The 54066-nt window shown below is 53.2% G+C and overlaps 4 protein-coding genes across 4 annotated transcripts; 2 read left to right on the forward strand and 2 right to left on the reverse strand.

Annotated features, from left to right (window-relative positions):
* Positions 1–1494: 1494 nt before the first annotated feature.
* On the forward strand, positions 1495–22497 carry PRODH2 (proline dehydrogenase 2; the record flags this gene model as incomplete). The annotated part of the gene is made up of 11 exons (XM_034074090.1): positions 1495–1602; positions 4270–4436; positions 5781–5901; positions 6469–6546; positions 6949–7032; positions 8186–8335; positions 11350–11516; positions 12112–12216; positions 14780–14865; positions 15617–15779; positions 22446–22497. Coding segments are annotated over 11 exons (1281 nt in total), but the record flags the coding sequence as incomplete, so codon positions are not given.
* A 426-nt stretch (positions 22498–22923) lies between these two features.
* Positions 22924–30673, forward strand: MAZ (MYC associated zinc finger protein). The gene is made up of 4 exons (XM_034074093.1): positions 22924–23179; positions 26940–27003; positions 28956–29109; positions 29583–30673. Exons 1-4 carry the CDS (start codon positions 22932–22934, stop codon positions 29675–29677), a joined length of 561 nt encoding a protein of 186 aa, XP_033929984.1. The 5' UTR covers positions 22924–22931; the 3' UTR covers positions 29678–30673.
* A 3385-nt stretch (positions 30674–34058) lies between these two features.
* INO80E (INO80 complex subunit E) lies at positions 34059–37237 on the reverse strand. The gene is made up of 6 exons (XM_034074091.1): positions 37135–37237; positions 36438–36508; positions 36063–36115; positions 35568–35643; positions 35192–35249; positions 34059–34247 (listed from the first exon to the last, which is right to left on the reverse strand). Exons 1-6 carry the CDS (start codon positions 37216–37218, stop codon positions 34059–34061), a joined length of 531 nt encoding a protein of 176 aa, XP_033929982.1. The 5' UTR covers positions 37219–37237.
* Positions 37238–37551: 314 nt separating this feature from the next.
* On the reverse strand, positions 37552–42599 carry PAGR1 (PAXIP1 associated glutamate rich protein 1; the record flags this gene model as incomplete). Its single annotated transcript, XM_034074092.1, has 3 exons — positions 37552–38929; positions 41071–41153; positions 42217–42599. Coding segments are annotated over 3 exons (609 nt in total), but the record flags the coding sequence as incomplete, so codon positions are not given.
* Between the last annotated feature and the right edge of the window lie 11467 nt (positions 42600–54066).

The following is a 54066-nucleotide window of genomic DNA, read 5'->3' on the forward strand; positions in this document are numbered from 1 at the left end:
GCATGTTGCATTGCATGCCCCATAGCACTGCCCCATAGCACACCCCATAGGTTGCCCCATAGTGCCCCATTGTGTGCCCCATAGGGTGCCCCATAGCGCACCCCATAGTGTGCCCTATAACAGGCCCCATAGAGTGCCCCATAGGGTGCCCCATAGCGCACCCCATAGTGTGCCCTATAACAGGCCCCATAGAGTGCCCCATAGGGCGCCCCATAGTGCACTCCATAGCGTGCTGCATTGCATACCCCATAGCACGCCCCATAGCGTGCCCCATAGGGTGCCCCATAGTGCACCCCATAGCGTGCCCTATAACAGGCCCCATAGGGTGCCCCATAGGAGGCCCCATAGGAGGCCCCATGGTACCTCCCCCATTGACCCCTCGCTGTGGGGCACTGACCCGTGTGGGGCCGGGTTAATGTGTATCTATGGGGTGGGAGCTCCCATTTAAGGCCAGCCCCACAGCAGACCCCGACCTTTGCACAGGCTATGGGGCAGAGGCGGCTCTGGGGCTTCGGGGGGCAGAAGCCGGAGACAGGATCTATGGGGCCGGGATCTATGGGGCAGGGATCAGGATCTATGGGGGAGGGCTCTATGGGGCAGGGAGGGATCTCTATGGGGCAGGGATCTATGGGGCAGGGATCTATGGGGCAGGGATCTATGGGGCAGGAATCAGAATCTATGGGGCAGGGATCGGGCTCTATGGCACAGGGCTCTATGGGGCCAGGATCTATAGGGCTGGGATCTATGGGGTCGGGATTGGGATCTGTGGGGCAAGAGCAAGGCTCTGTAGGGCAGGGCTCTATGGGTCCGGGCTCTATGGGGCAGGGAGGGGTTTCTATGGGGCAGGGATCTATGGGGCAGGGATCAGGATCTATGGGTCCAGGCTCTATGGGTCCGGGATCTATGGGGCAAGGAGCTATGGCTCCGGGATTGGGATCTATGGGGCAAGAGCAACGTTCTATAGGGCAAGGAGGGGGTTCTATGGGGCAGGGATCGGGATCTATGGGGCCAGGATCGGGATCTATGGGGCACGAATCTATAGGGCAGGGATCTATGGGTCCGGGCTCTATGGGTCCAGGCTCTATGGGGCAAGGCTCTATGGGGCAGGGATCGGGATCTATGGGGCACGTATCTATGGGTCAAGGATCTGTGGATCAGGGCTTTATGGGGCAGGGATCTATGGGTCCAGGATCTATAGGTCCAGGCTCAGGCTCTATAGGGCAGGGCTCTATGGGGCAGGGAGGGGTTTCTATGGGGCAGGGATCTATAGGGCAGGGATCTATGGGGCAGGGAGGGGTTTCTATGGGGCAGGGATCTATGGGGCAGGGCTCAGGATCTATAGGGCAGAGCTCTATGGGGCCAGGATCGGGATCTATGGGGCCAGAATCTATAGGTCCGGGCTCTATGGGTCACGTGTCTATAGGTCACGTCTCTGAGGCTCCGCCCCCCCCAGGCCCCTCCCCCTTCCTCCCCCCCCCTCCCCCCTCCCTGCAGCTGCTGGGGGGGGAGGGGCTCCGGGGCCGGCGCGCGCGGGAACTGCTGCGCGCGCTGCTGGTGCTGGGGCTGTGCGCGCGGCCCGCGCTCGTGCGGGGGGCGGGGCGGGTGAGCGGGGTCACGGGGGGGTCAGGGGGTCAGGGGGTCATGGCGGTCTATGGGGTCTATGGGGTCTATGGGGCTCTATGGGGTCTATGGGGCTCTATGGGGTCTATGGGGGTCTATGGGGGTCTATGGGGTCTATGAGGGTCTATGGGGGTCTATGGGGGTCTATGGGGTCTATGGGTCTCTATGAGGGTCTATGGGGATCTATGGGGGTCTATGGGGTCTATGGGGTCTATGGGGATCTATGGGGGTCTATGGGGCTCTATGGGATCTATGGGGATCTATGGGGCTCTATGGGGCTCTATGGGGTCTATGGGGCTCTATGGGGTCTATGGGGTCTATGGGGCTCTATGGGGCTCTATGGGGTCTATGGGGTCTATGGGGCTCTATGGGGGTCTATGGGGCGCTATGGGGTCTATGGGGCTCTATGGGGATCTATGGGGTCTATGGGGATCTATGGGGATCTATGGGGCTCTATGGGGTTCTATGGGGATCTATGGGGTCTATGGGGGTCTATGGGGATCTATGGGGATCTATGGGGTCTCTATGGGGGTCTATGGGGTCTATGGGGGTCTATGGGGTCTATGGGTCTCTATGGGGATCTATGGGGGTCTATGGGGATCTATGGGGTCTATGGGGATCTATGGGGCGCTATGGGGTCTATGGGGCTCCATGGGGTCTATGGGTTTCTATGGGGCTCTATGGGGTCTCTATGGGGCTCTATGGGGCTCTGTGTCTCTATGTGTTTCTATAGTCTCTATGGGGCTCTATGGTGTCTCTATGTGTCCCATTGATCTCTATGTGTCCCATTGATCTCTATGTGTCCCATTGATCTCTATGTGTCCCATTGATCCCTATGGGTCCCATTGATCTCTATGTGTCCCCATTGATCTCTATGTGTCCCATTGATCCCTATGTGTCCCATTGATCCCTATGGGTCCCATTGATCTCTATGTGTCCCATTGATCTCTATGGGTCCCATTGATCTCTATGTGTCCCATTGATCTCTATGTGTCCCATTGATCTCTATGTGTCCCATTGATCCCTATTGGTCCCATTGATCTCTATGTGTCCCATTGATCTCTATGGTCCCCATTGATCTCTATGTGTCCCATTGATCTCTATGGGTCCCATTGATCTCTATGTGTCCCATTGATCTCTATGTGTCCCATTGATCTCTATGTGTCCCATTGATCTCTATGTGTCCCATTGATCTCTATGGGTCCCATTGATCTCTATGGGTCCCATTGATCTCTATGTGTCCCATTGATCTCTATGGGTCCCATTGATCCCTATGTGTCCCATTGATCCCTATGGGTCCCATTGATCTCTATGTGTCCCATTGATCTCTATGGGTCCCATTGATCTCTATGTGTCCCATTGATCTCTATGTGTCCCATTGATCTCTATGTGTCCCATTGATCCCTATTGGTCCCATTGATCTCTATGTGTCCCATTGATCTCTATGGTCCCCATTGATCTCTATGTGTCCCATTGATCTCTATGGGTCCCATTGATCTCTATGTGTCCCATTGATCTCTATGTGTCCCATTGATCTCTATGTGTCCCATTGATCTCTATGTGTCCCATTGATCTCTATGGGTCCCATTGATCTCTATGTGTCCCATTGATCTCTATGGGTCCCCATTGATCTCTATGGGCCCCATTGATCTCTATGGGCCCCATTGATCTCTATGTGTCCCATTGATCTCTATGTGTCCCATTGATCTCTATGGGCCCCATTGATCTCTATGGGTCCCATTGATCTCTATGGGTCCCCATTGATCTCTATGTGTCCCATTGATCTCTATGGGCCCCATTGATCTCTATGGGTCCCATTGATCTCTATGTGTCCCATTGATCTCTATGGTCCCCATTGATCTCTATGGGTCCCATTGATCTCTATGGGTCCCATTGATCTCTATGGTCCCCATTGATCTCTATGGGTCCCATTGATCTCTATGTGTCCCATTGATCCCTATGGGTCCCATTGATCTCTATGTGTCCCATTGATCTCTATGGGTCCCATTGATCTCTATGTGTCCCATTGATCTCTATGTGTCCCATTGATCTCTATGGGTCCCATTGATCTCTATGTGTCCCATTGATCTCTATGGGTCCCCATTGATCTCTATGGGTCCCATTGATCTCTATGGTCCCCATTGATCTCTATGGGTCCCATTGATCTCTATGTGTCCCATTGATCTCTATGGGTCCCATTGATCTCTATGTGTCCCATTGATCTCTATGTGTCCCATTGATCTCTATGTGTCCCATTGATCTCTATGGGTCCCATTGATCTCTATGTGTCCCATTGATCTCTATGGGTCCCCATTGATCTCTATGGGTCCCATTGATCTCTATGGTCCCCATTGATCTCTATGGGTCCCATTGATCTCTATGTGTCCCATTGATCTCTATGTGTCCCATTGATCTCTATGGGCCCCATTGATCTCTATGGGTCCCATTGATCCCTATGGGTCCCATTGATCTCTATGGGCCCCATTGATCTCTATGTGTCCCATTGATCTCTATGTGTCCCATTGATCTCTATGTGTCCCATTGATCTCTATGGGTCCCATTGATCTCTATGGGTCCCATTGATCTCTATGGGTCCCCATTGATCTCTATGGGTCCCATTGATCTCTATGGTCTCCCCTCCCCCCCCAGCTCCTCCCTCTGGCCCCTCCCCCCCTGCGCGCGGCCGTGTACGCGCAGTTCGTGGCCGGCCCGGACCGCGCATGCGCACTGCAGACGGCCGCGCGCCTGCGCACTGAGGGGCTGCGCGCTGCCCTGGCGCTGCCCTGCGAGAGCCCCGGGGGGCGGGGCCAGCAGGGGTGAGAGAGGGGTCATGGGGTCAGGGGGTCATGGGGGCTATGGGGCTATGGGGTCTATGGGGTCTATGGGGTCTATGGGGATCTATGGGGGCTATGGGCTCTATGGGGTCTATGGGGTCTATGGGGTCTATGGGGATCTATGGGGCTCTATGGGGTCTATGGGGTCTATGGGGGTCTATGGGGTCTATGGGGGTCTATGGGGGCTATGGGCTCTATGGGGTCTATGGGGTCTATGGGGTCTATGGGGTCTATGGGGATCTATGGGGGCTATGGGGTCTATGGGGTCTATGGGGTCTATGGGGTCTATGGGGATCTATGGGGGCTATGGGCTCTATGGGGTCTATGGGGTCTATGGGGTCTATGGGGATCTATGGGGCTCTATGGGGTCTATGGGGTCTATGGGGGTCTATGGGGTCTATGGGGTCTATGGGGGTTTATGGGGTCTATGGGGCTCTATGGGGTCTATAGGGTCTATGGGGGTCTATGGGGTCTATGGGGTCTATGGGGGTTTATGGGGTCTATGGGGCTCTATGGGGGCTATGGGCTCTATGGGGTCTATGGGGTCTATGGGGTCTATGGGGTCTATGGGGCTCTATGGGGCTCTATGGGGTCTATGGGGTCTATGGGGGTCTATGGGGGCTATGGGGGTCTATGGGGTCTATGGGGGTCTATGGGGGTCTATGGGGTCTATGGGGGTCTATGGGGGCTCTATGGGGTCTATGGGGTCTATGGGGTCTATGGGGGTCTATGGGGGTCTATGGGGTGTCTATGGGGTCTATGGGGGTCTATGGGGCTCTATGGGGTCTATGGGGGTCTATGGGGGCTATGGGGGCTATGGGGCTCTATGGGGGTCAATGGGGCTCTATGGGGTCTATGGGGATCTATGGGGTCTATGGGGTCTATGGGGCTCTATGGGGATCTATGGGGTCTATGGGGCTATGGGGGCTATGGGGTCTATGGGGATCTATGGAGCTCTATGTGTCTCTATGGTGCTCTATGGCGCTCTATGGGGGTCTATGGTGCGCTGTGGGGCTCTGTAGGGCTCTATGGGCATCTATGGGGCTCTATGGGGTGCTATGGGGTCTATGGGGCTCTATGGGGTCTCTATGGGTGTCTATGGGGGGTCTATTTGGGGCTATGGGGCTGCTATGGTGGGATATGTGGCGGGTATGGGGCGCTATGGGGTGGGTTATGGGGCACATTGGGCTCTATGGGGCTATATGGGGCAAGCTATGGGTTGCTATGCGGTTGTCTCTGGGGCTCTATGGGGTGGTCTATGTCTCCCATTGCTCTCTATGGGTCAGTTCTAACCCTGCCCCACATCTCCCCCCATGTGTGGGGCAGTGAGAGCTGGTTCGATGCCAACCATGGGGCAGCCCTGGAATGTGTGGGGCTGGCGGCAGCCACAGGGCCTGGGGCCATGATGCAGCTGAAGGTGACGGCCATGATGGACGCCGAGCTCTGCGTAGGTTATGGGGCTGCCCCATAGAGTCTATGGGGCTGGCCTATAGAATCTATGGGTCTGCCCTATAGGATCTATGCGGCTGCCCTATAGAATCTATGGGGCTGCCCTATAGGATCTATGGGGCTGCCCTATAGAATCTATGTGGCTGCCCTATAGAATCTATGTGGCTGCCCTATAGAATCTATGGGGCTGCCCTATAGAATCTGTGGGGCTGCCCCATAGAATCAATGGAGCTGCCCTATAGAATCTGTGGGGCTGCCCCATAGATCTATGGGGCTGCCCTATAGGATCTATGGGGCTGCCCTATAGATCTATGGGGCTGCCCTATAGGATCTATGGTACTGCCCTATAGGATCTATGGAGCTGCCCTATAGAATATATGGGGCTGCCCTATAGGATCTATGGGGCTGCCCTATGGGATCTATGGGGTGCCCTATAGGATCTATGGGGCTGCCCTATGGGATCTATGGGGTGCCCTATAGAATCTATGGGGCTGCCCCATAGGATCTATGGGGCACATGGGGGGTCTGGCCCAGCCCCATAAGTGAGCCCCACATCTCCCCATAGGCCACCATTCAGCAGCGGATGCAGGAGCCGGGAACGGAGGTGACACCAGAGCTCTTCATTGAGGCCATGGGGGGCAAGGTGGGGCTGAGACCTATAGGGTGCCCCATAGAGGGCAATGAGACCCATAACCTGCCCCATTGTGCCCCATAGCCTGCCCCATAGAGCTCAATGAGCCCCACAGCTTGCCCCATAGAGCTCAATGTGACCCATTACCTGCCCCATAGAGACCAATGAGCCCCATAGCCTGCCCCATAGAGACCATTGAGCCCCATAGCCTGCCCCATAGAGCTCAATGAGCCCCACAGCTTGCCCCATAGAGCTCAATGTGACCCATAGCCTGCCCCATAGAACCCAATGAGCCCCATAGCCTGCCCCATAGACCCCAATGTGCCCCATAACCTTCCCCATAGACCCCAATGTGCCCCATATCGTGCCCCATAGATCTCATTGTGCCCCATAACTTGTGGGTCTGCCCCATAGGTTGCTCCGTCCCTGCCCTTCCTGACCCCACAGCAGAACCAGCACCTTGGGGCCTCCCTGCGGCGCTTGGACAGCGTGGCCCAGGTGAGGTGTGGGGCAGCCCCATAGAATCAATGGGTCCCTATGTGGCTCCAGCCCCATAGCATCAATGGGTCCAGCCCCATAGAATCAATGGGTCCCAATGTGTGTCCAGCCCCATAGCATCAATGGGGCAGCCCCATAGAATCAATGGGTCCAGCCCCATAGCATCAATGGGGCAGCCCCATAGAATCAATGTGTCTCAATATGGGTCCAGCCCCATAGCATCAATGGGTCCAGCCCCAAAGCATCAATGGGGCAGCCCCATAGCATCAATGGGGCAGCCCCATAGCATCAATGTGTCCAGCCCCATAGCATCAATGGGGCAGCCCCATAGCATCAATGGGTCCAGCCCCATAGCATCAATGTGTCCAGCCCCATAGCATCAATGGGTCCAGCCCCATACAATCAATGCGTCCAGCCCCATAGCATCCATGGGTCCAGCCCCATAGCATCAATGGCTCCAGCCCCATAGCATCCATGGGTCCAGCCCCATAGAATCAATGGGGCAGCCCCATAGCATCAATGGGGCAGCCCCATAGCATCAATGTGTCCAGCCCCATAGCATCAATGGGGCAGCCCCATAGCATCAATGGGTCCAGCCCCATACAATCAATGCGTCCAGCCCCATAGCATCCATGGGTCCAGCCCCATAGCATCCATGGGTCCAGCCCCATAGCATCAATGGGTCCAGCCCCATAGCATCAATGGCTCCAGCCCCATAGCATCAATGGGTCCAGCCCCATAGCATCAATGGGTCCAGCCCCATAGCATCCATGGGGCAGCCCCATAGCATCAATGGGGCAGCCCCATAGAATCAATGGGGCAGCCCCATAGCATCAATGGGTCCAGCCCCATAGCATCAATGGGGCAGCCCCATAGCATCAATGGGTCCAGCCCCATAGCATCAATGGGTCCAGCCCCATAGCATCCATGGGGCAGCCCCATAGCATCAATGGGGCAGCCCCATAGAATCAATGGGGCAGCCCCATAGCATCAATGGGTCCAGCCCCATAGCATCAATGGGGCAGCCCCATAGAATCAATGGGTCCCTATGTGGCTCCAGCCCCATAGCATCAGTGGGTCCAGCCCCATAGCATCAATGGGGCAGCCCCATAGCATCAATGGGGCAGCCCCATAGCATCAATGGGTCCCATAGGCGGCTGTGGCTCAGGGGGTGACCCTCATGGTGGACGCGGAGCAGACCCACCTGCAGGGGGCGCTGCGGGTCATGACCCTGGCTCTGATTGGTCGGCACAACCGGGGGGCGGAGCCTCGAGTCTGGAGCACAGTGCAGGCCTATGTGCGGGTGAGGGGGGAGGGGCTGTGGGGCAGCCCCATAGATGGGGGGCTGGGGGGTCTATGGGGCTCTATGGGGCTCTATGGGGCTCTATGGGTCTCTATGGGTCTCTATGGGGCTCTATGGGGTCTCTATGGGGTCTCTATGGATCTCTATGGGGCTCTATGGGTCTCTATGGGGTCTCTATGGGGCTCTATGGGGTCTCTATGGGGCTCTATGGAGCTCTATGGGGCTCTATGGGGTCTCTATGGGGCTCTATGGGGCTCTATGGGGTCTCTATGGGGCTCTATGGGTCTCTATGGGGTCTCTATGGGGCTCTATGGGGTCTCTATGGGGCTCTATGGGGCTCTATGGGGCTCTATGGGGTCTCTATGGGGCTCTATGGGGTCTCTATGGGGTCTCTATGGGGCTCTATGGGGTCTCTATGGGTCTCTATGGGGTCTCTATGGGGTCTCTATGGGGTCTCTATGGGTCTCTATGGGGCTCTATGGGGTCTCTATGGGGTCTCTATGGGGCTCTATGGGTCTCTATGGGGTCTCTATGGGGTCTCTATGGGGCTCTATGGGGCTCTATGGGTCTCTATGGGGTCTCTATGGGGTCTCTATGGGGCTCTATGGGTCCCTATGGGGTCTCTATGGGGTCTCTATGGGGCTCTATGGGTCCCTATGGGGTCTCTATGGGGTCTCTATGTGTCTCTATGTGTCTCTATGTGTCTCTATGGGTCTCTATGTGTCTCTATGTGTCTCTATGGTCTCTATGGGTCTCTATGTGTCTCTATGGTCTCTATGTGTCTCTATGGGTCTCTATGGTCTCTATGTGTCTCTATGTGTCTCTATGGGTCTCTATGGGTCTCTATGGTCTCTATGTGTCTCTATGGGTCTCTATGTGTCTCTGTGGGTCTCTATGTGTCTCTATGTGTCTCTGTGTCTCTATGGGGTCTCTATGGGGCTCTATGGGTCCCTATGGGGTCTCTATGGGGTCTCTATGGGGTCTCTATGTGTCTCTATGTGTCTCTATGTGTCTCTATGGTCTCTATGGGTCTCTATGGGTCTCTATGGTCTCTATGGGGTCTCTATGTGTCTCTATGGGTCTCTATGGGTCTCTATGGTCTCTATGTGTCTCTATGGGTCTCTATGGGTCTCTATGGGTCTCTATGGGTCTCTATGTGTCTCTATGGGTCTCTATGTGTCTCTATGGGTCTCTATGGTCTCTATGGGGTCTCTATGTGTCTCTATGGGTCTCTATGGGTCTCTATGGTCTCTATGTGTCTCTATGGGTCTCTATGGTCTCTATGTGTCTCTATGTGTCTCTATGTGTCTCTATGTGTCTCTATGTGTCTCTATGGGTCTCTATGTGTCTCTATGTGTCTCTATGTGTCTCTATGTGTCTCTATGGGTCTCTATGGGTCTCTATGGGTCTCTATGGGGCTCTATGGGGCTCTATGGGTCTCTATGTGTCTCTATGGGTCTCTATGTGTCTCTATGGTCTCTATGTGTCTCTATGGGTCTCTATGGGTCTCTATGTGTCTCTATGTGTCTCTATGGGTCTCTATGGTCTCTATGTGTCTCTATGTGTCTCTATGTGTCTCTATGTGTCTCTATGGGTCTCTATGGGTCTCTATGGGTCTCTATGGGGCTCTATGGGGCTCTATGGGTCTCTATGGGTCTCTATGTGTCTCTATGGTCTCTATGTGTCTCTATGTGTCTCTATGTGTCTCTATGTGTCTCTATGGGTCTCTATGGTCTCTATGTGTCTCTATGTGTCTCTATGTGTCTCTATGGGTCTCTATGGGTCTCTATGGGTCTCTATGGGGCTCTATGGGGCTCTATGGGTCTCTATGGGTCTCTATGTGTCTCTATGGGGCTCTATGGGGTCTCTATGCGTCTCTATGGGGTCTCTATGGGGTCTCTATGGGGCTCTATGGGGATCTATGGGTCTCTATAGGGCTCTATGGGGTCTCTATGGGGTGTCTATGGGTCTCTATGGGGCTCTATGGGGTCTCTATGGGGCTCTATGGGGTCTCTATGGGGTGTCTATGGTCTCTATGGGGTCTCTATGGGTCTCTATGGGGCTCTATGGGGTCTCTATGGGTCTCTATGGGTCTCTATGGGGCTCTATGGGGTCTCTATGGGTCTCTATGGGTCTCTATGGGGCTCTATGGGGCTCTTTGGGGTCTCTATGGGTCTCTATGGGGCTCTATGGGGCTCTATGGGGCTCTGTGGGGCTCTATGGGGTCTCTATGGGTCTCTATGGGTCTCTATGGGGCTCTATGGGGTCTCTATGGGTCTCTATGGGTCTCTATGGGGCTCTATGGGGCTCTATGGGGTCTCTATGGGTCTCTATGGGGCTCTATGGGGTCTCTATGGGGCTCTATGGGGCTCTATGGGGTCTCTATGGGTCTCTATGGGTCTCTATGGGTCTCTATGGGGCTCTATGGGGTCTCTATGGGGCTCTATGGGGCTCTATGGGTCTCTATGGGGTCTCTATGGGGTCTCTATGGGGCTCTATGGGTCCCTATGGGGTCTCTATGTGTCTCTATGGGGCTCTATGGGGTCTCTATGGGTCTCTATGGGTCTCTATGTGTCTCTATGGGTCTCTATGGGTCTCTATGTGTCTCTATGTGTCTCTATGTGTCTCTATTGGTCTCTATGGTCTCTATGTGTCTCTATGGGTCTCTATGTGTCTCTATGTGTCTCTATGGGTCTCTATGTGTCTCTATGGGTCTCTATGGGTCTCTATGTGTCTCTATGTGTCTCTATGTGTCTCTATGGGTCTCTATGGTCTCTATGTGTCTCTATGTGTCTCTATGGGTCTCTATGTGTCTCTATGTGTCTCTATGTGTCTCTATGGGTCTCTATGTGTCTCTATGGGTCTCTATGGGTCTCTATGGTCTCTATGTGTCTCTATGTGTCTCTATGTGTCTCTATGTGTCTCTATGTGTCTCTATATGTCTCTATGGGTCTCTATGTGTCTCTATGTGTCTCTATGGTCTCTATGTGTCTCTATGTGTCTCTATGGGGCAGGGCGCTGAGCAGATGCTGACCATGGAAGCCTCCTGGGCCCGGCGCTATGGGGCTGGCTATGGGGTGAAGCTGGTCCGAGGAGCCTACCTGGAGGAGGAGAGGATCAGGGCCCAGAGGTTGGGGGTCCCAGACCCACTGCACCCCACATTGGAGGCCACACACCTCAGGTGTCTGGGGGGTCCTATGGGTCTCTATGGGGTCTCTATGGGGCTCTATGGGGTTCTATGGGGTCTCTATGGGGTCTCTATGGGGTCTCTATGGGTCTCTATATGGCCTCTATGGGGTCTCTATGGGGTCTCTATGGGTCTCTATGGGGTCTCTATGGGGTCTCTATGGGGTCTCTATGGGTCTCTATGGGGTCTCTATGGGGTCTCTATGGGGCCTCTATGGGGTCTCTATGGGGTCTCTATGGGGTCTCTATGGGTCTCTATGGGGTCTCTATGGGGCCTCTATGGGGTCTCTATGGGTGTCTATGGGGCCTCTGGGGTCTCGATGGGGTCTCTATGGGTCTCTATGGGGTCTCTATGGGGTCTCCATGGGGCTCTCTGGGTGTCTATGGGGCCTCTATGGGACTCTATGGGGTCTCTATGGGTTTCTATGTGTCTCTATGTGTCTCTATGTGTCTCTATGGTCTCTATGTGTCTCTATGGTCTCTATGGGTCTCTATGTGTCTCTATGGTCTCTATGTGTCTCTATGTGTCTCTATGTGTCTCTATATGTCCCTATGGTTCCCTATGGTTCCCTATGGGTCTCACCCCACAGCTATGGGGCCTGTCTGGAGCTGGCTCTGGCACTGGTGGTCCAGGATCGGGTCAGGCTCATGGTTGCCACACACAATGAGGCCTCAGTGATGCAGGCAGTGCAGCGGTGGGTCTGCCCCACATGTGGGGGTTATGGGGCTCTATGGGGCTCTATGGGTCTCTATGGGTCTCTATGGGGCTCTATGGGGCTCTATGGGTCTCTATGGGTCTCTATGGGGCTCTATGGGGCTCTATGGGTCTCTATGGGGTCTCTATGTGGCTCTATGGGTCTCTATTGGGCTCTATGGGGCGCTATGGGTCTCTATGGGTCTCTATGGGTCTCTATAGGGCTCTATGGGGCTCTATGGGGCTCTATGGGTCTCTATGGGGCTCTATGGGGCTCTATGGGGTCTCTATGGGGTTCCTATAGGGCTCTATGAGGCTCTATGGGGTTCCTATAGGGCTCTATGGGGCACTATGGGGCTCTATGCATCTCTATAGGTCTCTATGGGGTTATCAGGTCCTCTGCCCCATAAGTGTGGGTCCTGTGGGGTCACTATGGGGGTATCATGGGATGTTATGGTTGCTATGGGTTTCCTATGGGGTTATTATGGGGTGTTATGGTCACTATGGGGTTGCTATGGGGTTATTATGGGATGTTATGGTCACCATGTGATTACTATGGGATGTTATGGTCACTGTGGGGTCACTATGTGGTTACTAAGGAGTTACTATGGGGTTATTATGGGATGTTACGGTTACTATGGGGTCACTGTGTGGTTACTATGGGGTTACTATGTGGTTATTATGGGATGCTGCAGTCGCTATGTGGTTACTATGGGGGTTACTATGGGATATTATGGTCACTATGGGGTCACTATGGGGTTATTATGGGATGTTATGGTCACCATGTGGTTACTATGGGGTCCCCACGTGGTGGCCACATGACACCATCACGTGCTCATTATGGGATGTCCCCGTTGCCATGGCAGCATGGTCACTATGGGGTCACTATGGGGTTACTATGGGGTCACTATGGGGTCACTATGGGGTCACCACGTGCTCATTATGGGCTGTCCCCGTTGCCATGGCAGCATGGTCACTATGGGGTCACTATGGGGTCACTATGGGGTCACTATGGGGTCACTATGGGGTCACTATGTGGTTACTATGGGGTCACTATGTGGTCACTATGGGGTCACTATGGGGTCATCACGTGCTCATTATGGGCTGTCCCCGTTGCCATGGCAGCATGGTCACTATGGGGTCACTATGGGGTCACCACGTGGTCCCCATCATGTGCTCATTATGGGATGTCCCCGTTTCCATGGCAGCATGGTCACTATGGGGTCACTATGGGGTCACTATGGGGTCCCCACGTGCTCATTATGGGATGTCCCCGTTGCCATGGCAGCATGGTCACTATGGGATCACTATGGGGTCACTATGGGGTTACTATGGGGTCCCCATCACGTGCTCATTATGGGATGTCCCCGTTGCCATGGCAGCATGGTCACTATGGGGTCACTATGGGGTCACCACGTGGTCCCCATCATGTGCTCATTATGGGATGTCCCCGTTTCCATGGCAGCATGGTCACTATGGGGTCACTATGGGGTCCCCACGTGCTCATTATGGGATGTCCCCGTTGCCATGGCAGCATGGTCACTATGGGATCACTATGGGGTCACTATGGGGTTACTATGGGGTCCCCATCACGTGCTCATTATGGGATGTCCCCGTTGCCATGGCAGCATGGTCACTATGGGGTCACTATGTGGTCACTATGGGGTCACTATGGGGTCATCACGTGCTCATTATGGGCTGTCCCCGTTGCCATGGCAGCATGGTCACTATGGGGTCACTATGGGGTCACTATGGGGTCCCCACGTGCTCATTATGGGATGTCCCCGTTGCCATGGCAGCATGGTCACTATGGGGTCACTATGGGGTCACTATGGGGTCCCCACGTGCTCATTATGGGATGTCCCCGTTGCCATGGCAGCATGGTCACTATGGGATCACTATGGGGTCACTATGGGGTCACTATGGGGTCACTATGGGGTTACTATGGGGTCCCCATCACGTGCTCATTATGGGATGTCCCCGTTGCCATGGCAGCATGGTCACTATGGGGTCACTATGGGGTCACTATGGGGTCACCACGTGGTCCCCATCATGTGCTCATTATGGGATGTCCCCGTTTCCATGGCAGCATGGTCACTATGGGGTCACTATGGGGTCACTATGGGGTTACTATGGGGTCCCCATCACGTGCTCATTATGGGATGTCCCCGTTGCCATGGCAGCATGGTCACTATGGGATCACTATGGGGTCACTATGGGGTTACTATGGGGTCCCCATCACGTGCTCATTATGGGATGTCCCCGTTGCCATGGCAGCATGGTCACTATGGGGTCACTATGGGGTCACTATGGGGTCACCACGTGGTCCCCATCATGTGCTCATTATGGGATGTCCCCGTTTCCATGGCAGCATGGTCACTATGGGGTCACTATGGGGTCACTATGGGGTCACTATGTGCTCATTATGGGATGTCCCCGTTGCCATGGCAGCATGGTCACTATGGGGTCACTATGGGGTCACTATGGGGTCACTATGGGGTCACTATGGGGTCACTATGGGGTCACCATGTGCTCATTATGGGATGTCCCCGTTGCCATGGCAGCATGGAGGCCTTGGGCATCCCCCGCCGGGGGGGGGTCTGCTTCGGGCAGCTCTATGGGATGTGTGATCACGTGACCCTGGCGCTGGGTGAGCCCTGGGGGATTATGGGATGGGATGGTTGCTATGGGGGTTATTATGGGATGGAATGGTTGCTATGGGGTTATTATGGGATGGAATGGTTGCTATGGGGTTATTATGGGATGGAATGGTTGCTATGGGGGTATTATGGGATGGAATGGTTGCTATGGGGTTATTATGGGATGGGATGGTTGCTATGGGGTATTATGGGATGGAATGGTTGCTATGGGGTTATTATGGGATGGGATGGTTGCTATGGGGTTATTATGGGATGGAATGGGTGCTATGGGGGTTATTATGGGATGGGATGGTTGCTATGGGGTTATTATGGGATGGTTGCTATGGGGTTATTATGGGATGGAATGGTTGCTATGGGGTTATTATGGGATGGAATGGGTGCTATGGGGTCACTATGGGGTTATTATGGGATGGAATAGTTGCTATGGGGTCGCTATGGGGTTACTATGGGATGTAATGGTTCCTATGGGGTTATTATGAGATGTTATTGTTACTATGGGGTTATTATTGGGTTATTATGGGCTGTCCCGCTTCCTATGAGGTTCCTATGGGATTATTATGGGATGTTCCGGTTCCTATGGGGTTATTATGGGATGTTATTGTTGCTATAGTGTTATTATGGGGTCTCTATGTGGTTATTATGGGATGTTATTGTTCCTATGGGGTTATTATGGGCTGTTACTGTTGCTATGTGGTTGCTATGGTGTCTCTATGCGGTTGCTATGGTCCCGTTTCCGGTCAGGTGGTTCCGGTTTCTCGGCCTTCAAGTCAGTTCCGGTGGGACCGGAAGGGGCGGTGCTCCCGTACCTGCTGCGGCGCGCGCAGGAGCACCGGCAGGGGGCGCTGCTGCGCACGGCGGCCGAGAGAGCGATCCTATTGGCTGAGCTGGGGAGGAGGGTCCGGAAGTGGGCGGGGATAGGGGGGAAATAGAGAGAAAATGGTGAAAATAGTGTGAAAATAGTGAAAATAGAGTGGAAATAGAGTGGAAAGAGTGAAAATAGTGTGAAAATAGAGTGAAATGGTGAAAATCGTAAAAATAAAGAGAAAATAGTGAATATAGAGTGAAAATAGTGAAAATAGAGGGAAAATTGTGAAAATAGTAAAAAGAAAGAGAAAATAGTGAAAATATAGAGAAAAAAGTGAAAATAGAGTGAAAATAGAGAGAAAACAGAGAAAATAGAGTGAAAATAGTGAAAATGGAGAGAAAATAGGGCAAAAATAGTGAAAATAGGGTGAAATTAGAGTGAGAATAGTGAGAATAGAGCAGAAATAGAGTGAAGCAGTGAGCACCGGCAGGGGGCGCTGGGGCGCATGGCGGAGGAGAGAGATCCTATTGGCTGAGCTGGGGAGGAGGGTCCGGGAATGGGTGAGAATGGGGGGAAATGGGGAAAATACTGTGAAAATAGAGTGGAAATAGTGAAAATAAAGTGAAAATAAAGAGAAAATAGTGAAAATGGTGTGAAAATAGAGTGGAAATGGTGGAAATAGTGAAAATAGAGAAAATAGACGGAAAACAGTGAGAATGGTGTGAAAAAAGAGAAAAATAGTGCAAAAATACTGAAAATAGAGCGAAAATAGTGAATATATGAAACAAGGGGAACATAAAATCACAAAATGGAATATATAAACCTTTAAAATGAGTTGTAAGTAATGTTAAGTTCGATGGCTTTGTAGCAGTAGCAGTGGAAAGTTACTGAGGTGCTTAGTACATAGAAGAAAAACTAGAGTCCAGCTAGAGAACATACTGGCATAAGATAAATCGTTCTAGTTGAGGTAGTTTTAAGAAAAACAGTCTAGAAAAACAGGACGCAGGGATAGGGAGTATCTGGGAATAGCAGGTGTCCAGGATGGGCTATGGGTAAACTAACTGATAAGTAGGAGGACAAGGGGACTGTTATGTCTCTGGTGCTAATGAATTCTGTATGCATGCAGGGAGCTTTCTGGAAAATGATGTAATCCATATGTAACCTCATGAATATGTATGTGTGCCCAAGGGCTATATAAGGATGGCTTGTGTAGCAATAAGGGAGACACACGTTAGGAGGAGTTATCCCCCGTGTCTGCTGGCGCCGGAATAAAGAATACCTGCTTGTGAGCTTGGAAACTGTGTTGGCAAGTTTGTTCCTGGAGTTGTCTCCGAATCATATACAGTGAAAATATGGTGAAAATAGTGAAAATAGTGAAAATTGTGTGAAGAGAGCAAAAATAGAGTGAAAATAGTGCGAAAACCGTGAAAATAGAGCAAAAATAGGGCAAAAATAGTGAAAATATTGTGAAAAGAGCAAAAATAGAGTGAAAATAGAGGGAAAATAGAAAATAGAGCAAAATTAGAATGAAAATAGGGAAAATACAGTGAAAATACAGTGAAAAGAGCAAAAAATGAGCAAAAATAGAGTGAAAAAGTGTGAAAATGGAAAATAGATAAAAAATAGAGCAAAAATAGCTAAAAAAGAGCAAAAATAGAGCGAAAATAGTGTGAAATTAGCGTGAAATCGGCCCAAAAGTGCCCCAAAGCAGCCCAAAAATGGCCAAAATAAGCCCAATTTAGAGCAAAATTAGCTGAAATCAGCACAAAATACACAGAAGGGGGAGGGGAAAGTGAAATAGAGGGAAAATAGGGCAAAATTAGGGCAAAATCAGTCAGAAAATGGCAAAAATCACCTTTTTTGACCAAAATCAGCCGAAATGAGACCAAAATTGGCCAAAGTGAGGCTAAATGAGCACAAAACACACAGGGAAGGGGGGTGGGGGTGAAAAAGAGCCCAAATCGGGAAAAATTAGCCCCAAATAAACCCAAACTAACCCAAATTTCACCGAAATAGCCCCAAATCAGCCTCGAGGAGCAAAAATAGCCCCAAATCCATAGAAAACGACCCAAAATGACCCAAAATTGGCCAGAATCAGCCCAAATCAGCGATGGACAAAGGGGACCCTAAAATTGCCCCCAAACGGGCCCCAAAACAACGCAAATCAGCCCAAAATGGGTCTGAAAGCGCTGCTGAGGGGGAAATGACTCAAAATAGCACAAAATGGACCCAAAAAGGACCTAAAATCGCCCCAATTCAGCCCAAAATAAACGTCTCTGCCCCTCCCCCACCGTCTCCATTGGTTTCTATGGGGAGGGCGTCGCTGCATAAAATGGCCGCCGGGAGGGGGCGTGGCCTCACGGGGAGGGGGCGGGGTCAAGGTAAAGGGCGTAGCCGTATAAGGAGGGGCGTGGCAAAAGGGGCGTGGTCATACAAAGGGAGGGGGCGTGGCCATATAAGGGAGGGGTGTGGTAAAGCGGAGGGGGCGTGGCTTCTATCAGCCAATCAGAGCTAAGAGGTAAAACCAAGGGGGGGGCGCGGTTGCCGTGGTAACGGAGCCGGATCTTGCGCGCATGCGCGGTCCGGGCCCTCCCATCCTGTACTATAGCGGCGAAGGGGGGGGGGGGGGGGAGTGAGAGGGCGTGGCCACAAAGGGGCGTGGCCAGATAAGCTGAGGGGCGTGATCATAAAGGGGGCGTGGTCACATAAGGGGGTGTGGTTTAGACGACGGGGGCGTGGCTTCTCTCAGCCAATGAGCGTAAAGGGGGAAACGGGAGGGGGGGGGGCTGCGGTTGCCGTGGTAACGGAGCCAGAGCCTGCGCGCATGCGCAGTGCGGCCCCTCCCATCATGTACTATAGCGGCGAATGGGGGGGGGGAATGGGGAGGGGGCGTGGTCATGTATGGGGGGCGTGGTCACAAAGGGGGCGTGGCTTCCACCAGCCAATCAGCGCAAAGAGATAAACCAAGGGGGGGGGCTGCGGTTGCCTTGGTAACGGAGCCCGGGCACCCGCGCATGCGCAGTGCGGCCCTTCCCATCGTGTAATATAGAGGTGAATGGGGAGGGGGCGTGGCCACAAAGGGGGTGTGGCTTCCATCAGCCAATCAGCGCAAAGAGCGAAACCAAGGGGGGGCTGCGGTTGCCGTGGCAACAGAGCCGTATCCTGCGCGCATGCGCGGTGCGGCCCCTCCCATCCCCTAACATGGCGGTGAAGGGGAGGGGGGAGCGAGTGGGCGTGGCTCCCTCTAATCACGTGATCCCCCTCAACCAATCGCGTTGCGGAACGGGAACGAGGGGGGGGCGGGGTGGGGGGAGCGGCCATTTTGTGCGGGGTGAGCGGCTCCGTCCTCGTCCAATCAGAGGCCGAGGAGGGGGGAAGGGGGCGGGGCCACGTGAGGGGGGGGCGGGGCCACGTGAGGGGCGGGGGGAGCGCGCGCGCGCGCCCGGCTCCCGGCGCGCCAAAAGGGGTAACCCCGCCCTCGTTTCCCGCCATCCCGGGCGCGCCAAAAGCTCCGCCCCTCCCCCCCCCTCCCCTTGGCCACGCCCCCTGCTCCCCCCTCCCCCCACCGAGATGGAGCCTGGGTGGGAACGGTTCGTGCTGCAGGTACCGGGGGGGGATGGGGCCATAGGGGGCTATGGGGCTATGGGGGCTATGGGGGTCTATGGGGCTGTGGGGTTATAGGGTTAATGGGGGTAATGGGGATAATGGGGGTCTATGGGGCTATGGGGCTATAGGGGGTAATGGGGCTATGGGGTTAATGGGGCTATAGGGGGTAATGGGGGCTATGGGGGTAATGGGGGTCTATGGGGCTATAAGGGGCTATGGGGGTTGATGGGGGCTATGGGGGTAATGGGGCTATGGGGCTGTGGGGGGTAATGGGGGTAATGGGGGGCTATGGGGCTATAGGGAGTAATGGGGGCTATGGGGGTAATGGGACTATAGGGGGTAATGAGGGGCTATGGGGCTATAGGGGGCTATGGGGCTGTGGGGCTATGGGGGGTAATGGGGTTAATGGGGGACTATGGGGCTATAGGGGATAATGGGGGCTATGGGGGTAATGGGGGTCTATGGGGCTATGGGACTATAGGGGGTAATGGGGTTACTGGGGGGCTATGGGGCCATAGGGGCTATGGGGTTAATGGGGGCTATGGGGGGTAATGGGGCTATGGGGGGCTATGGGAGTTATAGGGGGTAATAGAGGCTATGGGGTTAATGGGGGCTATGGGGCTATAAGGGGCTATGTGGCTACAGGGGGGATATGGGGCTATAGAGGTAATGGGGGTCTATGGGGCTATGGGGGTAATGGGGGTCTATGGGGGTCTATGGGGCTATGGGGTTGTGGGGGGTAATGGGGGTAATGGGGGGCTATGGGAGTTATAGGGGGTAATGAGGGTCTATGGGGCTATGGGAGGTAATGGGGGTAATGGGGGCTATGGGGCTATATGACACTATGGAGCTATAGGGGGTAATGGGGCTATGGGGCTATAGGGCACTATGGGGGCAATGGGGCCATAGGGGGTAATGGGGGTAATGGGGCTATAGGGCGTAATGGGGAGTAATGGAGGTTATAGGGGGTAATGGAGGCTATGGAGCTATAGGGGCTATGGGGCTATATTGCCCATAGGGGGCTATGGGGGGTAATGGGGGTAATGGGGCTGTAGGGGATAATGGGGAATATGGGGTTAATGGGGAGCTATGGGGCTATAGGGTTAATGGGGCAATGGGGGGCTATGGGGGGTAATGGGGGCTATGGGACTATAGGGAGCTATGGGGCTATAGGAGGTAATGGGGTTAATGGGGGTCTATGGGGCTATGGGACTATAGGGGGTAATGGGGGTAATGGGAGGCAATGTGGGATATAGGGAGTAATGGGAAGCTATGGGGTTAATGGGGGGCTATGGAGCCATATGGGGCTAAGGGGCTATAGGGGGTAATGGGAGTAATGGGGGCTGTGGGGCCATAGGGGGCTATGGGGGGTAATGGGGGCTATGGGGTTAATGGGGGGCTATAGGGCCATAGGGGTTAATGGGGGTAATGGGGCTATGGGGGGTAATGGGGGTAATGGGAGGCTATGGGGGGTAATAGGATTAATGGGGGGTAATGGGGCTAATGAGGTTTATGAGGGCTAATGGGGGCTATGGGAGGTAATGGGGGCTATGGGGGACTATGGAGCTATGGGGGGCAATAAGGCTATAGGGGCTAATAGGGGGCAATGGGGTTACAGGGGCAATGAGGGGCAATTGAGGTTATGGGGGTAATGGGGAGCAATGGGGGTAATGGGGGCTATGGGGGTTGTAGGGGTTAATGGGGCCCTATAAGGGGTAATGGAGCTATGGGGTTAATGGGGGTTATAGGGGGTAATGGGGCTATGGGGCACAGTAAGGGTAATGGGGAGCTATAGGGGATAATGGGGGTAATGAAGGCTATGGGGTAATGGGGGCAATGTGGGGCTATAGGGGTTATAGGGGGTTATGGGGGCTATGGGGCTATAGGGGGTTATGGGGGTTATAGAGGGTAAAGGGGCTATGGGGCAATGAGAGGTAATGGGGGCAATTGGGGTAATGGGGTCAATGGGGGGCTATAGGGCATAATGGGGCTATGGGGCTATAGGGGGTAATGGGAAGCAATGGGGTTATGGGGTGCATGGGGCAATGGGGGGCTATAGTGGTAATGGGGGGTAATGGGGTCAATGGGGCTATGGGGGCAATGGGGCTAAGGGGGCTATGGGGGGCTATGGGTGGTAATGTGGGGCAATGGGGATATGGGGCAATGGGGTAATGGGGGCTATAGGGCAATGGGGTGCAATAAGGGTAATGGGGGCCTATAGGGGGTAATGGGGGTAATGGGGCTATGGGAGGCTATGGGGCTACAGGGGGTAATGGGGGCTATGGGGCTTATAGAGGGTAATGGGGCTATGGAGCTATGGGGGGTAATGGGATTAATGTGGGGCTATGGGGGCAATGGGGCTAATGGGGGTTATAGGGGTAATGGAGCTATGGGGCTAATGGGGGGCTATAGGGGGTAATGGGCCTATGGGGCCTATGGGGGCAATGGGGCCTATGGGGCTATGGGGTGTAATGGGGGTAATGGGGGCCAGGGGTGCCTATGGGGCTAGTGAGGGGCAATGGGTCTATAGGAGGTAATGGGGCTGTGGGGTCACTGGGTTCTATGGGGACACTGGTGGCAGTGTTGTCTGTACTGGTTTATACTGGTCTATAGTGGTCTATAGTGCTCCATACTGGTTTATACTGCTCTATATGGTTCATACTGGTCTGTACTGCTCTATACTGTTCCATACTGGTACATACTGGTCCATACTGACCCATAGTACTCTATATGGTCCATACTGGTTCATACTGCTCCATACTGTCCATACTGCTCTATATGGTCCATACTGGTCCATACTGGTTCTTACTGGTCCATACTGCTTTATATGGTCCATACTGGTCCATACTGTCCATTCTGTTTATACTGGTTCATACTGGTCTATAGTGATCCATACTGGTCCATACTGTCCATACTGCTCTATATGGTCTATACTGGTCCATACTGTCCATACCGGTTCATACTGGTCCATACTTCTCCATACTGTTCTATATGGTCCATTCTGTCCATACTGGTCCATACTGGTCTATACTGGTCTATACTGGTCCATACTGGTCTATACTGGTCCATACTGGTCCATACTGGTCTATACTGGTCCATACTGGTCTATACTGGTCCATACTGGTCCACCCCCTTAACCTCTCCCCCTCTCCCTTCCAGGCCCCCCCCACCGCCTCGGACCCCCTCCAGGTCGACCTCCTCCCGGTCCTGACCCCTGACCCCGCCCCCCCCCCCATCGGCCCCCCCTCCACCCACCCCCCCCCTTCCCCCGCCCCAACCCCCCCCTCCCCCCCCCCAGCACCGTGGACGCAGGGGCCCTAAAACCCCCCCCCCCCCTTGCCCCCCACTTGTGGGGCTGCCCCCCAAGTGCGCAAGGCCAAGAGCAAAGGGCCCCACATCTGCTCCCTGTGCTCCAAGGAGTTCAAGAACGGATACAACCTCCGGCGCCACCAAGCGACCCACAGCGGGGCCGGCCCCAGACCCACGCGCGGGCCCCATAGCGCCGGCCCCACACGTATGCCCACTATGGTGCCCATCACCTTACTGGGGCTCAGTGGGGATGGGGTCGAGTCGATGTCATCCCCATCGATGACGCCATCGACGACGTCATCGATGACGTCTATGACGTCATCGATGACGTCGTCGATGACGTCATCGCAAGGGGTGAAGAGGGTCAGGAAGAGCCACGCGTGTGACATGTGTGGGAAGGGATTTAGGGACGTCTATCACCTGAAGCGACACCAGTTATCCCATTCCGACGAGAAGCCGCACCAGTGCCCAGTGTGCCAGCAGCGCTTCAAGCGCAAGGACCGCATGAGCTCCCATGTGCGATCCCATGACGGCTCCGTGCAGAAGCCCTATGGGTGCAGCCACTGTGGGAAGAGCTTCTCCAGGTGGGATATGGGGCATTGGGGTCAATGGGATCGTTGGTTGGTCAATGGGAGTCAATGGGAGTCAATGGCAGTCAATGGAAGTCAATGGGAGTCAGTGGGGTCGTAGGTTGGTCAATAGTGTCAATGGAAGTCAATGGGAGTCAATAGGGTCATTGGTTGGTCAATGGTGTCAATGGGAGTCAATGGGAGTCAATAGGGTCATTGGTTGGTCAATGGGAGTCAATGGGGTCATTGGTTGGTCAATGGTGTCAATGGAAGTCAATGGGAGTCAATAGGGTCATTGGTTGGTCAATGGTGTCAATGGAAGTCAATGGGAGTCAATAGGGTCATTGGTTGGTCAATGGGAGTCAATGGGGTCATTGGTTGGTCAATGGTGTCAATGGAAGTCAATGGGAGTCAATGGGGATCAGTGGAAGTCAATGGGAGTCAATGGGAGTCAATGGCAGTCAATGGGAGTCAATGGCAGTCAATGGGAGTCAATGGCAGTCAATGGGGATCAATGGAAGTCAATGGGAGTCAATGGGAGTCAATGGGAGTCAATGGCAGTCAATGGAAGTCAATGGCAGTCAATGGGGATCAATGGGAGTCAATGGCAGTCAATGGAGCAGCACTAGTGCCCAGTGTGCCAGCAGCGCTTCAAGCGCAAGGACCGCATGAGCTCCCATGTGCGATCCCATGACGGCTCCGTGCAGAAGCCCTATGGGTGCAGCCACTGTGGGAAGAGCTTCTCCAGGTGGGATATGGGGTATAGGGGGGGTTTGGGGTCAATGGGAGTCAGTGGGAGTCAATGGGAGTCAATGGCAGTCAATGGAAGTCAATGGGAGTCAATGGAAGTTAATGGGAGTCAATGGGGTCAACGGTTGGTCAATGGTGTCAATGGAAGTCAATAGGGTCGTTAGTTGGTCAATGGTGTCATTGGTTGGTCAATGGGAGTCAATGGGAGTCAATAGGGTCATTGGTTGGTCAGTGGTGTCAATGGAAGTCAATAGGAGTCAATAGGGTCATTGGTTGGTCAATGGTGTCAATGGAAGTAAAGGGAGTCAATGGAAGTCAATGGGAGTCAATGGAAGTCAATGGGTGTCAATGGGAGTCAATGGGAGTCAATGGGAGTCAATGGGGATCAATGGGAGTCAATGGGGATCAATGGCAGTCAATGGGGATCAATGGCAGTCAATGGGAGTCAATGGGGATCAATGGCAGTCAATGGGAGTCAATGGAAGTCAATGGGAGTCAATGGAAGTCAATGGGTGTCAATGGGAGTCAATGGCAGTCAATGGGCGTCAATGGGAATCAATGGAGGTCAATGGGAATCAATGGGAGTCAATGGGAGTCAATGGCAGTCAATGGGGATCAATGGGAGTCAATGGGGATCAATAGGAGTCAATGGAAGTCAATGGGAGTCAATGGCAGTCAATGGAAGTCAATGGCAGTCAATGGGGATCAATGGGAGTCAATGGCAGTCAATGGAGCAGCACCAGTGCCCAGTGTGCCAGCAGCGCTTCAAGCGCAAGGACCGCATGAGCTCCCATGTGCGATCCCATGACGGCTCCGTGCAGAAGCCCTATGGGTGCAGCCACTGTGGGAAGAGCTTCTCCAGGTGGGATATGGGGTATAGGGGGGGTTTGGGGTCAATGGGAGTCAGTGGGAGTCAATGGGAGTCAATGGGAGTCAATGGAAGTCAATGGGGATCAATGGGAGTCAATGGTGTCAATGGAAGTCAATAGGAGTCATTGGGGTCATTGGTTGGTCAATGGTGTCAATGGGGATCAATGGGTATCAATGGAAGTCAATGGGAGTCAATGGGAATCAATGGGAGTCAATGGGAGTCAATGGAAGTCAATGGGAGTCAATGGGAGTCAATGGCAGTCAATGGGGATCAATGGAAGTCAATGGGAGTCAATGGAAGTCAATGCAAGTCAATGGGAATCAATGGGAGTCAATGGAAGTCAATGGGGATCAATGGGAGTCAATGGCAGTCAATGGGGATCAATGGGAGTCAATGGCAGTCAATGGCAGTCAATGGCAGTCAATGGGAGTCAATGGGAGTCAATGGCAGTCAATGGGGATCAATGGGAGTCAATGGCAGTCAATGGCAGTCAATGGCAGTCAATGGGAATCAATGGGGATCAATGGCAGTCAATGGGAGTCAATGGGGATCAATGGGAGTCAATGGCAGTCAATGGAAGTCAATGGAAGTCAATGGGAGTCAATAGGCTCGTCGGTTGGTCAATGGTGTCGATGGGAGTCAATGGGGTCAATGGTTGGTCAATGGTGTCAATGGAAGTCAATGGGAGTCAGTAGGGTCATTGGTTGGTCAATGGTGTCAATGGAAGTCAATGGAAGTCAATGGGAGTCAATGGAAGTCAATGGAAGTCAATGGGAGTCAATGGGAATGGCAGTCAATGGGAGTCAATGGGGATCAATGGGAGTCAATGGAAGTCAATGGGAGTCAATGGGAGTCAATGGGGTCGTTGGTTGGTCAATGGTGTCAATGGAAGTCAATGGGAATCAATGGGGTCAATGGTGTCAGTGGAAGTCAATAGGAGTCAATAGGGTCAATAGTTGTTCAATGGTGTCGTTGGTTGGTCAATGGGAGTCAATGGGGTCAATGGTGTCAATGGGAGTCAATGGATGTCAATGGAAGTCAATGGAAGTCAATGGGTGTCAATGGCAGTCAATGGGAGTCAATGGGAGTCAATAGGGTCAATGGTTGTTCAATGGTGTCGTTGGTTGGTCAATGGGAGTCAGTGGGGTCAATGGTTGGTCAATAATGTCAATGGAAGTCAATGGGAGTCAGTAGGGTCATTGGTTGGTCAATGGGAGTCAAATGGGGTCAATGGTGTCAATGGAAGTCAGTAGTAGTCAATGGCGTCAATGGTTGTTCAATGGGGTCATTGGAAGTCAATGGGGGTCAATGGGGTCATTGGTCGGTCAATGGTGTCAATGGAAGTCAATGGGAGTCAAAGGGGTCAATGGTGTCAATGGAAGTCAATAGGAGTCAATAGGGTCATTGGTTGGTCAATGGGAGTCCAATGGGGTCAATGGTGTCAATGGAATTCAGTAGTAGTCAATGGCGTCAATGGTTGGTCAATGGTGTCAGTGGAAGTCAATGGGGGTCAATGGGAGTCAGTGGTATCAATGGGAGCCATTGGGAGTCAGAAGGGTCATTGGTTGATCAATGGGGTCAATGGTTGGTCAGTGGTGTCAATGGGGGTCAGTGGGGTCTTTGGTTGGTCAATGGGTGTCAGTGGAAGTCAGTGGGAGTCAATAAGGTCGTTGGTTGGTCAATGGTGTCAATGGAAGTCAATGGGGTCAATGGAAGTCAATGGGATCAATGGGAGTCAATGGGATCAATGGAAGTCAATGGGATCAATGGAAGTCAATGGGATCAATGGGAATCAATGGGAGTCAATGGGATCAATGGGAGTCAATGGGATCAATGGAAGTCAATGGGATCAATGGGAGTCAATGGGATCAATGGAAGTCAATGGGATCAATGGAAGTCAATGGGATCAATGGGAATCAATGGGAGTCAATGGGATCAATGGGAGTCAATGGGATCAATGGGACTCAATGGCATCAATGGGACTCAATGGTGCCATTGGGGTCAATGGAGCCACTGATTGGTCAGGACTGGCTGTGACGTCACCATGTGCCCATGACGTCACTGTGACCAGCCTGAGACCATCATGGTGGTGATGACATCACCACGTTGTCGATGACGTCATCACGGCCGCCATGTTTGTTCCCCCCCCCCCAGACCCGACCACCTCAACAGCCACGTGAGGCAGGTTCACTCCACGGAGAGACCCTTCAAGTGTGAGGTGAGACCCATAGAGACCCATAGAGACCTATAGAGACCTATAGAGACGTATAGAGACCTATAGAGACCTATAGAGACCCATAGAGACCTATAGAGACCTATAGAGACCTATAGAGACCTATAGAGACCTATAGAGACCTATAGGAACACATAGGGACCCATAGAGACCCATAGAGACACATAGAGACACATAGAGACACATGGAGACACATAGGGACCCATAGAGACCCATAGAGACACATAGAGACCTATAGAGACCCATAGAGACCCATAGAGACACATAGAGACCTATAGAGACCCATAGAGACCTATAGGAACACATAGGGACCCATAGAGACCCATAGAGACACATAGAGACCTATAGAGACCCATAGAGATCCATAGAGACACATAGAGACACATAGAGACCATAGAGACACATAGAGACACATAGAGACCCATAGAGACACATAGAGACCTATAGGAACACATAGGGACCCATAGAGACCCATAGAGACACATAGAGACCTATAGAGACCCATAGAGACCCATAGAGACACATAGAGACCTATAGAGACCCATAGAGACCCATAGAGACACATAGAGACACATAGAGACCCATAGAGACCCATAGAGACACATAGAGACACATAGAGACCCATAGAGACACATAGAGACACATAGAGACCATAGAGACCCATAGAGACCCATAGAGACACATAGAGACCCATAGAGACACATAGAGACCCATAGAGACACATAGAGACCCATAGAGACCCATAGAGACACATAGAGACCATAGAGACCCATAGAGACCCATAGAGACACATAGAGACCCATAGAGACACATAGAGACCCATAGAGACCCATAGAGACACATAGAGACACATAGAGACCCATAGAGACCCATACCCAGCCCCATAGTGCCCCATAGACCCCTCATTGACCCCCATAGCCCCTCCCCCTCTAAGCCCCTCCCCTCTCAGCCCCTCCCCCTCTAATCCCCATAGCGCCCCATAACCCAGGTACATAGTCCCCCATATCCCCCATACCAAGCCTCATAGTGCCCCATAACCTAGCCCCATAACCCAAACCCATAGGCCCCATAGAGCTCCCCTATAGCCACATAGCCCCCATACCCCCCATATCCCCCAAAAGACCCCATAACCCATCCCCATAGTGCCCCATACCCAGCCCCATAGTGCCCCATAACGCAGCCCCACAAGACCCCATAGCCCCATAACCCATCCCCATAGCTCCCCATATCCAGCCCCATAGCCCCCATAGCCCCATACTCACCCCATAGACCCCTCATTGACCCCCATAGCCCCTCCCATCTAAGCCCCTCCCCTCTAAGCCCCTCCCCTCTAAGCCCCTCCCCCTTAGCCCCTCCCCCTCTAAGCCCCTCCCCTCTAAGCCCCTCCCCCTCTAAGCCCCATAGCGCCCCATAAGCCAAGTACATAGTCCTCCATATCCCCCTTACCAAGCCTCATAGTGCCCCATAACCTAGCCCCATAACCCAGCCCCATAGGCCCCATACAGCTCCCCAATAGCCACATAGCCCCCATATCCCCATAGCGCCCAAAAGACCCCATAACCCATCCCCATAGCTCCCCATACCCAGCCCCATAGTGCCCCATACCCAGCCCCATAGTGCCTCATAACGCAGCCCCACAGGACCCCATAGCCCCATAACCCATCCCCATAGCCCCCCATACCCAGCCACATAGTGCCCCATATCCAGCCCCATAGTGCCCCATACCCAGCCCCATAGTGCCCCATACCACAGCCCCACAGGACCCCATAGCCCCATAACTCATCCCCATAGCTCCCCATATCCAGCCCCATAGCCCCCCATAGACCCCTCATTGACCCCCATAGCCCCTCCCCCTCTAAGCCCCTCCCCCCATAGCCCCTCCCCCTCTGAGCCCCTCCCCCCTTAGCCCCGCCCCCTCTCATCCCCTCCCCCCCCAGCTCTGCTCTGCTGCCTTCGCCACCCGGGACCGGCTCCGGGCTCACTCATTACGTCACGCGGGGGGCGGGGCCAAGGCCGCAGGCCACGCCCAGCCCCGCCCCCAGCCACGCCCCCAGCCCCGCCCACCGGCCAACTGCGGCCTCTGCGACAAAGGTGGGCGGGGCCAGTGGGGGCTATGGGGGCTATGGGGCTGGGTTATGGGGCTGGGTTATGGGACTGGGTTATGGGGGCTATGGGGCTGGGTTATGGGGCTGGGTTATGGGGCTGGGCTATGGGGCTGGGTTATGGGGGATATGGGGCTGGGTAATGGGGCTGGGTTATGGGGGGCTATGGGGCTGGGTTATGGGGGGCTATGGGGCTGGGTTATGGGGGGATATGGGGGAGCTCTGCGGCACTTTTAGGGGGCTATGGGGGTCTATGGGGGGCTATGGGGGGTCTATGGTAGGTCTATGGGGATCTATTAGGGTTCTATGGGGATATATGGGGGGCATATGGGGGGTCTATGGGGGGTATGGGGGGGTCTATGGGTGTCTATGGGGCACCTATAGGGCCCTATGGGTTTCTATGGAGCATTCTGGGGGGGTCACTTATGGGTCACAGTTCAGTGACTCCATCCCCCCCCCCAGGTGCAGGGGGTGAATCCTGCCCCATGGCAGCCCCAGGGCCTCCCCCCCCAGCTGTGGCTGTGCTGCCTATGGAGGGAGCCCCACAGCCCTGGTGAGGGGCTGCTCCTGCCCCATGGATCTATGGGGCACCCCATAGACAACAATGGGTATGGGGAGAGCCCCATAGCAACGCTCAGCCCCATAGATCTATGGGGTGCCCGATAGTGAAGGAGATCCCCAATGGATCTATGGGGCGCCCCATAGAGCACAATGGGTATGGGGAGAGCCCCATAGCAATGCTCAGCCCCATAGATCTATGGGGCGCTCAATAGTGAAGGAGACCAGCAATGGATCTATGGGGCACCCCATAGAGCCCAATGGCTATGGGAAGAGCCCCATAGCAATGCTCAGCCCCATAGATCTATGGGGCATCCGACGGTGAAGGAGACCAGCAATGGATCTATGGGGTGCCCCATAGAGCCCAATGGCTACGGGGAGAGCCCCATAGCAACGCTCAGCCCCATAGATCTATGGGGCGCCCAATAGTGAAGGAGACCCCCAATGGATCTATGGGGCGCCCCATAGAGCCCAATGGCTGTGGGTAGAGCCCCATAGCAATGCTCAGCCCCATAGATCTATGGGGCACCTGATAGTGAAGGAGACCCCCAATGGATCTATGGGGTGACCCATAGCGAAGGAGACTCCCTATAGGTCCATAGGGTGCCCCATAGCGCCACAGAGACCCAGAGATATGGAGACAGCCCCATATCAACAATGAGCCCCATAGATCTATGGGGCACCCCACAGCAACACTGAGCCCAATGGAGATGGATGGTGCCCCATAGCAACAACGAGCCCCATAGATCTGTGGGGCACCCCAAAGTGAAGGAGACCCCAATGGATATGGGTAGAAACCCATAGCAACACTGAGCCCTATAGTTCTATGGGGCGCCCTATAGTGAAGGAGACCCCAATAGATATGGGGAGAGCCCCATAGCAACGACGAGCCCCATAGATTTGTGGGGCACCCCATAGTGAAGGAGATCCCAATGGATCCATGGGGCTGCCCCATAGATAAGAACACCCCAATGAATCTATGGGGCTGCCCCATAGATAAGAAGACCCCAATGGATCTATGGGGCTGCCCCATAGATAAGAAGACCCAATTGGATCTATGGGGCAGCCCCATAACAAAGAAGACCCAATGGATCTATGGGGCTGCCCCATAGATAAGAACACCCCAATGAATCTATGGGGCTGCCCCATAGCAAAGAAGACCCCAATGAATCTATGGGGCAGCCCCATAGATAAGAAGACCCCAATGGATCTATGGGGCAGCCCCACATCCCCCTCCCCCTCCCAGCCCCTCCCCCCCCGTGTGTTCGTGGCCCCTCCCCCCTCGGCTGGGGGCGGGGTCGGGTTTTTTACCGCGCGCCAATGGGGGGGGGGGAGGGGCAGCGACGACCAATAAACGATCGGCGCCTCCATTGGCTCCGCCCACTGGGGGAGGGGCCAATCAGAGCGGAGGGGCGGGGCCGAGGGGAAGCCACGCCCACTCCCATAGGGATGAATGGGGACGGGTTAAGCCACGCCCCCTCCCATAGGGATGAATGGGGAGGCCCCTGCGGGGGGGGGGGGGGGGGGAGGAGGAGGAGCCAATCAGAGCAAAGGGGCGTGGCCGAGGGGAAGCCACGCTCCCTCCCATAGGGATGAATGGGGGGAGGGAGGAGCCAATCAGAGCAGAGGGGCGTGGCTTCCCCTAGGCCATTGGGATGAATGGGGACGGGTTAAGCCCCGCCCCCTCCCATAGGGATGAATGGGGACAGGGAGGCCCCTGCGGGGGGGGAGGGGGAGGAGCCAATCAGAGCAGAGGGGCGTGGCCGAGGTTAAGCCACGTCCCCTCCCATAGGGATGAATGGGCACGGGGAGGCCCCTGCGGAGGGAGGGGGCGTGGCCAGCGCTGTGACGTCATTGCCCCGCCCACCCCAACGCGTCCAGATTGAGGCTGTTTTGAGCCAAAATGGGGCGGTTTTGACACAAAAAAAGGGAATTTTCGGCCAAATCTGGGTGATTTGTGCTGGAAAAGGGGAATTTTGCTCCAAATTCGATGGTTTTGCCCCAAATTTGGGGTTGTTCTGCAAAATTTCTAAGTTTTGGTTTAAAAATGCTCATTTTTGGCCCAAAATCAATGTTTTTCACCCCAAATCGTTGGGTTTTGCCCCAAAAATATGAGGTTTTGACTGGAAATTGTGGTTTTAACCAAAAATGAACAGTTTTTACCCAGAAAATCCCATTTTCCTCTCAATTTGTGCTGTTTTTCCCTAAAAAACACTTTTTTACCCCAAAATTGTTTTTTCCCCTTTATATTTTAAAGAGTTTTCTCTAATTCAAGTTTTACCCAAAACCAGGAGGTTTTACCCCAAAATTCTCCATTTTTTACCCCAAAATAGCATTTTTACCCCTAACTTCTCATTTTTAACCCCAAAATCATCATTTTCTTACCAAAAAAACAGTTTTGAACCAAATTTTGGCCTTTTTTCCCCAAAATCTTCTTTTTTCTTCCAAATTTGTCCATTTTTCACCCCAAAACATCATTTTTCCCAAAAAAACACCGATTTTCACCCAAAAATTGCATCATTTCACCCCAAATTGCAGTTTTTCACCCATTTTTGCCCCAAATCCTCGGATTTCACCCCAAAATTGGGGTTTTTCCGCCATTTTCTCATAAAATCCCATTTTTTCCCCAAAATCCTCTGGTTTGACCCCAAAATTCCAAACTTCCCCCCAAAGTTCCCATTTTTCCCAAAAATCACAATTTTGACCCAAAATCTCATTTTTCACCTCAAAATTTTATTTTTTCGCCCCAAACTGAGATTTTTTGACAAAAATGTCGATTTTTGCCCCCAAATTTGTAATTTTTTCCCAAAAAACGCGTTTTTCACCCCGATTTTTCCCAAATTCTCTGGTTTTTGACCCAAATCTTCGTCTTTCTCAGCTCCATTCAGTGGCAATGGGGGTCACATGGGGTCAGTGGAGGTCACGTGGGGTTGAGGTCACGTGGGGTCAGGGAGGGGTCACATGAGGCTATGGTGTTCCATGGGGGTAAGCAGGGGTCACGTGGGGTCAGTCAAGGTCACGTGGGGGTCACTGGAGTACATACAGGGTCACATGATGGGGGTCATGGGGTCACATAGAGGACAATGAGGGTCACTGGAGGTCACAGAGGGGTCAGTGGGGAGGTCACATGACATCATACTGGGTTATGGGGGGTCACTTGAGGTTATGGGGGTCATTGAGGTCACAGGTGTCATGGGAGGGGGCCACACAAGGTCACATGGGGTCATGGGGGGTCACATGGGGTCACGGGAGGGGGGTCATGCAAGGTTACATGGGGTCAAAGGAGGGGGGTCATGGGGGTCAATGGGTTCACACATGGGTCAAAGGGGGGTCATGTGACATCATGGGGGTGGGTCGGTCACTCAGGGTCACATGAAGGGGGTCAAACCAGGTCACATGGGGGTCACATGGTGTCTATGGGGTCACACAGGGGTAAAGGGTTGGGGTCATGCAAGGTCACATGGGGCCAATGGGGTTAGAGGAGGGGGTTCTATGGGGTCACACAGGGGTCACGACCAGGTCACATGGTGTCAAGAGGGTCACACAGAGGCCACATGGAGGGGGTCATGGGGGGTCACAGGAGAGGGTTATATGGGGTCACATGGGGGTCACAGGAAGGGGTCACGTGACACAATGGGGAGGTCACTGTCACACACACGGGGTCAGCCCAGGGCACTGCAGAGGTCACATGGGGGGGTGGGAGGAGGTCACATGTCAGGGGTGTGGGTCACATGTCATACATGTGGGTCACATGTCCGGGTCAGTGATCATGTGATTCTGCTGTCACTCAGGGATGTCGATCATAAGTTCATCGTCGCCATTGAGGCCGTTGTCGTTGTGGTCACATGTCAAAGGTTCCGGTCACATGTCAGGTGTTTGAATCACGTGTCCGATGTGCAGGTCACATGACGTTGACGTCACTCAGGGATGTCAATCACGAGCTCATCATCACCATCTCCATTGTGGTCACGTGTCAGGTGTGTGGGTCACATGTCAGGAGTTCCAGTCACATGTCAGAGGTGCAGGTCACATGTCAGGTGTGTGGGTCACATGTAAAGGTGTGGGTCACGTGTCCAACATGTGGGTCACATGTCTCAGGTTCCGGTCACATGTCAGTGATCACATGACGCAGCTGTCACTCCGGGATGTCAATCATGAGCTCATCGTCCCCATCACCATTGTGGTCACGTGTCAGGTGTGTGGGTCACATGTCTCAGGTTCAGGTCACATGTCTCAGGTTCACGTCACATGTCTCAGGTTCCAGTCACATGTCTCAGGTTCCGGTCACATGTCAGAGGTGTTGGTCACATGTCTCAGGTTCCAGTCACATGTCAGACGTGCAGGTCACATGTCCGGGTCGGTGCTCACATGACGCAGCCGTCACTCCGGGATGTCAATCACCAGCTCATCATCTCCGTCTCCATCATCTCCGCTCCCCTCCCCCTCCCCCTCCCCCTCCTCACTCAGCAGCCTCCTTGGGACCGTGCTGGGCACGGGGGGAGGGGCCGGGGGCGGGGCCAGCGCCGGAGGGGGGAGGGGCCCCAGCGGGGGGGGCGGGGCCGGAGGTAGCTGTGGGGGAACAGCCAATGGGGAGCAAGGAACAGGCAGGAACACACCCAACCCCCATTAACCCTCTAAGCCCCTCCCCCTCTAAACCCCACCCACTTTAAGCCCCACCCCTCTAAGCCACTCCCCCTCATTAACCCCTCCCCTCTAAGCCCCACCCCCCCTTAAGCCCCTCCCCTTGTTAAGCCCCTCCCCCTCTAAGCCCCTCCCCCTCCAAACACCTCCCCCCTGAGCCCCACCCCTCAAAGCCCCTCCCCCCTCATTAACCCCTCCCCCTAAGCCCATCCCCTCTAAGCCCCACCCCCCTTTAAGCCCCTCCCCTTGTTAAGCCCCTCCCCCTCTAAGCCCGGCCCCTTCAAACCCCTCCCCTCTAAGCCCCTCCCTCTTTAAGCCACGCCCCTTGTTAAGCCCCGCCCCCGGGTTAAGCCCCCCCTAAGCCCCTCCCCCTCCAAACACCTCCCTCCCCGCCCCACCCCTCTAAGCCCCGCCCCCTTTAAGGCCCCCCTTCAACCCCCACCCCTCTAAGCTCCTCCCCCCTCTAAGCCCCTCCCCGTTTAAGCCCCTCCCCCTCGTTAACCCCTCCCCCTCAAAGCCCCTCCCCTTCATTAAGCCCCGCCCACTCTAAACCCCACCCCCACTTTAAGCCCCACCCCTCAAAGCCCCGCCCCCCTCGTTAAGCCCCTCCCCTTTCAATCCCCACCCATTTAAGCCCCTCCCCCTCACCTGCAGCCTCCTGGCCCCCCCCTTATGCCTCCGGGTGGGGGCGGGGCAGGGGGCGGGGCAGGGGGCGGGGCCATCCGCAGCCATGTACTGGGGGGGGAAGGGGCTGTAGGGGGGGGAGGAGAGCTGGGGGGGGAGGGGAGGGGTCAGGTGAGGTCACGCCCCCTCCTGACCACGCCCCCTCCTCACAGAGGGAGCCAATGGGAGGAGGGGGGAGGGGCACTTACCATGTATGGAGCCAATGGGAGGGAGGGGGGAGGGGAGGGAGGGGGCGTGGCCCTCTTCCTGTGGGGGAGGGGACAGAGGTGAGGCGCCATGTTGGAGGCCGCCATCTTGGTTGGGCAGCCATATTGAAGCAATGGGGGCAGCCATATTGACCCAATGATGGCGGCCATATGACCCAATGGGGGTGGCCATATTGACCCAATGGGGGCAGCCATGTTGACCCAATGATGGCGGCCATATGACCCAATGGGGGCAGCTATATTGACCCAATGGAGCAGCCATATTGAACCAATGGGGGCAGCCATATTGCCTTGAAGGAGGCAGCCATATTGAGTCAATGGAAGCCGCCATCTTGGCTCCTGGAGGCCGCCATCTTACCTCTTGGCTGGGGGAGGCTCCGCCCCCTTGGGCCCCTCCCCATCACTGTTGTCCGATGATGCTGTGGCCTCGGAGTCTATGGGGGGATGAAAAGGGGGAGTCCATAGGGGTCTATAGGGATCTATGGGGGTCTATGGGGTCCATAGGGGTCTATAGGGATCTATGGGGGTCTATGGGGTCCATAGGGGTCTATGGGGGTCTATGGGGTCCATAGGGGTCTATGGGGGTCTATGGGGTCCATAGGGGTCTATGAGGGTCTATGGGGTCCATAGGGGTCTATGGGGTCCATAGGGGTCTATAGGGATCTATGGGGGTCTATGGGGTCCATAGGGGTCTATGGGGGTCTATGGGGTCCATAGGGGTCTATGGGGGTCTATGGGGTCCATAGGGGTCTATGAGGGTCTATGGGGTCCATAGGGGTCTATGGGGTCCATAGGGGTCTATAGGGATCTATGGGGGGCTCCATAGGGGTCTCTGGGGCAGCCCCATTGGTACCTGAGGAGTCGTCATCCACGTTCTCGTACTGCAGGAGCCGGTCCAGTAAGTAACTGGGGGGGAGAAGGGGGAGTTAGGGTTATATGGGGCTCTATGGGTATCAATGGGGCACTATGGGGTCTCTATAGGTCTCTATGTGTCTCTATGTGTCTCTATGGTCTCTATGTGTCTCTATGGGTCTCTATGGGTCTCTATGTGTCTCTATGTGTCTCTATGTGTCTCTATGGTCTCTATGTGTCTCTATGGTCTCTATGGTCTCTATGTGTCTCTATGGGTCTCTATGGGTCTCTATGTGTCTCTATGTGTCTCTATGTGTCTCTATGGTCTCTATGTGTCTCTATGGTCTCTATGGTCTCTATGTGTCTCTATGGTTACCTCTTGTCACGTGACACCCTCAGCAGTCTCCTCTGTGCTCGGCGCAGCTCCTCCTGGAAACATTCCTGCTCCTGGGGGGAATGCAAAGGATTGTGGGTACAGAGCCCATAGAGACCCATAGTGACCCATTGATCCCCATTGACCCCCATAGACCCCCTTTAACCCTCCATAGACCCCCCATAGGCACCCATAGACCCCATAGACCCCTATATACACCCCATTGATCCCCTTTAACTCCTTATAGACCCCCATAGACCCCCTTTGACCCCCCATAGACCCCCTTTGACCCCCCATAGACCCCCTTTAACCCCCATAGACCCCCTTTAAACCCCCATAGACCCCCTTTAACCCCCCATAGACCCCTATAGACCCCCTTTAACCCCTCATAGACCCGCTTTAAACCCCCATAGACCCCATAGACCCCTATATACACCCCATTGATCCCCTTTAACCCCTCATAGACCCCCATAGACCCCCTTTAAACCCCTCATAGTCCCCCATAGACCCCAATAGACCCCCTTTAATCCCTCATAGACCCCCTTTAAACCCCCATAGACCCCATAGACCCCCTTTAACCCCCCCCAGACCCCCATAGACCCCCTTTAACCCCCCATTGACCCCCATAGACCCCCCATAGACCCCCATAGACCCCTATATACACCCCATAGACCCCCATTGACCCCCATTGACCCCTCACATAGAGCAGCAGCTTCAGCCGCCGCTTCAGGGCCCGGTACCGCCGCTTGTAGGCGCCGCCATCGCCCTCGGCCGCCGCGTTCATTTCCGGCCTCCCCCTTCCTCTCGCCGCTCCCCATTGGCTGGCGCCCCCGCCCACCGCGCTCCCATTGGCTGAGCGCCGCCGCCGGGGCCCGCCCCCTTTCCGCCGTGGATGCGGCGCGCTCATTGGCTGAGAGCACGCAGCGTGATTGGGCGGTGGGGAGCGGGGACACGCCCACTGGTGGCTGAGAGGGGCGGGGCTTGTAGTGGGCGGGGCCAGAGGAAGCCACGCCCCCTACTGCCTTAAAGGGGCTTAATGGGGTTTTTGGGGCTATTTAAGGGGTTTTTGGGTCTTTGGGACCCTCCTTGAACCAAAATCAAGTGAAAACGCCCCAAAAACGCTCCAAGAGTCACATTTTTATTGAGTTTGGGGCATTTTGGGCGGGTTTGAGGCGTTTTGGGGCCATTTCTATGCATTTTGGGTCATTTTCAGCCGTTTTCGGGTCGTTTTTACCCATTTTCAGTCCTTTTTGAGCCATTTTTGAGCCATTTTGAGCCATTTTCGCTCTGTTTTTACCCATTTTTGGGTCATTTTAAGCTGTTTCAGGTCCGTTTTTAGCCATTTTGGGTCCGTTTTGGTGCATTTTGGGTCCATTTCCAGCCATTTTTGGGCTGATTTTAGCCATTTTTGAGTTGTTTCAATGCATTTTTGGGTCATTTCTCGCCATTTTTGGGTCCATTTCCATTCATTTTGGGTCCATTTCATCCATTTTCAGTCCATTTTTAGCTATTTTGGGTCTGGTTTTAGCCATTTTTGCTCTGGTTTTGTCTATTTTCGGGTCATTTTTACCCATTTTCAGTCCGTTTTTAGCCATTTTTGGGTCGTTTTTACCCATTTTTGGGTAATTTTCAGCCATTTTGGGTCCATTTCCATTCATTTTGAGTGTGTTTCCATTCATTTGCGGTCCATTTTTAGCCATTTTCGGTCCGTTTTTCCCCATTTTTGGGTCCGTTTTTCCGTATTTTCAGCCCATTTTTACCCATTTTCAGTCCGTTTTTAGCCATTTTCGGGTCGTTTTTGACGATTTCTGTGTCATTTTCCCCCATTTTTGGGTCATTTTTAGCCATTTTCAGGTTCTTCTTGATGATTTTTGGGTCCTTTTTAGCCATTTTGGTGTCATTCTTGACGATTTTTGTGTCATTTTCAACGATTTTGGGTCATTTTCAATGATTTTTGCCTCATTTTCAACGATTTTCAGCTCATTTTCAGCTATTTTTGTCTCATTCTTAACGATTTTTGGGTCATTTTTCCCAATTTTTGGTCATTTTCAACGATTTTTGGCTCATTTTCAATGATTCTTGGGTCATTTTCTCCCATTTTTGGGTCATTTTTAACGATTTTTGGTCATTTTCCTCCATTTTTGGTAGTTTTCAACGATTTTTGGGTCATTCTTAACGATTTTTGGGTCATTTTCATCCATTTTTGGCTCATTTTGGACGATTTTTGGCCCATTTTCGAGAATTCTGGGGTCATTTTCAACGATTTTTGTGTCGTTCTTGACGATTTTTGGGTCATTTTCAACGATTTTCGCCTCATTTTGTCGGATTTCGGCTCATTTTCACCCGTTTCCCTCACGCCTTCCTGTGCCTTGGGGGCTCAGGGAACAGGTCCCTGCCTGTCCTCAGGATCTGCTCCTCCAGCCGCCGGTGCCGCTGCAGGTCAGACAGGACCTTCTCCAGCCGCGCCTCGCGCCGGCGACCGTGGGACCCAGAGCCTATGGAAACAACCCGGTTTTAACCAAAACCGCGTGATTTTGGGCAATTCTGGGTCATTTTATGTGGTTTTGGTGATTTTAGGTATTTTCGGCAAATTTGGGTGGTTTTAGGGGGTTTTGGGTGATTTTAGGGGGGTGCAGATCTGACAGCACCTCCTCCAGCCGCGCCTCGCGCCGGCGACCGTGAGAGCCGGAGCCTATGGAAATAACCCAGTTTTAACCAAATCCGCGCGATTTTGGGCAAGTTTGGGCGGAAATGGGGGGTTTTGGGGATTTTTGGTAATTTTAGGGGTTTTGAACAATTTTAGGTGTTTTGGTCGATTTTAGGGGATTTTGGGTAATTTTAGGCAGTTTTGGGTGATTTTAGGGATTTTGGGCAATTTTGGGCAGTTTTAGTGATTTTGGGCAATTTTAGCTGCTTTTGGTAATTTTACTTATTTTGGCCAATTTTAGGTGGTTTTGGTGATTTTAGGCAATTTTGGGCAGTTTTAAGGGGTTTTGATGATTTTGGGTAATTTTAGGTGGTTTAGGGTAATCTTGGAGGGTTTTCACTAATCTTAGGTGTTTTGGGTGATTTTAGGTAGTTTCGGCAATTTTACATATTTTGGGCAATTTCTGGTGTTTTGGGTGATTTTAGGAGGTTTTGGGTCATTTTAAGTGGTTTTAGTGATTTTAGGTATTTTGGGCAATTTTGGGCAGGTTTGGGTGGTTTTGGTGCTTTCAGGGGGTTCAGGACCCACAGCACCTTCTCCAGCTGCGCTGGTGCCTGTGGGAGCCGGAACCTGCCAAAGCAACCCGATTTTAACCAAATCCGCATGGGTTTGGGCAAGTTTGGGCGGAAATAGGGGGTTTTGGGGAGTTTCGGTAAATTTAGGTGTTTTGGGTCATTTTAGGGCTTTTGGTCGATTTTAGGGGGTTTTGGGTAATTTTTGGTGTTTTAAGTAATTTGAAGCAATTTTGGGTGATTTTACATATTTTCGGTAATTTTAAGTGTTTTGGATGATTTTAGGGGATTTTGGGCAATTTTGGGCAATTTTAAGTATTTTGGGCCATTCTAGGTAGTTTCAGACAATTTTAAGTGTCTTGGGTAATTTCACGTGTTTTCGGTGATTTTACGTATTTTGCCCGATTTTAGGTGGTTTTCATTATTTTAGGCATTTTTTGGCAATTTTGGGCAATTTCAGGTGGTTTTGGTGATTTTAGGTATTTTTAGCAATTTTGGGCAATTTTAGGAGGTTTTGGGTAATTTTACGTGTTTTGGGTCATTTTAAACTATTTTGGTGATTTTAGGTATTTTGGGCAATTTTAAGTAATTTTGGGTAATTTTAGGCGTTTTGGGGCATTTTAGGGTATTTTAGGTGAGTTCAGGGGTTTTTGGCTGATTTTAGCTGTTTTTGGTCATTTTAGGTATTTTGGCTGACTTTAGGGGATTTTGGGCAATTTTGGGCAGTTTAGGGCAATTCTAGGTGTTCTGGGCAATTATAACTATTTTGGGCAATTTTAGCTGCTTTCAAGCAATTTTAAGTGTTTTGGGTAATTTTATGTGTTTTGGGTGATTTTAGGTATTTTGGCAATTTTAGGTGGTTTTGGTGATTTTACATATTTTGGGCAATTTTGGGTGTTTTTAGGGGTTTTGGTGATTTTAGGAGGTTTTGGCTAAATTTAAGTGTTTTGGGTGATTTTAGGCAGTTTTGGGGCAGTTTGAGGCATTTTTTGGATGGTTTTGGGGAGATTTTAGGCATTTTTAAGGTGATTTTAGCCAACTTTTGGGGCATTTTTAGGCCTTTTTGCGCAAAATTTAGGTGTTTGGGAGTATTATGGGGTGTTTTGGGTTTTTTTGCGGGGGTTTGGTTGGTTTTGGGCTGGTTTTTGGGGCAGTTTTGAGATTTTTGGGGTGTTTTGTGGGTTTCTGGGGGGTTTTGTGGTGCTTTTGGTGTTGTTTGGGTGTTTTTGCATGTTTTGAGGGGTTTTGGTGTGTTTTTGGAGTATTTTGGGGTATTTTGGTGTGTTTTTGGTGTATTTAGTGTGTTTTTGGTGTATTTAGTGTGTTTTTGGTGTATTTAGTGTGTTTTGGTGTGTTTTTGGGTGTATTTTATGTGTTTTTGGTGTATTTAGTGTGTTTTTGGGTGCTCAGCACTCACCGGGTGCTCTGGGTCTGTCAATCAGAGCAGGTTTTGGGGGTGTGGGGTCATCGTCGAAGTCAAACTCAGTGGGGGGAGGAGGCCTGAGGGGGGAGCCCAGAATGAGACCCCAATAACCCCCATAGACCCCAATACACTCCCATAGGAACCTCATATCCCCCCCACACACCCCCCATATACTCCCATATCCCCCCCATATACCCCCATACACCCCAATACACTCCCATAACAGCCCCATAGAAACCCCACAGACCCCATATCCCCCCCACATCCCCCCATATACCCCCATACCCCCCCATAGTCCCCAACACACCCCCATATCCCCCCCATAGAACCCCATATCCCCCCTATCCCCCCCATATCCCCCCCACAGACTTCAATATCCCCCCATATCCCCCCATAGACGACAATATCCCCCCCTATATCCCCCAAAATCACCCCATATCCCCCCATAGACCCCAATACATCCCCATAGGCACCCATAGAAACCCCACAGACCCCATATCCCCCCCATATCCCCCCTATACCCCCCATAGACCCCCACATCCCCCCCATATCCCCCAATACACTCCCATAGGCACCCATAGGAACCCCATAGACTCCCATAGACCCCCAATACACCCCCATAGGCACCCATAGGAACCCCATAGACCCCGATATCCCCCCAATAGACCCCAATACACCCCCATATCCCCCCATAGAAGCCCCATATACCCCCATAACCCCCATAGACCCCAATAGACCCCCATAGGCACCCATAGGAACCCCATATACCCCCATAGACCCCAATACACCCCATATCCCCCCCATAGAGCCCCATATCCCCCCCATATCCCCCCATAGACACCAATACACCCCCATAGGCACCCATAGGAACCCCATAACCCCCCATAGAAGCCCCATACCCCCCCCATAGGCCCCAATACACCCCCCTAGACCCCAATACACCCCCATAGCCACCCATAGGAACCCCATAACCCCCCATAGAAGCCCCATACCCCCCCCATAGGCCCCAATACACCCCCCTAGACCCCAATACACCCCCATAGCCACCCATAGGAACCCCATAGACTCCCATATCCCCCCATACACCCCCATACCCCCCCATATACGCCCATACCCCCCCATATCCGCCCCATATCCCACTTCTCCTCCTCCTCCCCCTCGCTCTGGGGCTGCCCCACAGGCCCCTCCTCCTCCTCGCTGTCCGGCTCCGGCGTGGGCAGGCGGCGGGGGCGGGGCCGGAGGCGGAGCGAGGGCAAGGCCACGCCCCCTGGGCCCGAAACCACGCCCCCCGTGCTGGAAGCCACGCCCCCCGCGGCTGAAGCGGCGCTCCCATTGGCCGAGGCCACGCCCCCGGGGGTGGAGGCCACGCCCCCCGCGGCCGAGGCCACGCCCCCCGGGTTGGAGGCCACGCCCCCCGCCAGCAGCTCATAGAGGCGGCGGATGTCGGCGGGGGGGGGCAGCCACCCCCCGGGGGGTTCCCCTTCGTCATCACTGCACGGGACCTCCCAGCAGGCATTGCGGGGGGGGGAGGGGGAGGGGGGGACAGGGGAGGGGGGGTGGGGGGAGGGGGAGAGGGAGGGGGGGTCCATGGGGCTGGGGGAGAGAGAGGGGGGGTTGGTATAGGGATGTATAGAGACATATAGAGACACATAGAGACCCCATAGAGACAACATAGAGACCTATAGAGACCCCATAGAGACACATAGAGACACATAGAGACACATAAAGACCCATAGAGACCCCATAGAGACCCATAGAGACCCTATAGACCCCCATAGAGCCCCATAGACCCCCATAGATCCCCATAGAGCCCCATAGAGACCCCCATAGAGACCCCATAGACCCCCATAGACCCCCATAGAGCCCCATAGACCCCCATAGAGCCCCATAGATCCCCATAGACCCCCATAGAGCCCCATAGACCCCCATAGACCCCCCATAGATCCCCATAGACCCCCATAGATCCCCATAGATCCCCATAGAGACCCCATAGACCCCCATAGATGCCCATAGAGCCTCATAGAGCCCCATAGACCCCCATAGACCCCCATAGAGCCCCATAGACCCCCATAGACCCCCATAGATCCCCATAGAGCCCCATAGACCCCCATAGACCCCCATAGATCCCCATAGAGCCCCATAGAGCCCCATAGACCCCCATAGATCCCCATAGATCCCCATAGATCCCCATAGAGCCCCACAGATCCCCATAGAGCCCCATAGACCCCCATAGACCCCCATAGATCCCCATAGACCCCCATAGACCCCCATAGATCCCCATAGAGCCCCATAGAGCCCCATAGACCCCCATAGATCCCCATAGATCCCCATAGACCCCATAGACCCCATAGATCCCCATAGATCCCCATAGATCCCCATAGACCCCATAGATCCCCATAGATCCCCATAGATCCCCGTAGACCCCATAGATCCTCATAGATCCCCATAGACCCCATAGATCCCCATAGATCCCCATAGATCCCCATAGACCCCATAGACCCCATAGATCCCCATAGATCCCCATAGACCCCATAGACCCCATAGACCCCATAGACCCCATAGACCCCCATAGATCCCAGTTCACGTCCCTACCTCTGTTGCTGTCGCTTTAACACCTCCCGTTCCCCTCAGCCGCCGCCGCCATCTTGAGCCGGGTCCCTCTGTGGAGCCGCGGCTGCGCATGCGCAGATGGGGACCTACGGGCAGGGTTGCCATGGAGACGGCGAGCTCTTAAAGGGGCAATGCGTAAAGTGGGGACCACCTGAAGGGTTTAATTAATTAGTTAGCTCATTATTAATTAATTAGCTCATTAGCATGGCTGCCATTAGGTTGGTAATTAAGGGGGATGCGCACGGGTCAGATTGGGGCCTCTTACCCTCGCCCATTCATCCCTTTAAACCTTCCATCGCCGCTTTAAGGGATGACGGGTCCACCTCTGTGCCGCTTTAAGAAGCGGTGGTTGGGGGGGGACCAGGTCTCATTGCCGCTTTAAGACGCGGCAGTCCCGCCCCCCGCCGCCGCTGATTGGCTCTGGTGGTGCCACAGGCGTAGAACGAGCCAATCAGGAGCAGGAGTGGGAGCGGAGCGGTCCTAAAGCCCGGTCCTAAGGATTCCCCATCCACCCATTGGGGCCAATGGAACCCGTTATAGGGCTCAAATTGGGTGGAATTGCTGCGATTTTGGGTCAATTGAAGGAATATCCATCAATATCCATCAGTATCCATCAGTATCCATCAATATCCATCAATATCCATCAATATCCATCAGTATCCATCAGTATCCATCAATATCCATCAATATCCATCAATATCCATCAATATCCATCAGTATCCATCAATATCCATCAGTATCCATCAGTATCCATCAATATCCATCAGTATCCATCAGTATCCATCAGTATCCATCAATATCCATCAATATCCATCAGTATCCATCAGTATCCATCAATATCCATCAATATCCATCAATATCCATCAGTATCCATCAATATCCATCAATATCCATCAATATCCATCAGTATCCATCAATATCCATCAATATCCATCAGTATCCATCAGTATCCATCAGTATCCATCAATATCCATCAATATCCATCAATATCCATCAGTATCCATCAATATCCATCAATATCCATCAATATCCATCAGTATCCATCAATATCCATCAATATCCATCAATATCCATCAGTATCCATCAGTATCCATCAATATCCATCAATATCCATCAGTATCCATCAGTATCCATCAGTATCCATCAATATCCATCAGTATCCATCAGTATCCATCAGTATCCATCAATATCCATCAATATCCATCAGTATCCATCAGTATCCATCAATATCCATCAATATTGATCACTGGGGGGGGCTGTCAATGGGGGGCGCTCGTGAGTCACGTGGGGCTGCTGTTGATGGGTCAATGGCAGCCAATCAGAGCCAATAAGAGCCAATCAATCCCAATCAAACCCTATCAATCCCTATCGATCCCAGTCACTATCAATCCCATTCACTCCCTATCAATCACTGTCCATCCCAATCAAGACCTATTGATCCCAATCAATCCCAACCAATCCCTATTGATCCCTATTGATCCCTATTGATCCCAATCAATCCCTATTGATCCCTATTGATCCCAATCAATCCCTATTGATCCCAATCAATCCCTATTGATCCCTATCGATCCCAATCAAGCCCTATTGATCCCTATTGATCCCAATCAATCCCTATTGATCCCAATCAATCCCTATTGATCCCTATTGATCCCAATCAATCCCTATTGATCCCAATCAATCCCAATTGATCCCTATTGATCCCAATCAATCCCTATTGATCCCTATTGATCCCAATCAATCCCTATTGATCCCAATCAATCCCAATCAAGCCCTATTGATCCCAATCAATCTCTATCAATCAATATCGATCCCATAGAGCCCCATTGATACAGTTGTGGGTCACTCACGTGCTGTCTCCCCCCTCCCCCCACCATGGACCCGAAGCGGTGGATGCTCATTGGCTGCTCTGGTATCCAAGATGGCCGCTGCTGAGTGTTCATTGGCTGCCATTGACCCCAAGATGGCCGCCGTTCTGCTCCTCTGGCCCCTTCCTGCCTCCTCATTGGCTGATCGTGACCCCAAGATGGCGGCTGCTGCCTCCTCATTGGTCACTGTTGACCCTCCAATGGCTGCTACTGACCCCCTGTGGCCTCCTGGCTCCTCATTGGCTGCCCTTGACCCCCCATTGTCTGCTCCTGGCTCCTCATTGGCTGCCCTTGACCCCCCATTGTCTGCTCCTGGCTCCTCATTGGCTGTCACTGCAGCCCCATTGTCTGCTCCTGGCTCCTCATTGGCTGCTGTTGAACCCCCATTGGCCATCACTGGCTCCTCATTGGCTGTCACTGCAGCCCCCTTTGTGCTCCTGGCTCCTCATTGGCTGCCCTTGAACCCCCATTGTCTGCTCCTGGCTCCTCATTGGCTGTCATTGTGATGCATGGACAGACCCCACAACCAGTTAAAGCTGTACAGTAGGTTCCATTCAGCGCTGAGCTGAATATTCATGAGCTGTTAATGAGGCCTAATTACCATTCATAGATGTTAATGAGCGTTAATCACTAATTAATGAGCACTAATCACCATTAATAGGTGCTAATGGGCTATTAACCTTCAGACCTGGCCTAGGGTTAGTCTGTGCTCAGTCTGCTCCTGCTGCTTATCAATAGGACCCAACACCTGTGCCTTGGTCATGGTCTTAGGTCTTGGTCTTAGGCCCAGTCTGCCTGTCCTGGCTTATCAATAGAACCAATCACCTGCTGTTATCAGTTAGAACCAGCATCAGCTCCTCCCCCCCCAGCAGTGATCGATGCCTTGCCCTGACGGCAATGACAGATACTTAGGCCAGACAACACTTGTGTTTAAGCACAGGAATAACTTTAATCCCTTGTCCAATGTCTGTATTACCTGTACATTGGTTACCTGGATCCCAGCACATATAGGACACACATATGGGCCCTTGTCCCAAGCCCCTCTCCAGGTTTCCTGCAGCCCCTTTAGGCACTGGAGCTGCTCTCAGGTCTCCAGGCTGCCCCAGCCCAGCTCTCAGCCTGGCTCCTATGGGATCTGCCCCAGCCCAGGACCCTGCTCTATAACATGGATCTCACCCATTCACTTGCACTGGCCTCAATAGCAGCTCCATCATCAGAGCCTCTGCCCTCTGCACCCTGGAATAGCTCTGAGTAAACCCTACAGCCCATTCCCTGTGTGATGACAAGCAAAGAAAGAGCTAAGAGAGAAAAAGTAATAATCACTAATTAATGACCCCTAATCACCATTAATAGATGTTAATGGGTTATTAATGAGCGTTAATCACTAATTAATGACCACTAATAACCATTAATAGATGCTAATGGGGTATTAATGAGCGTTAATCACTAATTAATGACCACTAATAACCATTAATAGATGCTAATGGAGTATTAATGAGCGTTAATCACTAATTAATGACCACTAATAACCATTAATAGATGTTAATGGCATAATAATGAGAATCAATCACTACTTAGTGACCTCTAATCATCATAATTAGACATTAATGGGTTATTAATGGGTGTTCACCACTAATTAATGACTCCTAATCACCGTTAATAGATGTTTATGGGATATTAATACATATTAATCACTAATTAGTGACTGCTAATAACAATTAATGGACGCTAACGGGCTATTAATAAGCATTGCTCATTACTTAATGACCGCTAATAACCATTAAGTATCTCTGCGTTTGCCATAAATGGGCTGGTTTTCTTCTGTATTCATAGTGAATTCCTGAGTTGCAGTACTCACTAACACACATAGACCCCCATAGAGCCCTGTAGAGCCCCATAGAGCCCCATAGACCCCCATAGATCCCCATAGACCCCCATAGATCCCCATAGATCCCCATAGACCCCCATAGAGCCCCATAGACCCCCATAGATCCCCATAGAGCCTCATGGTAACTCAAGTGACAGTCTTCACCCCCACAGTAGTAACTTTATTATCCCAGTGGCAAATAAATGGCACTAAAACTCTTCCTGTTGGCTTTTTTCCCAGTTTTTTTGAAGAGTGCATATATGTATTTCCTAAATGTATATATTATATATTATATTGAATATATAATTACCTATAATGTATATTTAAAGAATGATCTTTCTTTTGGAAGGTGTTTTCAGGGTTTTGAAATGCAGAGCAAGTGAGCAATAGGAGCTACTGTGCTTAGGAGGGTTAACCACCTGTAGAAGCAGAGGTTGAGGAAAACTGATTTTCTGCTTTGGGGTTGTAGGTCTGTGGGTTTGTTTCATTTCTGTAGAAGTGAACTGCAAAGGGAAGGCTCTATGGGGATCTATGGGGCTCTATGGGGCTCTATGGGGATCTATGGGGATCTATGGGGCTCTATGGGGATCTATGGGGCTCTATGGGGATCTATGGGGCTCTATGGGGATCTATGGGGATCTATGGGGCTCTATGGGGATCTATGGGGCTCTATGGGGATCTATGGGGCTCTATGGGGCTTATTTCCCTTTGCAGTTCACTTCCTGTGCTTCCGTGAATGAGGGAAACACTGTTTCAGGATGAGTTGTCAGAGGTGTAGCTTGTGGGATGTGCAAATCCTGCTGTGCTGGGCATTGTCCACTGTTGTATGCTGAGTTTCATGGGAGAGTCCAGAGCAGAGCAAGAATATTCTAGCACCTTGAAAACACAACCTGTGGCCAAGCTCATAGAATCATAGAACAGTTAGGGTTGGAAAGGACCTCATCTTGTTCCAAGCCCCCTGCCATGGGCAGGGACACCTCACACTAAACCATATCTCCCAAGGCTTCATCCAGCCTGGCCTTGAACACTACCAGGGATGGAGCATTCACAACCTCCCTGGGCAACCCATTCCAGTGCCTCAGCACCCTCACAATAAAGAATTTCTTCCTTATCTCCAGCCTGAACTTCCCCTGTTTAAGTTTTAACCCATTACCCCTTGTCCTGTCACTGCATTATTCTAGGCCTGTGCCCTAACCAGTGTCCAAAGGGCATCACTCGTGTTTCAACAGGCCCTGTCATCCCTGTGCGGAACGAGACAGGACATCATCTGCTTGTTCCCTAACCCTAACCCATAGCTGATAAAGGAACAGGCTTTGAGACATGATCCTATATGTGGAGCAGAAGGTCAATAGGGTCAATATAAGGTTTCCCTGCTGGTCTTAACCCTCTCTATGATGAACCCCCAATGTCCTGCTGAGCATCACTCAGGACACACCTGCTCTGTGCACAGGGACAGGAACAGCTGATGTCTCCATAGGGTCCCTGTGCATGAGCTGCCCCAGTCACTGTGTGCACAGCAGCACATGGATCCCATCCCTGTGGACAGAGCTTGGAATGGGAGTTCCCAAGGAGGAGCTCAAGGAGGCTTTGTGCTCCTGCCTCCTCATTGGCTGTCACCAAAACCCCTTTGTGCTCCTGGCTGCTCATTGGCCACTGTTGATCCCCCATTGTCTGCTCCTGCCTCCTCATTGGCTGTCACCACAGCTCCTCTTTGTGCTCCTGGCTCCTTATTGGCTGCTGTTGAACCCCTATTGGCCAGTACTGCCTCCCCATTGGCTGTTACTGCAGCCCCCCTGTGCTCTCCTGGCTCCTCATTGGCTGTTATTGCAGCTCCTCTTTGTGCTCCTCGCCCCTCATTGGCTGCTCTTGAACCCCTATTGGCTGCTCCTGGCTCTTCATTGGCTGCTTCAATTGCCCCCTTGCGCTCTCCTGGCTCCTCATTGGCTGCCCCCATGGAAGGGGGGCGGGGACTCGGGGGGGGGGGGGGGGCGGGGGCGACATGGTAATGACGACGGGGGCGGAAGCCTTGGCCCCGCCCCCGCCCCCTTTGTCCAATGGGGGCGTGGCCTCTTCCATTCACTGCCTGGAGGGGGCGGAGCTTCCCATTCACCCCCCCACCAATGCCAGTCCTATGGGGAATAGGGATCTAGGGGGTGCCCCATAGCCCCATATCCATCCCCATAGCCCCATATCCACCCCCATAGCCCCATATCCATCCCATAGCCCATATCCATCCCATAGCCCCATATCCACCCCCATAGCCCCATATCCATCCCATAGCCCCATATCCATCCCATAGCCCCATATCCACCCCTATAGACCCATATCCATCCCCATAGCCCCATATCCATCCCCATAGCCCCATATCCACCCCCATAGCCCCATATCCATCCCATAGCCCCATATCCACCCCTATAGACCCATATCCATCCCCATAGCCCCATATCCATCCCATAGCCCCATATCCACCCCTATAAACCCATATCCATCCCATAGCCCCATATCCACCCCATAGCCCCATATCCACCCCTATAGACCCATATCCACCCCATAGCCCCATATCCATCCCATAGCCCCATATCCATCCCCATAGCCCCATATCCATCCCCATAGCCCCATATCCATCCCATAGCCCCATATCCATCCCATAGCCCCATATCCATCCCCATAGCCCCATATCCATCCCATAGCCCCATATCCATCCCCATAGCCCCATATCCACCCCATAGCCCCATATCCATCCCCATAGCCCCATACCCACCCCATAGCCCCATATCCATTCCCATAGCCCCATATCCATCCCCATAGCCCCATATCCATCCCCATAGCCCCATATCCACCCCATAGCCCCATATCCATCCCATAGCCCCATATCCATCCCATAGCCCCATATCCACCCCCATAGCCCCATATCCATCCCATAGCCCCATATCCATCCCACAGCCCCATATCCATCCCACAGCCCCATATCCATCCCCATAACCCCATATCCTCCCCATAGCCCCATATCCATCCCATAGCCCCATATCCATCCCATAGCCCCATATCCATCCCCATAGCCCCATATCCATCCCCATAGCCCCATATCCATCCCATAACCCCATATCCATCCCCATAGCCCCATATCCATCCCATAGCCACATATCCATCCCACAGCCCCATATCCATCCCCATAGCCCCATATCCATCCCCATAGCCCCATATCCATTCCATAGCCCCATATCCATCCCACAGCCCCATATCCATCCCATAGCCCATATCCATCCCATAGCCCATATCCATCCCATAGCCCCATATCCATCCCATAGCCCCATATCCATCCCATAGCCCCATATCCATCCCCATAGCCCCATATCCATCCCCATAGCCCCATATCCATCCCATAGCCCCATATCCATCCCATAGCCCCATATCCATCCCTATATATGGGGGTGGGCGGGGCCATAGGAAGCCACGCCCTCTTTCCCCCTCCCCCACCCGGAAGGGGGGGGGGGGGGAGGGTCGATACTTCCGGATAACTTCGATTTTTCGCTATTTTCGGCTGGTTTTTTAGGGCAAATAATGGAAGATTCGGTTAAAACGAAGGGGGGAGGGGTTTGGGAGGGGTTGATTTCCCGCCATATGCAAATATATGCTAATGAGACCACTCCCCCTCCCTGTGTTGTATACAAGGGTCGGGCACTAGGACCCAGCGCCCTGCGAGGGGAGGGGGGAGAGCGGAGGCGCCGCGCATGCGCAGAGCGCCTCAGTGCGTGCGTTGCGCTCGGCAGATTCGCCACGAATCGTTAATACCTTAAAACGCGATAAATAAACCCAAAAATAATCCCTTTGGGGGAGGGGCGATGGGGGGAGAACAAAAACCTTCATTTTTACCCGTTTCCGCCTTTTTTTTGGGGTGTTTTCGGCCGAATCGGTCAGCGTGTGGAAAGTGCTGCGCGCCGTGCGCATGCGCGCGGAGCTCTCGCGAGAGCCGCAGGCTCCGCCCCCTCCTCCCTCAGTCCCGGAGCCGCCGGAGCCGCTCCCGGGCCTGGAACCGGAACCGGAACCGAGACCGGAAGTGGAACCGAGACCGGAACCGGAACCGGAGCCTCGGGCCCTGCTCCCCCCCCCCCCCCCCCCCCTCAGAGCCGGTGAGGGGGAGGGGTGAGGCCTATAGGGATCTATGGGGGTCTATGGGGGTCTATGGGGCTCTATGGGGTCTATGGGTCTCTATGGGGCTCTATGGGGATCTATGGGGATCTATGGGGCTCTATGGGGCTCTGTGGGGATCTATGGGGCTCTATGGGACTCTATGGGGTCTATGGGTCTCTATGGGGCTCTATGGGGATCTATGGGGCTCTATGGGTCTCTATGGGTCTCTATGGGGCTCTATGGGGGTCTATGGGGCTCTATGGGGCTCTATGGGGCTCTATGGGGCTCTATGGGGGCCTATGGGGCTCTATGCTGGTCTATGGGGCTCTGTGGGGCATCTATTGGGGTCTGTGGGGGTCTATGGGGCTCGGGGGGTTGTATGTGGGGCCTATAGGGACCTATGGGTCTCTATGGGGCTTGGGGGTGTTATATGGGGGTTCCATGGGGATCTATGGGGTTTTATGGGTTCCTATGGGGCTGGGGGAGGGTTGTATGGGGTGGCTATGGAGGTCTATGGGGTTCTATGGGGCTCTATGGGGCCACATATGGATGGTGGGGGTTGTATGGGGGGCCTATAGGGACCTATGGGGTTCTATGGGGACTCTATGGGGCTGGGGGAGGGTTGTATGGGGGGTCTATGGGGCTGTATGGAGGCCTATGGGGGTCTATAGGGCTGGGGGTCGGGGTTGTATGGGGCAGGCTATGGGGGCCTATGGGGCTCTATGGGGCTGTGGGGTGTTGTATGGGGCCCCTATGGGGATCTGTGGGGCTGGGGGAGTATCTATGGGTCCATGGGGTGTCTATGGGGATATTGGGGGTCTATGGGGTGGTCTATGGGGCTGAGGGGGATGAGTGGGTCTGTGGGGCAGATATGGGGCTCTGGGCTTGTCTATGGGGTTATGGGGGGGCCTATGTGGGTCCATGGGCCTATGGGGGGGGACCTATGGGGGCTATGGGGTGACTGTGGGGTTTTATAGGGGGGTCTCTATGGGGTCTCTATGGGTTTCTATGGGTTTCTATGGGGTCTCTATGGGGTCTCTATGGGTCTCTATGGGTTTCTATGGGGTCTCTATAGGGTCTCTATGGGTTTCTATGGGTTTCTATGGGGTCTCTATGGGGTCTCTATGGGTCTCTATGGGTTTCTATGGGGTCTCTATGGGTCTCTATAGGGTCTCTATGTGTCTCTATGGGTCTCTATGGGGTCTCTATGTGTCTCTATGTGTCTCTATGTGTCTCTATGTGTCTCTATGTGTCTCTATGTCTCTATGTGTCTCTATGTGTCTCTATGGGTCTCTATGTGTCTCTATGGTCTCTATGTGTCTCTATGTGTCTCTATGTGTCTCTATGTCTCTGCCCCACAGGTCCCATGCAGGAGCATGGAGGGTGACGCCGGCTCTGACTCCCGCCCCACATCTGCCCCATGGCGCAGTTATAAGCTGCTGGTGGATCCTGCTCTGCGCCGAGCCCCACATAAGGTCTATCGCTATGATGGAGTCCACTTCAGTGTGCCTGTGAGTGACCCACAGCGCCCCATGGCTGCCCCATAGCGGACCCATAGTGACCCATGGCTGCCCCATAGCGCCCCATGGCTGACCCATAGCGCCCCATGGCTGACCCATAGCGGACCTATGGGTGTCCTATAGCAGACCTCTAGCTGCTCCATAGCGACCCATGGCTGCCCCATAGCGGACCTATGGGTGTCCTATAGCGGACCTCTAGCTGCCCCATAGTGAACCTATAGCTGCCCCATAGTGAACCTATAGCTGCTCCATAGTGGCCCTGTAGCAGCCCTATGGCTGCCCCATTGCTGCACTACAGCTGCCACATGGCTGCCCTATAGCTGCCCTATAGCTGCCCTATAACTGTCCTATGTGTGCCCCATAGTGGCCCTATAGTCTTACTATAGCTACCCTATAGCCACCCTATCACCTTCCCAAAGCCACCCCCCATCTGCCCCATAGCTGCCCCATAGCCCCTTCCTCCATCCATGCCCTGCCCCATAGATGTGTGGGGTCCCCATAGACCCTCCCCAGCATCATCCACCTGCCCCATAGGGCTGCTCTTTGCAGTGGGGTGGGACATGTGGGCCTTGACCCCCTAGACCTCAGCTGCCCCATAGATGTGTGGGGCACCCCATAGATGTGTGGGGCACCCCATAAACAAGTGGGGTGCCCCATAGATGTGTGGGGCGCCCCATAGACAAGTGGGGTGCCCCATAGACCCCCTTCTAGTCCCTGCAGGGGGGGTCTATGGGTCCCTATGGTGTCTATGGGGGGGTGTCCCCTGCCCCATAGATGTGTGGGGTGCCCCATAGATGTGTGGGGCGCCCCATAGATGTGTGGGGCGCCCCATAGATGTGTGGGGCACCCCATAGACAAGTGGGGCGCCCCATAGACCCCCTTCTAGTCCCTGCAGGGGGTGTCTATGGGTCCCTATGGTGTCTATGGGGGGTGTCCCCTGCCCCATAGATGTGTGGGGCACCCCATAGATGTGTGGGGTGCCCCATAGATGTGTGGG

Source organism: Melopsittacus undulatus, unplaced genomic scaffold (assembly GCF_012275295.1).
Source record: "Melopsittacus undulatus isolate bMelUnd1 unplaced genomic scaffold, bMelUnd1.mat.Z mat_scaffold_544_arrow_ctg1, whole genome shotgun sequence".
Lineage (NCBI taxonomy): Eukaryota > Metazoa > Chordata > Aves > Psittaciformes > Psittaculidae > Melopsittacus > Melopsittacus undulatus.

Excerpts from the sequence above, each read along its gene's own strand:
- INO80E (XM_034074091.1), bottom strand. The coding sequence starts at position 37,218 with ATGAACGCGGCGGCCGAGGGCGATGGCGGCGCCTACAAGCGGCGGTAC. Across the intron at positions 36,116-36,437 it reads AGGGTGTCACGTGACAAGAG|TTACTTACTGGACCGGCTCC; the intron begins GTAACCATAGAG and ends TCTCCCCCCCAG. Across the intron at positions 35,644-36,062 it reads CGTGGATGACGACTCCTCAG|ACTCCGAGGCCACAGCATCA; the intron begins GTACCAATGGGG and ends ATCCCCCCATAG.
- MAZ (XM_034074093.1), top strand. The coding sequence starts at position 22,932 with ATGACGTCATCGCAAGGGGTGAAGAGGGTCAGGAAGAGCCACGCGTGT. Across the intron at positions 27,004-28,955 it reads AGAGACCCTTCAAGTGTGAG|CTCTGCTCTGCTGCCTTCGC; the intron begins GTGAGACCCATA and ends CTCCCCCCCCAG. Across the intron at positions 29,110-29,582 it reads CTGCGGCCTCTGCGACAAAG|GTGCAGGGGGTGAATCCTGC; the intron begins GTGGGCGGGGCC and ends CCCCCCCCCCAG.